Source organism: Pollicipes pollicipes, unplaced genomic scaffold (assembly GCF_011947565.3).
Source record: "Pollicipes pollicipes isolate AB1234 unplaced genomic scaffold, Ppol_2.1 Scaffold_7261;HRSCAF=8764_pilon_pilon_pilon, whole genome shotgun sequence".
Classification (NCBI taxonomy): Eukaryota; Metazoa; Arthropoda; class Thecostraca; order Pollicipedomorpha; family Pollicipedidae; genus Pollicipes; species Pollicipes pollicipes.
In genome coordinates, this window is record NW_023597054.1 from 14,928,106 (window position 1) to 14,996,708 (window position 68,603).

The 68,603-nt window shown below is 52.8% G+C and overlaps 3 protein-coding genes and 1 long non-coding RNA gene across 4 annotated transcripts; 2 read left to right on the plus strand and 2 right to left on the minus strand.

Annotated features, from left to right (window-relative positions):
* Positions 1-6,195: 6,195 nt before the first annotated feature.
* LOC119112601 (uncharacterized) lies at positions 6,196-8,972 on the minus strand. Its single transcript, XR_005095752.1, has 2 exons — positions 8,589-8,972; positions 6,196-7,082 (listed from the first exon to the last, which is right to left on the minus strand). It is a non-coding gene; the product is annotated as an uncharacterized LOC119112601 (long non-coding RNA).
* Positions 8,973-22,085: 13,113 nt separating this feature from the next.
* LOC119111091 (zinc finger protein 672) lies at positions 22,086-26,516 on the plus strand. The gene is made up of 8 exons (XM_037234915.1): positions 22,086-22,269; positions 23,055-23,257; positions 23,402-23,497; positions 23,752-23,924; positions 24,614-24,766; positions 25,270-25,418; positions 25,914-26,041; positions 26,512-26,516. The coding sequence occupies exons 1-8, from the start codon at positions 22,208-22,210 to the stop codon at positions 26,514-26,516; spliced, it is 969 nt and encodes a 322-aa protein (XP_037090810.1). The 5' UTR covers positions 22,086-22,207.
* A 1,845-nt stretch (positions 26,517-28,361) lies between these two features.
* LOC119111092 (TBC1 domain family member 22B) lies at positions 28,362-38,775 on the plus strand. Its single transcript, XM_037234916.1, has 11 exons — positions 28,362-28,642; positions 30,767-30,897; positions 32,657-32,833; positions 33,561-33,672; positions 33,972-34,069; positions 34,542-34,685; positions 35,112-35,380; positions 36,494-36,680; positions 37,259-37,441; positions 37,803-38,026; positions 38,587-38,775. The coding sequence occupies exons 1-11, from the start codon at positions 28,563-28,565 to the stop codon at positions 38,722-38,724; spliced, it is 1,743 nt and encodes a 580-aa protein (XP_037090811.1). The 5' UTR covers positions 28,362-28,562; the 3' UTR covers positions 38,725-38,775.
* A 2,933-nt stretch (positions 38,776-41,708) lies between these two features.
* On the minus strand, positions 41,709-60,382 carry LOC119111093 (sodium-dependent serotonin transporter-like). Its single transcript, XM_037234918.1, has 13 exons — positions 60,304-60,382; positions 58,609-58,743; positions 55,114-55,336; positions 54,594-54,732; positions 52,190-52,231; positions 51,729-51,832; positions 51,319-51,392; positions 48,240-48,291; positions 47,029-47,257; positions 44,689-44,798; positions 43,757-43,847; positions 42,411-42,578; positions 41,709-42,126 (listed from the first exon to the last, which is right to left on the minus strand). Exons 2-13 carry the CDS (start codon positions 58,715-58,717, stop codon positions 42,019-42,021), a joined length of 1,449 nt encoding a protein of 482 aa, XP_037090813.1. The 5' UTR covers positions 58,718-58,743; positions 60,304-60,382; the 3' UTR covers positions 41,709-42,018.
* Positions 60,383-68,603: the final 8,221 nt, after the last annotated feature.

The following is a 68,603-nucleotide window of genomic DNA, read 5'->3' on the forward strand; positions in this document are numbered from 1 at the left end:
CTCTGATTGGACTGATGCATACCCAGATCAGAAGTGTTCCGCGCGATTAGGCGCCTGCGACCGGCGGCTGTCCAATATCCGGCTCGGGTGGCTGACCCTGGGGTCGCCGAGTCGTGGTGCAGCGTGGGGGGGGGGGGGGGCTGACGGCGGCCCGCGACTTGCATCTGTGGGTGACGGGCTTTTGGAAAGGGGACTAGGTTTCAGCCAGATGTGTGCAAAATCGACATTAATTTCGGGCGATAGAAGCCCTTCTTTTACAATGGTCATTGCACATGTTACGCAACATTTGGGAAGTCCCGGTGCTGAACCGGCCTTTTTCTGTCTGCTCGGTGCTCGGTCAAAGTGCATAAAGAAATCAGTTAAAGGAAGAACCACACCACCAGCGACGAGCTCTAAGGCGGTACGCTCCGCGTGTTTGTTTTATCAGGCTACGTTGCAGCGCCGGTGTAGTGGAAAATACGCCGCGTTGTGAGCCATTCTGTTATTATCACTATTCTGTGTTATGATTTATCATACGGTTTGTTATAATTAAAAGGGAGTGCGTGATACTTTCGGGATCATCAATAATCCCTCGCGTGGCCTAGAAACGCCGTCAGTGTAATGGTCCGTGAAGACAAGGACGCGTGGTACGAGCTGCTGACTCGACGGCGCGCCCGTCGAAGGGAAGGGGTTAATCTGAGCGGATGGATCATCAGTGCTGAAGGTGCTGCAGCATGAAGCCATCAGGAGGTCCGAACTGTATGATGTTGTCATGAATATGTCCAATCTTCCTCCACCAAATAATGGATAGATGCCCGCGTGCTGTTGATACTTGGGACTCTCAAATCCCAACCTAGGCAGACAATAGCAAAATCTATACAGTATCTAGCTTGAAATACATATGCCAGATCTAGCCTGCGATTGCCAGTGACCTGAGGTACCACAGTCCTTCTAGTTTTGGAAATACCCAACGGGTCGTACCAAGCAGGTATGCGGGCTCATCGACTGTTCGAAAACTGACGCACTATAAATAAACATACCCGGAAATAAAAAAGTATGCCACACCAGACCACTGATTTGCAACGTCACCTGTGATGTTTCACATTGCAATTTTTCCTCTACATGCAACAATTGCTAGTTTTCTCTCTCGTTTTGAATAATTTTGATGTCATTTGTCGACCGGTTAGAACTACCAGTTAATGCCAGTCGAACCACACGAAGTCACACCAGATCATCATCAAAGTTTATGTAAAGCCAGGTCATTGGTGTCGAACTCAAGTGATTTTCTTGGTAAGAAAATACATATAATTGATATAAGCCACTGACTTTTGCACAGCTTGTGAACCGGAACAGAGCACAAAAATAATATGAGATTAGGTAACATGACCTTAGCTTGACCTGATCAAGACCTCCGACGTTTGTGAAGATCATGTCATTATTGAAGCGAAATTACATATTTACTCATTGGCTGCTGGTTATAAAGCTGTACGACATATGCCACGAATGCCAGAGAGCTTTGGGCTGAACCGAAAGTCTTCATAATTTTTGACACATTTTGCATGAGCTGTGACGTCAGCCGTCACGTGCCAGATGCTAGCTCCGTGATTTCTGAGTGAGACTGAGAACAACCATCGACTGCCGTTCTAATTCCTATCGATTTCTCAACTATTTTTTTAGTGAGATTGAGAACAACTTTTGATCGACGTTTTAACTTTTTCGATCCAACAATCAAATGTTTAGATGCCCATCAATTCTGTCCCGTCCCCATGCCATCGCGGGAGGTGGAATAACCCGAGCGGTGCCGGGCTATCGAAACCGTTTCACAGCTTACGATGCGGCCTGTAGAAGGAAGAGAAATGCTACCCGCTATTAGGGCTTTCAACCAAAACCCATGCAGGAATCGGCAACATTGTCATTTGTGCAATCGGGGCTTCGTCTTGACTGCGCCGAGATCTTCTGCTATGACTGGTACGCCACAATGCTTCAATGCCAGCACCTGTCGGTGTGTCGGCTTTCCATTGAGCCCAGGCAGAAACGAAGACTGTGCAGGTACTTTACAGCGGAGGGAAACGAGCGGCTCGCACAAATGAAGGCGTGTGAATGATGGCTAGACGCCGCAGCTTTTACCTATGTACGTTAGCATAAACATATGACCATCATAGCTGGCCGTATACTTGGCATACTAAATTTAAACAAACAGAATGCAGCAAGTTCCGACGATTCGTGACATCTTATCCGCTGTCATACTATAAGATTGCTGAATGGCAGCTGGCGAGTTTCCGAGCCGGCCACCGCGAGGTGCAAGATAGCCGCACCGCCGTCGTTCTGGTGCGCCGTGCGGATGTCGGCCGGCCGCGCCGGCGCCGCCATTGTTGGCAATTGGGAGACAGCGCGCAGCCAATTTACATGGAAATCACAGCTCCATTCGAGACCGACGGGAGGCCGCCAGTCGTCGCAAATGGGCGCGCGCGGGCTGCGCGGCCCGTGCGCTACCGCTGCCCCGCTGCTGAGTCATGAGAGGTGTATCGCCGTGCATCGCCCCGGCACCGACGGCCGCCTCCACATAAGGGCAGCGCCGACCCGGGCCGCTGGCGGGCGGTGATATCAGCGCGGTGGTCTAGTTTATCGGCGGCAGTACTAAAGGCTGCCGTGTCTTAATGGCGCGTTCGCGACTGAGGGCGATGTGCGGAAGCTCGAAGACGTAATGTGTCGCTTGGTCACGCGCTGAGAGCTTTCTTTCGGCAGCGAAAACTTGGGACCGGGAATGCCAGCTGTGTATGATGTGTTAAGCCCCATGGGACCGACAGATAAAACGCTGCGATGCCAGTGGGCTACGCGCCCCAGTCTCAAGTTGTCATACCACCATGCCGAGAAACTGCCTGACTGTTTTGAGAACCCGCCACGCACCTGAAGAGTTGGACCTATAGTCGATTATGGAATTTGACGATGTAATCAACATATCAGGCGCGGGGGCGTCGTGGCAGCTCTCGCTTGACGCAGCGCGGCTCGATCAGCTCGCCCGCGACTGGGCAAACGGCCCACAAATGGGTACCCTCACAGCTGAACTGCTCTGCGTCCAGAAAGTCAAGCCTGAAGACCCTCAGAGATTCAAAGCAAATAGTAATTTCAAGCATTCATTATACGAGCTGTTTCGCCATCTGTTGCGACGCCTCAGCGCCATGTCTCGGGGGTTCAGGCGGGCAGCAAATCTTCGAATACTAAACTGTGGAGAGTGTGGAGTAGCCAACGATGGATCGAGTGGGTAATATTAACAAGAATGGAATGAAGATGAAAAACATTCCATGTAGACTTGGAAAACATGGAACTCTAAGCATATTAAGACGTTCGTAGAACGACGTGAAGTGGTGCCGTTCGTAGAACGACGAGAATGCTAAACCACATAAAACAGTCATGATTATGCCCACTTTCACAGGAACCCCGTGACACGTTTCGAAAAAGGCCACTTTGGTGTCGTGTACGAGCAGGCTGCAACAGCAAATTCAGCAAATATCAGCTCAGTTACATATAATGTTGCAACATGTTAACCAGTAAATTCAGTGAACATCAGTTCGGTTGAAGGTTGTAGCTTTACATTTTCAGATGCAAAGGTGGAGACAGCTCTGAAAGCGTGCAGCAGTCCCGTTCTGTGCTTGTTTTCCGGCATCTTGCGTTTGAGTGAGCTCCCCGCCAATACCACGCTGAGCATCATTTCAGCTGTGCGGACCCGCTTTTGAGAGGTGTTATCATCCGTGAAACACCCGTTACTCCGAAGATTTAAGCCAATTTATCAGCCATTTGTCTGCTCCAAGCACGCGACTGCGCGCTGCGAACTGGGCCGATGCGTTCGCCTTTATGGGCCTATGCCGTCCTCTGCGTGCAGCACCGAGGTACGGACGACATTTCGAGCGTACTGCCGAAGCGTGTCATGCCAGCGATTAGTGACCTGATTAGTGATCTATCTGACGAAATCCCGGCAATCGGCACATTGGCACATTCTCGCTAACATTCTCCACCATTGTCTCGCAACACGCTCGTGATGAGGTAACAGAATGGACGGGGACGTCCAACGCGGTACATGCTGGAACGAAACGCATGATTGGAATAGCCGGCAAAGGAAGAGCGTTCGGCAGGGTGCAGGCAGTTATAAAGCTGGCATAACGTGTTGGACGGTCCAGCTTTTTACTATGCATAAACGACAATGAACGGGCGTTCCATGACAGATATTGCTGTCCAACGGCTGGTCCGATGATATCTATTGAGCTACCGCTGCAGCCGCATGGCATATACTGTGCAGGCAGCATGAGGGGCACTACCTTACCTTGATACACCAGCCACGCCGCATGGCGGCGCGTGCTATCACTGTTACCACACTTAAACCGCGGGCACCTCAACAAGTGCGGTAAATATCCCTCCGATAGATGAGATCCCCACTGAGGCTAGCAGCAATAAACCACATGCGGTGTATTTATGCTCATGTTGTTCCTATTGAGGACATGTTCTGTAGGCTACAATACGATGTACTATGAACTGTTTTGTTACAACCATGCGCCCATGTACGAAATCATGAAATGGTTATCACTTGAATAGACTGGTTTATTGTGTTTCATGAAATTAATTATTTTTTGCGACTTCTGCTTTACATTTGTAAGTGTAGCAATCTAAACCATTCATGAAACCCACGGCATACATATTGCTCTAGGTTATGTATTTCAAAAGCATGTACGTCCAATTTCTCCACCTTTTATTCGTTCAAGCGGTAGGTACAATTACGACAGTGTACCCTATCAATATTTTTGTCTTCAATATTCCCTTTCAAGCAGTAATCATATAATCAGTAAGCAATATCAGTAACAGTGCATCATAAGAAAGTATAAGTGAGATACCCCGTAAGATAACAAATGATAAATGAAAAATAAGATAACAAAATATTGGTGATGTAGTGGTCATTCCTCAATAAACCTGGTCTAAATCAAATGTAGAAAGTCAAGTTATGCAAGATGGCCAAACTGAATGTTGCTTTTTGGGGGCTTCCTGACAATTAGAGCAAAACTCACGCAAATCGCTCAATTTCTAATGCAAACGCCTTGGTTCAAGGTGGGGACCTGCCCCCCCCCCCCCCCCCCCCACACACACACCCAACTGGTTGCGTGTCGGCTGCTGAATCAATGCTCCACTCCCAAACTAAATAAGGAACAAAAGTTAGATGTGCAGTATGGCGCGGATACAGTGTAACGAACCCAATGCACTCCCAGAACACCCAGAGATCTGGCGAAAAATCAGCCTGTCGCCTTTTCTGTTAAGAAAATATACAAATTGACCATGGTGCGCAAGCCCTGCCTGCAGTACTTGTTTTGGACTACATTGCCTCAGTCACTCCGGTCCAGCATCGCTCAGTGAATGACTGACAATGCTCTATTCAGTATGTTAAGTCGTCCGAGTCATGCCTATTTTTCAACATGTCAGTTCTTGCAGGTCGTTTCGGTTGTGGCGAACTAGGCATGGTTGCTTTATGACCATTCAGCGTGTTGCACCTCGCTAGAGACGGATTCGGTGAAGCATGCTCAGCCGTTCTAACCGGTATGGTTTGGACGCTACAGCCTCAGTCACCCCGACCCAGCATCGCTCAGGGTATGACTTCGTTCCATCCGTAATGGCGCACTCACATCGCAGCGACACGCTGGTTATATATCTTTGGACACGCTCACCACGAGCGTTCGGGAACGGCAGCGTTATCCTGCCACCATGCACGTCACGGTGCAGCTGTGAGTAGTTACAGAGTACAGTGCTGTACCTACGTGGGCGCCCCTGGCCGCCAATTACAACACTGCACGCGAGAGCGGCCAGCCGTTGTTTATCTCTGCGATCGTCAGATGGGCTCTTCCGGCGCGCTTGTCGCCCCTCCGAGTAAATAAACAGCGTTGGCGGCGCGGCGTCCGCTGTCGCCCGCCGGTTACGGAGCTGTCGACTGCAGGCCGCCCCAACTGGCTGCCGTGGGGCCTGCTGGCTGGCGCGGGTACCAAGTCCCTCCCCTCCCTCCCCTCCCCTCTGCCGCACCGACGAGCCGACGACGGGTGCCAATCAAAGGAGCCGCCGACAGGGATCGACCCAAGGCCGGTAGTTATGGGCTTCGTCTTTTCTTCCGCCCTTCATCCCTCGAGACGGCACCGGGACTAGATTATGCACACGTAGAGATTTGCCGACGGCTTCCCCAGGGGATCAACGTAAAGATTTATTGGTGAGTGGTCTTCTACGTTAATTAGGCCGGACGAGCTTATTTCGATAATGCAACGTGGCAGTGTTGGAATAGGTGGCCGGCAAGCTTTGTGTAATAAAACGCGGCATTGGTTCTCTTGGAAAACAATCATGGCACGGCATTCGAACGGCGCGAGAAAATCACATTTAATCTGCAGCTAGCTATAGCTGACGGGTTGAATTGATGCTGATTGGATTTTTAACAGGCGAATACAAATATTAGACAAGTATACTATCTGCAGCGGCCAGTGCCAAGGACCACCAGTCAAATAAACCACTAGATCACAAATCGTCACATGAAACGTCCGTGCATTGTAAAACACACGGGAATCTCCGGCTAGAAAACGAAACCCCTCCCGCATCTGCCATTAGCAGTGACAGAAGTCTGTTTCCATTTTAATTAGAAGGAGCTTCTGGGACGCCGGCGGGCGAAGGAGCTTGGGCCGCCATTAATGACGTGTTGAATGACGGCTGGGTGCGCTGATGACTGCAGTCGCTGTTGACGCCCCGCCATCTGGTCAGGGGGGAGCGCGGGGCGGGGCGTGATGGCAGCGTCACTCGACATCAGCAGCGGGCCATCTGGTCCGGGAGCGCGATAATCCCGCTGGATCCCGCCAGCCGGCCGTCGGACAGGCGCCCGCCCGCCGGCCGCGACAGACGCCCGGCGCGCCCTCTGGCCGGCGCGGGGGCGCCGCCGTGACCTCAGTCTGCCTCCTCGACCGGCGTGAAGAAGGAGCCCCGCCGCCGTCGGGGCGCCAGCCCGAAGGCGCTGGCCAGCTCCTGCCCGAGGATGTTCAGGTTGGGGGCGTCGCCGCCTCGCCGCCGCCGCTCCTCGTACCACCACCACGCGCCTGCCAAGGCCGCAAAGAAAAACGGCAATAAGTCCGGGCGGCGGCTCTGCAGACGGCGCTGTCGGCACGGCCGGGGACAATTACGGCGCGGCGGCAAACAAGGCGTCCCCAAGGCCCGCGCTGTGCCCGGTTGCCACGCTTCGCTGTCGCCGGGACGTGGGTAACGATTGACAAGCGCAAGGAGACTGTAAGGAGACGCGGGGAGACGGATGTTGACCTCCAGGGGTAGTGGGCGAGACTTGCGCTTGATTCAAGCTTTAATCGCAGTCGACTCTGGAATCAGGCAATTTTAGCTGAGGCATGGTTCAGTGGTTCTTCTGAACATTTGAAGGCATGTGGGCTTGGACTGAATGGGTGGTGCTGACTTACATCATAGTAAAAGTTGTGTCAAATTTGAGGCTTGATTTTTACTCTTGCTTTGATCTCATGCTTATACTTTGATCTCATACTCATGCTTGCTCATACTCATTTGCTCATGCGCGCAAATGGATATCCTTGCTCTTGGTATGGATATGTATTTTGCGCAATTCCTGTCATTGGCCTGTATCAACCCCATGCGCTATGTGGGGTGTATGGAGCACTCTTACTGCCAGAGTCGACCCCACTCGAATATATTTTGGAATCCAGCCATATGTTCTTAAATTCTGCAGTACAACTTAGAGTCAACTTATGAATGCCCTCTTCTGCCTCGAATCAGCTTCGGAGTTAGTTCAGTGCGCTGACAGTTGAAGTTGGAATTGAGTCCATGAAAGAAGAGACAAGCACGAGTCTGACGAGGGGGTTTTACCGAGGGTTAGAATCGTAAAAACAATCGTTTTAACTGTTAATTGTCTGAAGCAGTAACAGAACATGGATGCATATATATATATATATATATATATATATATATATATATATATATATATATATATATATATATATATATATATGTGTGTGTGTGTGTGTGTGTGTGTGTGTGTGTGTGTGTGTGTGTGTGTGTGTGTGTGTGTGTGTGTGTGTGTGTAAGACACCTGGGTCGGTCACCAGCGGTCGAAACCATATGTGGCCAAGTCTTGATAATGAATTAGATTAATGCTGTTACAGCTTTCGCAATGTGCGACTAAGTGCGTTTGGAAAGTTCAAGAAAGTCCGACGCCCCTTCGTTATGATGATAACCGCAGATACCTTGTTCTATCACTAGGATTAAGTGGTAACATGCTCTGAGCCATAAACTTGCTTTACCTTTCTAACATAGGAAGCTAATTCAATTTTGGCTAATTGGTAATAACGAAGCTTGACCTCGCGTCTCGCAACCTAACAGCGATATAATACAATATAGTTTCAGATGGCCAGAAGCTTAAGTTCGGGAGGACACATAAGCTCCATAGCTTTGATTTTATTTCGCGCGGTAGGAATTCGAAGAGGGCCGCTCCGTCGTATGCAGTCCGAACTGGAAAAAGCACATACATAAGATGAATTGATTTAGAAGTTCCATACAATGCACATGGAACCATGGGATGCACTTACCAAACGCTGCTAGCCCCAGCACTGCTACTGCAATCGCCGGCCCGACGCGACTGCCACCTTGAGGTGGCGCTGACTGCGGCGTGTCGCTGCCAGTCATGGGCGTTGGTGGCTCATAAAGACTAAGGTCAAAACGAATCCTACGCCATGTTTCGAAATGACGGCCTGGAGCAGCTGCTCTCCAAACTCTGGCAATCAGGATGACATGTCTGTCCTGTCAGGAAGCCGTGAGGCTGCCTTAGCATGTGTGCACGTGTGCTGAAATTTAAATATATCGGGGCCGTTTTGCGCTTGAAGTTTAAGTTTTCATAGAAAGTATTGGGAAAAATGAGGAAGAAATCACTAAAATTTGTTACTGTATCACATGTTCACGTCTGCAAAAGAAGGTCATCAATTCTCAAACCAATGAGTGCTGTATTTCATAAATATGCATATTCTCGTGAAGTTTCAGACCGAGGCGCTCCTTACGTTCAGGGCTTAGGATGTTTTCCACGAACGGCTATTCAAATAGCAGGCACATGCCGATCCTTCACTTCGGTATAGGTGCAATAAGACCATGGCTAGATATATCACTGTGAGTGTACCTGCAATATTGCAAGGATGACTTGAACAGGCAGCACTTTGTCTGCAATTTCCATGTCCAAAACCAAAAATGTAGAACAGCATCCAAGCAACCTTGGTGAGTCAGACCGAAATCCGTTGAATTCAGCTATAGCCCCGGCAGAAAACCGACACTGCTTTAGCGTGTAATGTGATCGCAACCGAATTAGTTGCTGTTGCAATTTATTGTTGAATTTGCAAGTTCACTCAATTCCATATCCAAGCAACATCTATAATAATGAAGACAGCACCATTCCTTGCTCTTAAAACGCTGCGGGCACCGACGAAATGATCAAGTCAGCGACCATCATACCAGGACCGGCATTCTTACTGTCAGCTTAAAAGGAACGTTCACATTTGAAGATATTGAAGGAAACATCAGGTATGATGAAATAAGATCACTCATAACTAATGACATACTTTGTAGTGGAGAAGACTGGTCTAAAAAACAAGATTTCTCGATTTAGTAAATATACTTCCCAATACCTCATTGTTTGATTGCATCTTAGAATATTTGTATGACGTGAAGGTGCTGCCAAAGTAGCTATGGGAAATTGCCACCCTGGCATTCACTTGAAGCAGTCCAAACCCGACGATAGGTGGCAGCGGCGGTGATTGAAGTGCTATTTGAGTCAAATGTGGTTATGTGCTCGTGTTTTGGCCCTTTCTCGTGGTGTTTTCTTATAGTTATCCCGGTTTTATGCCGCTTCCTTGCATTCGCATACTCGTTTATGGTGCTTTTTTACATTATTCGATTACAGATCTCATTTCTGTAATGACTAGCAATTGAAGCAACCATGGCTGACTTCTTATATTACATAGCACAAAACTGGAGCTAGCATGGTTCGCGCAGCATTGATTGAGAGCCAGTTGAAGTAAACTTTATTTGGAAATTATACTCACTTAGGGGTTTAAATATACTCATTTAGGGGTCTCGAGCACACGGCACCATTTACAAACAGTTTTGCTGGCTGGTGCCATTAATATTTTCTCACTCCACGGATTGGCTTGAAATTATTATATCTATAAGCGTTTATTGGGACAGCTTTGTGTCCCCGGTGGAGAATTACGATACAGTTCCAGAGGGGCGTATAAAGCTAAAGGACATTTCACAACCATTCTACCAAAAAAAGTATCAGTCACTCCGCTTAAAAAACATTTTACAACAATGCTTGTCAGTCAGGGACATTAATACACGAACTGACAAAAGTAATGACAAACGATTCGAATTCCAAATCACCTCATTTTTTCCTTCTTCTCCACGGCCAAATTAAAAGCAAAAATGAATTGATGGCTTTGATCCAATCCTGTCTTCATAACATCAGACTCGGTTTTTATAAGTTTTGCTTGCCTGTACTTGAGTGTAAAATGTGAAGGCTTTCTCCGATGTGTGTGGTTCTCGCAGCACTGATAAAGACCGGGGCATCTCGAAACGACGCGGATGTTTTGCCATTTGGCCACGTCCGATTGCAAATGATAAATGGCTGAGTTGTTTTTACCACGCGATGGGTGGTCCAGAATGCAGCTCATTGGTAGCCCATTTATCATCGACTAGTTGTCGAGATGTAGAGCATTGCACGCGTCCGTTGCACGGGAGCATATTCATGGTTTGGTTCGGATTCTAGAGAAGCGCATTCCTCAGCCTCAGCATTTAGACCTGCTGTGTGACTTCTCAGTATCTGAACCTTAGATGCGACAGTGAGCAGATGTATGAGGAGCATCTTAAATGTCGCGCATAAGCTCTTTACTGGTCCGCTCACCTGGCAACCTCGAATTGGTTCAGACGGCATATGATTCAGAGGTCAGATGTCATGGGACACGGCTCAAAAGCCGGAGGTGGCAAAATTTCCGAGTGTGGTTCTCCCATGCCACCTCAAACTGAAAATACGAAGGAAAGAGGGAAGACCGGCTCGTGTGAATGATAGCGGGGGTGTGAAGGGGCAACTCATCCGGGACCTCAGATTATCGAGCCTCGGCGTCTTTCACGTCGATGGTCGCAGTCTCGGTGAGAATCTACGCCGGTCGTTGCAGGCTTAAAATTTCCGCACATGCAGGGCTGGGCAAACGCTTAAACCATTGAGCTACGCCGTTCACCAACCGGTTCTCTGAGTCATCGATTTCTTGCCGGACCATTGTGCTGTCAGACGGCAGGTGACGCCAGCACAGCCGAACTGATGACAGCTGACGGGCAAACTACCAGCCAGCCCGCTGCCTCGAATGCTTGCAGCGCGCAGGCTCTGCAGCGTACATGGCAAAGGTCGGATCTCGCCTGGCTTTCCGATCTTTTCAGGAGTACTGTTGTCCCGGGGCAGGTGACGGGTGTAGGAAGGTCTCGCAGGGGGGGATGGCCAATATCAATCATGAAGCCGATTTTTCCCTTGCATCGCCATAGGGCTAGTGTTAAACGTTTTTAAAAGGTCGGGGTCGTGGTCCCTCGGTTTCTCGCTCCTGCGCATATGAGGTAGGTTATCGTGAAGATACTGACGTGCTTCGATACAACGAACCGAAGGTGTGCAGCGCAGCTAGCGTATGCGGCGGTTTTTATGCCACATGGAGCTTGTTGCGTGCACGCTGCACCGTGATCGAATTGTATTACGGTTTCAGTTCAGCTGATTATTTCCCCTACCACCGCCGACCAGGCACGACAGCGTAGCGCCGATGCCTCTTGTCCGCACCGCGCGATGTCACGAGACGACCGCGTCATGCCGTACAGACCCTCCTGCAGCGTGGCAACGACGCACGATCGTGTTACCTTACGTCACATTTGACTGCTATAGACAGCAGCACCGCATTATTTCACGGCTGATGTAGTGGGAACCGGCAGAACACCGGCCCATTAGCCAGGCTCGAACCCACGGCTCGGCACACGGCCTTTGGCGAATGTGCTACCAATTAAGCTACGCCAGCCATTGTTACAGACGCCCGCTCCATCCCTCACACACCGATCTCTACACCATGACTTCCCTACAACGCATCGTCCAAAACGGACCGCTTAAAACTGGCTTGCTTGCTCCCGTCTTCCATGCTGCAATTACACTCATAGCCAGCAGCAAAGCGCAAAGCAAAGAATATGCCACAGGCCATCTAATTTCGCATGATGGTATCACCAAAAGGCTTACAAAAGCTAGCTTGCAGCGAGTTTCCGGTTGTGTACCGTATCATTTACACCGGCAATGAGTTTGATGCATGAGAACCTGTAATCTCGCAATAAATGCAAATTGTGGGAAGTCGGAAATGCTTAGGTGCATTTACCCTCTTGAAATGTATTGCAATTTAGTAACATGTCCCCACACCTCATACTAAGGCAGAATCATTTTCCAGTGGCGCTTAACGATCCATGTATGCCGTTGGCCACTCAAACACAGACACGATCGCCATCCTGAGCATTTATACAGCTATTGATCGCAAATAGCACAGATGTCTGGAGCTAGCCGCAGGCAGCTCCAAGTGTGAGTGTGGAAAAAGCGGTTCCACGGCATCGTTTTCCAAGAGCCAGGGGCATCCATTGGGCTGACACCCATTCTTTTCAGCATGTTAAGACGCGCCACTCTTAGTATGCGAACCGTGACCGACGGGGATCGAATGGCCCGGGGCGTTTTTCAGCACCGAGGGAGGATAACCGACCGGACTGACTCGTGCTATTCCTATGAAGCTCCACGTGACAGTGCTTGAAGTGGGCTGGTGGTTTGAATTTGCTTCTGTTTGGCATATCAGACCGACACGTTTGGGGTTTACAGCCGAAAGGCTTTAGCCAGTCATCAAAGTTTCCACCCATTCTCGTGGATGTCCCACCACATTCACTCAGAGAGTAACATTGGAGTCTCCAATCAAGTCAAGATCTAAGTTTAGAACTTTGGCTCAAATATGGGTCCAAGTCACAAATCTGCCATTTCGAAAATCATCTTATCCCAGGCACAGGTCTCGAGTCCCAGGACTTTGATCGCATTAAGGTTTATACCACACGAGTCTGAGCCCAAGAACATGGGCATAAGTTTCAGGTCGAGTCCCAGCCTACCGAACTTACGCACGATTGTGGTCTTGGTCCATTGCTGTACTACAGGATGAGACAGGTAAATATAAGGTCAGATGGGATGGTGGCAGGGATATAACTTTCCATCGACGCAAATGGTTACGATTATAGAATGGACGCCAGAATAACAAGTAGTCTTATGTTTCTGTTATGGCTCTAGCTACACTTGGAACCAAGTCGGTGGAGATGCTATCCCAGGCCAAACGACGTGAGAGAAACTGCAAAGCTGTAAGCTGTAAATAACAACAGAAGAACATGTGTCGCATCTCTTCTGCATTGATTTAGTTTATCGATCGAACCAAAACAATACCCTCTTACGATGAGAAAAGCTGTGAATAACAACTTAGACGTGTCTGCAGCTGTTCATTTTTAAAAAAAATGAATTCAGGATTAAGCCCGCACATGTCATGGGAGCGTCCAAGCGAATCCGGCATCCCTGTAATTCCCATCAGTCGTCACAAACTGCAGACGAACCGTGGGCCCTGATAGGTCAGGCCCTGGATGAAAACTCTAACACAGCGTTAAACAAATCTTCAAAAAAGCAACATTGCGAAATCAGTCGTTTAAGTGTTTGAATTATGTATTTGAGGTTCGCAAACATGAGGCTGAGGCATTGCATTGTGGCCGTATCCGATCTGGGAGCTACATGGTTGACTTCTGCAGTCCTTCAAGCATTTGTTCAGACTGCCCTCACCACACAAAAGATGAGGATGTTGAGGTAGTACATGCTCTAAAAAAGCATCACTGCTGTGAAATTCGGCGCATGTGACTGATTCGGTAATTAAACTTTTATCTTTCACACCTGTTTAGCGTGCCGACAAAGCCCCAGACCGATAAGCAGGGTAGCACGAACAACGTGGTACAAGGAATCCCAGATTGGTAACGGTAGGATCGAGCCAACAACACAGTGCAAGACCGTACGCAGCCGGCAGTAAAGCGACCGTAAGCTTGCCAGTGTATAAGCTGCGTCACACAGTTCCCGCTATAGCCTGAGCTTACTTTTTTCAGCCAACCAAGCAGGATTTCTGTGGTATGCCTGACTGTAATCACGTTTGGTACACTGCTAGCTTTCGACTTCCGGTTGAACGGAGCCCGTCTGAAATAAATAATGCATGTCAAAAAATGTTTTTGAGTTAAGTAAGTTAGAAACCGCCTGCCATGGGCTTCTTTTTCCCAACGCAATATCTGTGTGAAGGTTGTATCTTAACACGAGCCCAGAGAGATGGGAGTACCACTCACCATACAAACTGATTGAAATCAGTCAACATTAAAGTAGTAAGAGTGAGTTGTATCATTTTCGTGTCCAAGTAGAATCAGGGTATTTTAAGTTGAAGTTCATGTGTTGAGTTGAAGATTTTCCATATCCCAGGAGGCACTGATTGAACTAGGTTGTAGTGCTAAATGATGACTTATATCGGCACTCAACATTTCGAGCTGCGCTCATTCGCAAAGATGCCCACTCTTGAGTATAATCACATCTCAGAAACGAGAATTAAAAAAACACTCTTGAGGATGAGCATAGTTCAAAATGCTTCCTACCGCCAAATAATCATTTATCGGGACGTACAATCGGGACCTCGCCAAGCAGGATGGGCCACGGGTGTCATGCCACCCTACCCTCTGAACTAATACGTATACACTAGATATTGAGTGATTTCGTAAGAATCGCGTACGAATTCACGGAATTTCAATACACATCTAGCATGGAACCACTCTCCGTGAGGTGAGAAGAAATTTGACTATATGGTGTCGTCCAACCAGTTCATTCTGCTATATTAAAGTTCTGCTATTTTCGGCGTAAGATCTCATGATGTCGACATTTGATCTAACCGGCTATGCTGCTGTTCTGAATGCCGAAGATTTATTTCGTTCATGCTCTTGTAAGACCGATTACTAGATGTCAGACACTGCGGCCAGAACTATGACAAACTTTACTTGAAAAATTAAAGCATCGTTAAATGCGCTTTTAGCTCACAATTTTCCGCTAGATTGGGTCTGTTCTTCTGGGCTCGTGTGGCCAAGGTCTTCGCTACGCTTACCAATGACGGATCACACGGCATTCCTACAAAGCGTCCAAGCGTTTCAGCCAAAAAAAAACTAATATAGCATTCTTGTCTATCATAAAAGTGCATCACTTTGGCTCGATCAATAAACTAAATCAGTTCAGAAAAGATACGACACACGTACTCCTTTTTGGGGTGATCGCACCATGGGGAAAGCATGACAAGGTACCATACTGTGTGTCGATCCCGTGAACTGTGCCGATCTGAGGCGACCAATCTATGCACGTCCCACGCACAATAGCACAAAACTCCATCTCATTTCGACGCTGCTGAATGCCGGCGGGATTTTACTGATGAGTCAATCGTTGCTGCACCAGCACCGAGATGGCCGCTGTTGGCACCAACGGTCAGTGCACCGGTGTCCCGCGCAGCTCGAGGGCACCAAGGCCTCATGTCCACCGTGGCCAAGAGGACACAAGCGCGCGGGAGCCGCAAGCAGCGTTACCTATATTGGCGTTAGGTGCGCCACCTATAGCAGAACGCGCTGGCGAGGCCGAAGCCGCGTGTCTACCCGTTCACCACTGCCATCTGAAGCCGTATCCCGGGAGCAGGCAGTGGGGTGGATCATGGTCTGGTCGGTGCTTAGGTGTGGTTCGTGTGTAAGCCGGATGTGTCTCGCCGAGTGAGCTCACAAGCTGAGATGTGGGGGAATGGATCGGACGGGTCGCAGCGCACGCGGTACGTGAGGACCTCACCCGATGACGTGCATGATCAGGACAGTTTTTGCTGAGCGTGTCAATGTATCGCAGGCAAAAATGACACGATAGGGATGCAGCTTCTTATCGCTCGCCCCTCTCTGTCTTCATTCATTACTTTATTTTGAAATCCCACAGCGCTGCGTTTATCCGGGGCAAGCCGCATGCATCAGTCGTAGGCGGGCTGGAATCCCTGTGAGCCATCACAAACCTCGACAAGTTACTGACAGTGGCTCCAGTCTGCACGAAACTTCCGTGTTACACGAATGGGAACCAGATCCTTTACGTTTGATGTGTTACCAAGCATGAGCCAAAATGCGCTGGTAAAAAAGCACAATGGTATCGATGCACACCAGCGGCGCTTCCCGCACGATGCTTCATATCGCCAATGTCACCAGCAGCATTTCATGTTATCAACAGCAGTTTTTTCCCCGAGATAAAGTCCTGGAAAATGAACCTATCACTTATGGGACTGGTTGCTAGATCTAGCCGCATCGGGCAACTTCAAAGCAATCTCGTTCATTTCCACAGTGCCTATGCTAAAAGAGGAGCTGGTGTGCGATCCGCATACGGCGCATTTTGCATCGTGTTTCCTGGTTTCTCGAACAAGCACAGCCTTCGTAGGATTCATTTCGCTAGGTCAGCAATCCTGAACATGCTAGATAGCACACTCGAGCCATGCATCGACAGGATTTGCCTGCGTATTTGAGTGTCTCGGTGGCTGGTACAAAACGTGGGCAAAATGTGGGTGGATTGTTCGGCATACGCTGCGTAGTAATGCCCAGCTTGTGTGGTATACTAGTTAAAACATTCGAAAGGTTACAGAAACCATCATGGGGTCATAATTCTTGAACCGAAACCCGAAAACGGCATGCCGGAGGTCTTCTGAAGGAACCGTTTAGCGCCCGGTGACCATCAGGTCACGAGCGACCGCCGGCCGGCGATGCGGCGGTAAGGTGCACCCGAGCAGGCGCGGAAGTGGCTGGCGGCCGGCCGGTCGATAATTGCCACATGGCCAACAACGGACCTCCCGGAAAATTTGGTGCAAGACCACCTCAACTGTTACCAACGTAGCACGTGTGCATGTGCATGAAAATGGCCAAGATGTGAGGAACATGTAATTGTTTTTTGGGTTCATACTCACTTATTAGGAGGCACAATTCGGCTGGATTGCTACAAGTCCAGTTATCTCCCTGCAGGCGAGATGCCAAACGTCACGAAAGCCAAAACGGCATAAATATGGCACATTTGCACGCATTTGATACTTAGAGGCATATGTCGAACATTTTATCGCCTTAATGATTGAATATGTCATTGTACAAGCGGCCTCGGTGACTGGCGACCGTCCGGTCTAAAGTCGCCGAAATCTAGGAACGGACCTCCCGGACAATTAGCTGGAAGACCACCCAAGCTGTTACAAACGTAGTGCGCATCCATGTATGCTCAAGAAGCACAGCTGTTCCGACTGTCTCATTGCTTCCAGGCCCATTTTCACGCACTGGGGGGCGCCACTTCGGCCGGATTACTCCTAGTCCAGTAAGGAGCCTCCCTGCAGACGAGATGCCAGACCGGCAAAACTAACACAGACGTAGCACGTGTGCACGCATGTGACACATGGAGACATGTATCCGCCACTCTATCTCCTTGGTGAGTGAGCATGCCAGTGTACAAGCAGTCTCGGTGGCTGGTGGCCGGCCGGTCGGTCGAAAACAGGTATGTTTAAATTGCAGAGATCCTAGTTCTTCAACGAACCTCCTAGCAAATTGGGTGCAAGATCGCCCAAACTGTTACAAACGTAAGCATTTGTGCATGTGTGTGAAAATGATAGGCATGTGCTCATTGTTCTTTGGATTTCGGGACCGAAAGTGTAAAGTTTTCGTTGCCAAAGCGGGTTTGAGCGACATACTGACACGCGGCCGGGGGTCAACCCCCGTTCAGAAACGGACCTCTGCGCAGGCTAGGTGCAAGACCGGCCAGAACGGTACAAACGTACGCATGACATGTGTAGACTGTGTTGGCCATTCTATCGCTTTGGTGATGGAACATGCCATTACGAAAAACATTCAGCATAAAACGGTCTGTTTGCCCTCGGTCCATGAATAGTAAAGGAAACCTTTTCCGGCGATCATATCGAACATCCCCACTAAGATGATTTGTGTAAACTGCACTCAATTCTAAATTGGTTGCGAACCTGCGTTACCACATTAACTTGATATGGAAGTCATTTTTCCCCAATGGTGATATCGGAAGATGAAAACATTGATCCTTGACGTCAGGAAAGCCTATTTAAATGGCTGAAATGCGTGGATAAAGCAGGTGTTGGGGCAATTCAGACCAACATTAAAGGCTGAGCCCTCCGCCAACCTGATTTTAAAAGGTGCCACCCCTGCGGCTAGCCACCGAGCCCGGGTGCCAGGTGGCGGTGACCTTGGCCGAACGTGCCGTCCGGGTGCGCGGTGCGCCGGCGGCGGCGCGTAGGGGACCGGAAGGGCCTCCCCCACGCACTTGTGAGAATACCGGGCGTGGCGAGAAGGGGACGGCTTCCAGCCAACTCGACTAAAGCCAGACGCGGTGATGAAATTTCAGCATGTGGTAACAGGCAGACAGCTTTCTGTATCTGCCGGCAGGGGCGCGATTTTGCAAGGTTAAATCGCAAAAAACTGAAAGTTTTCGCCCCCTCAAAAGTACCATTGTGTTTTACTACGGATTTCGCGTTTTCTTTCTTATTGCTTGTGATGTGGAGGACAAATATCCTCATATGAGTTTTTGGGAGTCTCGCATCTAGTCCGCAGGGAGATGCGTCACTGCATATGTGACGATCCGCGGCCTGGCGGCTGCCTGTCACTCAGAGCACTTTTAGAATAGAAACTTAACAATTCTAGTCCAGAAAGCGATAAAATGGCCGACAATGACCTCCATATGTCACATGCACATGGTTGTGCCGTTTTGGCCGTTTCGCTTTTAGCATCGATTCTTACTGGACTTGGGGCAATCTAGCCGAAGTTGCGCCTTCTAATGCGCGAGCTGCGACTCGTAAGCGAGATGACGGTCGACAAATTTAGCATTTGGATATACGTGTACACGTGCTACGTTTGTACCAGCCTGGCCGGTCCGGCATCTTGGTTGCACGAAGGTCAATGACTGGACCACGCACCTAATGTGCCGGGAGGTCCGTTTTTGGACATGAGGCAAGCATCGAACATCCAGCTACCAACCGCTTCCGCGCCTGCTCGGGTGCACATTGCCGCTGATCGCCGGCCGCGCTGGCAGCTGGCCGTAGCCCGCCACCTGGTGGGCGCCTAGCGCGAAGGAGGTGCCGTGACTAACCTATGCTGTGTAACTGTTGTCCCTTGATAACTAGTCAGCACCAACCCTCCTGCCCTGATGTGTCATGCACGCTATGGAAGTTGGCGACGGTGAATCCTGCTGCATTTTCACCATCCATGGTACAGACTTTCTAGGGAGTATGCAGCGGGGTAAATATATTACAATGAAATCCCCATTCTTCATTGGACTTACCTGCCACTGGCGTGCTGGGTGGCAGTGTCGGGGGTAGTGCAAGGCTATCTAACGGGGTGGTAGGGTATGAGCTGATGAAGGATGAGTATGTAGAAACCGGTGAGTGGGCGCAAGGACCCATGGTCCTCCAACTTGTTTTAGCAGTTAAATACTGAGTTTGGCAAACAATGCTGTTGGAGTTCATTCAATTTATATCAGACTATCCTGTTGAAAAGGATTCACTGCTTACATCTGCCAGGGAACAGTGACATTGACTGGAAGCCTAGATTATAGGGGGGGGGTAGGAAGGGGTGACAATGGATGCATTTTATCATGAAAATACTCCTGCAACTGATTTCCCTACCATTATATTTTTTTTAACAAATGTTTTGAAAATATACATGCCTTTGTAATTTCCATTCAAGGAGATGGTGCGGTTGATTAAGTATCTTTGATGTGTGCATCTTGTAACTCATAATGAGCACCAATGAGAAGCAAGGGTTGTTTCAGAGCAGTTTGGTATATGCCTGGAATGTGATGCCTTGTTTCTTGGCCATTTATTCCTTGGAACATCAGTTAATAATATGCACATGTTTTCCAGGGACGTTTTTCGTGTGGTGTTGGAAGTAATATGCAAAGAATTGGGAGAGGTGCATTTAAGCTGTAAATGCTGGTGGGATGTGATAATACTTTCCAAGACATTTTGAGAAGTGATTTGCTCTAGTGTCAAGATGCTTGAGAGCAGCCCACTGATCAAGGTGATGTGGACAGACCACTCCAGAACCATGGTGGCCAACTTCCAAAAGATTCTCAACTACGAAGAGTTTGCTGATGTACATGTCTGCCACATGAACAGATCCATCTCAGCACACAGGGTGGTGCTGGCCGCCAGCAGCACACTCTTCCGGCAGCGGCTGTGGGCCGTCTCGGCAGTGCCTCTGGCTCTTGAACTGAGCAGTCTGCAGTGTCATGGCCTGCTTCAGTCTAAGGGCCATGGCACCGTGTTTGCGGAGCTGGAGCTTATCCTGCATATCATTTACCGCGGCTGGGCTCAGCTGCGTGAGCGGAGCATAGGCTCCCTGCTGGAGACAGCACGCTGCCTGCAGTTCGACGACGTCTGTGAGCTGCTGCAGCGCACGGTGCAGGTGCGGGGTGCGCCGGCGCCGCCGCTGGTCGCCACGCCCGCCGCGTACGTCGCCGCTGAGCCGGGCCTCGACCAGCTGGCCGGCGGCGAGGTGTCTTTCAGCGCGCTACAGGCGGCCCTGTGTCCCGGGGAGCCATGCCACGCCGTGGCAGAGCTGGGCGTGCACGAGCTGGTGCAGCTGGCGGCGCCGGCCGGCCGCCGCCCGGCCGTCGAGCCGGGCATCGCTCACCAGGACGCTGAGCCGGGCCTCGCCCACCAGGACGCCGAGCCGGGCCTCGCACACCAGGACGTCGAGTCGGGCCTCGCCCACCAAGATGTCGAGTCGGGCCTCTGCCACCAGGACGCCGCCCTGCTGACGGCGCCAGAGCTGTGTCGGCAGCTGGCCGTTTCGTCTCCGCCCGTTCCGCCGCCCGTCCCGCCGCCCGCGCCCGACCCGGCGTCCGATCCGGCGCTGGACCCGGCGTCCGGTCCGGCGCTGGACCCGGCGCCCGATCCGCGCTCAGAGCCAGCGGGTCAGCCGGGCCCGCTGCCACCGCCGCCGCCGCTGCCACTGCCGCCGCCCGAGCAGGCGGGGCCGCTGCCGCAGGAGGGAGGGGCGCCGGCTGCCGGCCACGATGGCGCGCCGCTGCTGCGCGTGCGCACGCAGTTTGAGTTGCACTGTCCCTGGGGCGTGGGCATGGAAATGGCTGGACGTGGCCGACACGAGCCCGAACCAGGTGAGAGCACCGGGAACGGGGCGCCAATGATGAATGTTGCGCGCTCTCTAGCCGCGCGCGTGCGTATGTGCGTACGTGCGCGCGTGCGTGTGCGGTGAGACGCTCCGCAATTTCATGAACAGCGAGTTATCTTTCATTGACTTGCCATGGAATCCATTCATTTGCTTCGTCGCTGCCGATTGGCCAATAGCCGAGGGCTCCTATTTAACTTCCCCACCCTTTTCAGACTTTCCAATGATGTGCCAGTCCCAGGGTGCCGTACTGTGCGTTTAGTTGGACGTTTTACATAAAGTATATCAGGCTTTTGAAGACAGGCATGCGACATGAAACCCAAAAATCAAGGATTAGTTTGGGGAGTTTTTCAATAACATCGGCATGGCAGTGAGAAGCTTGTTGACAACCCCATGTATACTCTTTGTTCACAAGTATTCTTCTTACCCCACGGGTCCGTTTTGCTTCACTGACTGGACGACAGGCTTTGTCAGCCCGGTCTGAACGTCTTGCACAGCAATGACATGTCACTCGGTCGAACCGAATGTTTACGGTGTGTTACGTGGAACGCTGACGACCGCGCGCTGTCGTTTCTGACCCTCTACAATTGCGGCGGCAGCGTCGGGCGGGTGGCCCACGATGCTGATGCCGGAGCCGCCGGCAGCGGCGCCGCTGCCGGCGCGGCCGCCGCGGTCGGCGTCACCGCCTCCGGCGCCGCTCGCGCTGTCGCCCCCGCCGCCCACGCCGCCGGCGGGCGCCGGGTTCGGCCTCGACGACGAGCAGGCGCTGATCGAGAGCTACGGTCTGCCACCCACCACGCCTGAGACGCTGGCGCACTTCAACGAGAACGACTTCAGCGGTCTGACCGAGGAAGAAAAGTCGCCGATGGCGGCCAAGCCGCCGCGCGTGCGTCGTCTTCGCCGTCGCGTGACGCGCGTCCGACAGCGGTGAGATGGCGCGACGCCGGTGTGCCGGGTTATGACTGATGTATCGTTCTTAGCGAAATGAATGAGGATAAAACAAGCTCTTGTGCACAACAGAATGCTTTAATGCGATCATGCGGAGATAGGTGCCGAGCCGTCGCATGTGTCGTGTGCCGCGTGCCGTGTGTCGCGTGCCGTGTGCCGTGAGTCGTGTGCCGTGAGTCGTGTGCCGTGAGTCGCGTGCCGTGTGTCGTGTGTCTTGTGTTGTGTGCCGTGTGCCGTGAGTCGTGTGCCGCGTGCCGTGTGTCGTGTGTCGTGAGTCGTGTGCCGTGTGCCGTGAGTCGTGTGCCGTGTGTCGTGTGTCTTGTGTTGTGTGCTGTGTGTTGTGTGCCGTGAGTCGTGTGCCGTGTGTCGTGTGTCTTGTGTTGTGTGCTGTGTGTTGTGTGCCGTGTGCCGTGTGCCGTGTGTCGTGTGTCTTGTGTTGTGTGTTGTGTGCCGTGAGTCGTGTGCCGTGTGCCGTGAGTCGTGTGCCGTGTGTCGTGTGTCTTGTGTTGTGTGCTGTGTGTTGTGTGCCGTGTGCCGTGTGTCGTGTGTCTTGTGTTGTGTGCCTTGTGCCGTGAGGCGTGTGCCGTGTGCCGTGAGTCGTGTGCCGTGTGCCGTGAGTCGTGTGCCGTGAGTCGTGTGCCGTGTGTCGTGTGTCTTGTGTTGTGTGCTGTGTGCCGTGTGCCGTGCGCCGTGTGCCGCGCGCCGCCACCGGCCATGGCCATCGACGTTCGCCCTGTTGACGGGCACTGTCTTCGCTGCCGCAGCAAGCTGCCAGAGCTGATCTCGCTGGACCAGTCCACCGTGTGTCAGGTGTGCCACCGGGACCTGGCGCGCATGAGCGCCCTGCAGCGCCACCTGGCGTCGGCTCACCCGGATCGTACCGCCGCCGGCGAGGAGGCCGACGAGCGGCCGCCGCCGTCGACGGTCGACGCCAGCGCCATCTCGGACCCACGCGACACGTGCGCCAGTTTGCTGCAGTTCCGGCCTCGGCTGAGCGCAGCCGGGCCCGGCCAGAGCAGCGCCAACGAGGAGCCGCCGACGTCGCCGATGCCGCCCCCGCTGCCGCCGCCGCCCCCGCCGCCCCCGCCGCCACCGTCGCTGCCGCTGGTAGAGGCCGCGGTTGGGGTTCCAGAGACGGGTGTGGAGGTGCCAGCGCCGGCGCCGGCGCCGGCGTTGGTAGAGACGTCGCAGTGCGGGGATCTGAAGTGTGAGTGACGATTCGTCTTGCTCCGGCCAGGACAGGGGTGCGGCCACGGCCAACGTCTCCGCTCATGCCGCTTTCGGCGATGGGTGTTGTGAAGGCGGTGATGCAGATTTCTTTGCCTTGCCAGTGTTTTCGTCTCTGCCCGATGTCCGCATGGTATTGGGCTCTCCCTACCCATGTCATTCACCGCGGCCGCTGGTGGGCGGCCGACCACGCGGGGCTGTCGTCTGACGTCTGCGGTGGCTGTGCGGCTGCAGGCTCAGAGTGCAGCTTCGTGGCGGCGTCCGACGAGCTGCTGCGGGACCACCAGCTGCGACCGCATCTGCCGCACGTGGCCTGTCCGTACTGCGACCTCAAGTTCGGACAGGCGGCCGCCCTGTACCGACACGTGCGCACCGCTCACCCCGGGCTGCCCGACAAGCCGTCCCAGGTCAGCGCCTGCGCCTCACGGGCCCGTCCAACGGCCTGTGCCGTCTCCCACCGATCGGTGTGTCCTGGAGATCCTGTGTATGTTAGGCGGGACGCGTGCGGGATATTGGAGTTCAAGGCAGAAGGTCATGCCGAGATTCGGGCGGGCCCAAGACAAGTTAGTTTTTTTGGTGGGGGATTGGGGAGGCCGAGTGACCAACGCGACATTGATTTCTTTGGCCACACTGCCGTAAAGTGAGGCATGCGCAGACGTTACCTGTGCCATGTGTGATAATAATGCATTAACTCAGCAGAAACCTTGCTTTTCAAGTGTAGTAACGGACATCGTGTACAGTTTGTCGCAGGAATATTTTTGCAAGATTTTCTGAAGTATTGTTAAGTAAGGAGAATGCGCGGGCTATCCATGAGACGTCCTGTACTGTGTTTGTATTATCCCAGGTTGCCGCGGCCCTGGGCCGATAAATGCCGGGCCCGGGTTTGTTCCGTGTGGTGGCGGCCTGTCGCCGCTTGTTTATGTTCCGCTTTCTATGTCAGTCAGGCTGGAACACGGTATATGTTGGTGCTGCTGCAATGCTGCTGGAAAGTCCTTGTCAGCCTGCCCCGGTTCGGGCGCGTTCTCTGCCCCACGGCGTGGGCTCCGGCCGCGCCGCCGGACGCCGAGCCACTGACGCTGCGTCCCGTGTCCGTCAGTGTCACCTGTGCAAATACAGCAGCGGCCGTCCGAGCCAGGTGCGTCGCCACCTCCGGGACGTGCACGGCCAGGACGACCAGGGCCAGCCGCTGCCGCTCGACCGCCGCTGCCCGCACTGCGAGTTCACCACCTGCAGCGCGCTCAAGCTCAGGGTAACTGCGCGCGCGCTGTTCCGCGAAGGCCAGGGCAGGGTGGCGGGGCAGTGCTCCCTGCAGCACACTCGAACTCGTGCCATGTGTGCTGTCTGAGCTCGAAATCACGGGTGCAGACATTTTTAAAGACAGCTCACGTGGTATACGCTGTTTACATACACTAGTGTTGTCTCAGCATAAGGTTGTCTAGCATTCTGTGACGAACCACGATGAAGTGGGATATTCGCAGTTACGTGGCTTCAGGCTTGGTGGGTCGGCAGCTAGCCAGTGTCCTTTTTATTGATGTGGGCCTGATATGGGTGGAATCGTCTTTTTAACATTACACGCGATGGCTGCCCACTTCTATTATCACATCGCGCGTGCTATGAAATCGACAAGGTGCTAACGGTGGATCGTTCCGCTTGGCTGATCCGCTTGGCCCGCGCCTGAAGAGTGTGTCAGGTCACCGTGATCCTGCTGCGGTGTGACTAGTGGTTTTCTGAGAGCATCGTGCGCCTCCACAGATACACGTGCGCCGTCGGCACACGGAGGACAAGCAGTTCAAGTGCTCCGAGTGTCCTTACAGCACGATAGATAAGCATGCCCTAGTCAAGCATGTCCGTATTAAGCACACGGACTTCAGGCCTTTTCGCTGCGAGATATGTGACTTCAGGTCAGTGCGCAGGATAATGTTCGGATCTACAATGTGACGGAAGTGATGTACCCCGCAGTAATATCACCGTAATGCAACCCCGAGGCGGCAGATATGCACCATGCTACCGGATACCTGAAGTGCCCGTCACATCCCTACTTACGCCAACGTTGTGACGTTGTCTTGGATCTCTCCGCCCTGAGGCTTTTTGATCTTCCCGTTCGCTACCGCATCTCGACCCATTCGTAAAGGGAACTGAGCCCCAGCGGTCATGTCGGTATTCACGATCCAGCGTCTTTGGGCGTCTTTGAGCAAACCGTTTTTTTTGTGGCGGTCGTTGCTCCCCGTGCCCCACCTGACGCCGCTGCTCCCGTGCCTCACTTGACGTCGCTGCTCCCCGTGTCCCGTCTGACGCCGCTGCTCCCCGTGCCCCGCCTGACGCCGCTTCTGCCCGTGCCTCACCTGACGCTGCTGCTGCCCGTGTCCCGTCTGACGCCGCCGCTGCCCGCCCCGCAGGACGTCGACGCTGTCGCGGATCTCGCGCCACCGGCGCTCGCACACCAAGGAGCGGCCGCACGTGTGCGCCGCTTGCGGTCAGTCGTACGCCGACCGGCGCCGGCTGCTGGAGCACTGCCGGCGTCGGCACGACCCGGCCGGCGCCGAGCGGCGTCCGTTCGTCTGCCACCGCTGCGGCGCCGCCTTCGCACGCCGCGACAACATGCTCTCGCACATCGCCAGCAAACACCCCGAGCCACCGGCCGCGGTGTGAGCGGCACGGGCGCGTGTGATGAACAGCGGGCGCGGCCGTCCGCGGCGTGAGCGGCGCAGGCGCGTGTGATGGGCAGCCGGCGCAGCCGGCCGCTGTGTGAGAGGCACGGGCGCGTGTGATGGGCAGCGGGCGCGGCCGTCTGCGGCGTGAACGGCACAGGCGCGTGTGATGGGTAGTGGGCGCGGCCGTCTGCGGCGTGAACGGCACAGGCGTGTATGATGGGCAGCGGGCGCGGCCGTCCGCGGCGTGAGCGGCACGGGTGCGTGTGATGGACAGCGGGCGCAGCCGGCCGCTGTGTGAGCGGCACAGGCGCGTGTGATGGACAGCGGGCGCGGCCGTCTGCAGCGTGAGCGGCACAGGCGCGTGTGATGGGCGGCGGGCGCAGCCGGCCGCTGTGTGAGAGGCACGGGCGCGTGTGATGGGCAGCGGGCGCGGCCGTCTGCAGCGTGAGCGGCACAGGCGCGTGTGATGGGCGGCGGGCGCAGCCGGCCGCTGTGTGAGAGGCACGGGCGCGTGGGATTGGCAGCGGGCGCGGCCGGCCGCTGTGTGAGAGGCACGGGCGCGTGGGATTGGCAGCGGGCGCGGCCGGCCGCTGTGTGAGAGGCACGGGCGCGTGGGATTGGCAGCGGGCGCGGCCGGCCGCTGTGGAGCTGCTCGACGGCGCGGAGTAGCTCGGTCAAGCTTTAATGGAGACGAGTAGAGTGATCTCTTGTTTGCGTCCGTGCTGACATGCGAGCCTCTTTCTCGGAATTGGGTGACATTAAGAGGTGTAGCTGGGTGTACCTGATTGGGCTAACCCGCTGTCACCTTGCCGCAAGCATTCAAAGAAGCTGTCAAGCTTCGTTTGTTAGTGATGGAGTTTTCTGTTTGTTATATGCGATGTCCTGTAACGGGCTGGGATTTTCCTTCCATAAATTTTGTATTGTTGCAGGCGTCTGGATCATATTGTATGCACACTAGCATGGCTAGCAATGGCAGTTAGCAGCTCATCACGGGTAGGTGAGTTGACCTCCCCACCTACTTCACGACTCATGGAGTTCACTCACATATTACTTTTAGTGGCAACATTGACACCGTGGCGGGGAGTCACTGAAGGTTGGGGTATGTGGAGTAGTCCCTTCCCTGTTCCAGCAAATCGGACTGCCCTTTCCGTGGAGCGCGAAGTGGCCCCACGACAGGCTATGCGAGGGGAAACATCTTCGCGCCTGTGGTCCGCAAAAGGCTCCTGTGGATACGGGAGAGCCGTTCGCCGCACTTGTGGTCGTTAGTCTGGTCCTGCGTGTGACTCCAGGAAATGAGAGCATTTAGTTTGACGGTCATGCGTTTCGGCGTGTCTGAGTACGTTGCCTGGAGCAGTACCCCCGTGGCGTTGAAGTGCACGTGGGATAGAGGTTGAAGGTTCTGACTTTTTATATTTACTAGGAACAGAATGAGCATCTGTTCAAATTTCCGCTCCTACTTATTAAAGCTCAGACTTACAATCTGACGGCCGCAAAGCAAGCTACTGACTGTCGAGAACGTGGCATTACCACCGCCACCCGAAGCTGGAAGCAATATGGACACTACCCGCCAAAGGGAAATCCTGGATGAGACCAGACGCCGCGGAGGGTGATTTTGGGCTACCTTCTACCTTCTGTAGCGAATCGGTGTTTTTGTTGTGTTACGCTCAAAACCTGGCATAGCGTCCGAACCAAGGGGATCCAAAAGGACTAGAGGCTTGAGCTCCGAACTTGCCGAAAATTTAGCGTCCTGAGCGTTGATCATATCTGGTAACCAAAAATGTATATCAGACCTAGCAACACGGAAGAACTTTTGTTGACCCTGGTAGCGTCATAGCAGAAATTACACGACGTTCTCAGCGGCGTTTTTGCTCTGCATGGTTTAAATGGTTTCAACCCCATACTATTTTCACTAATGTTTCGTCACCAAAGCTTCCGCAGCACTGAATGATTGTATTTAGCTCCTAAAAACCTGCAGCCCTAGTATTCTGCGGCGGCAGATATGCGAAACAATATATGTTCAGCAAGCTAATAGGTATCTGGCACATACGGCCTTAATTTGGCCTGCAACAACGGTGAAAGATCGTACATCCCCTGAAAGCTGTGTTTTTGGATAGCGGTGTGATACCGCTACGTGCATTTCTTTCAACCTTGTTGTATGTCGACGAAAGTGAAGCCTTCATCTGACGTGTTTTGTTTGCGCGGCGCTGAATGGGGCGATCGGGAATATAACGTGATGGTATTCATTGAACTTAGGAGGCGGGGCGTGGATAGTTGACAACTGTCTGGCATTTGGTCTGCGGTTGACGTCGGCTGTGTGGGTGGGTGGCTTGTGTGTTGTAAGAGACTGCCAGTGATGGTCAGGTTTGGGTAGGCGATTCGACTGTGATTGAGATAATGCAGGCTTCTGGTGAGACGTCTGCACGGGACAACAGAAACGCATTTTGGAAGAAGAATACCAAGAATGTGCCTGGCAGGTTTGTGTTCTGTAGTATTTCTGTACTCTGTAATTTTCTATAATATTTTTATGAGTTTTTTTTTTGCTGACAATCCGCATTTTGAGGCCCCCTTTGGTTTGTCCAGACTAGGTATGCTGCAGTTAATTATGCAGCATGTGCAAAGTTTGGTAATCACGAAGTTGTCTTACCATCTATTGCGATTGGGGTTGCCTTCAGGCTTTGTGTGAGAGCCCCGCTAGTTGAGCAGTGATGCCAACACTCAACTAGTGGGGTGAGCATTGACATCACTGCTCAACTAGGGAGGCTGGGGTTGGGTCAGGGGTAAGTCTGCCTCTATAAATGTTAATGGCATGTCTTTTGAAGTATTTTTATTTGAAATGACCTTTGTGCAATAATGATTCCTTTACACATTGGCTCTTTGCATCAAAACTGGAATCAACCAGGCTCCATGCTCTCATTAGTTGAATTTACAGCTTGCATGTGCTGAAATTGTTCCTGTACCTGTTCAGCGTAACATGCATTTTTACAGTTTGGACAGGTGGCATCTACCTTACCAACTTAATGGAGTGGTTAACATTAAGCCCACAGCAGTGCATGCAGAGAAAGAAATAAAAAATCAGATTTCCCCCAGTTCACAGAAGTTTATCAGCATGGATCACCACTAACCATTTTCCCCTCATTTCCCTCAGCATCCACTGAGGACGAGTTTGTGCTGGTTCTTTGAATGGATTGGATTGGATTCACTTTCCACTTTCTCTTTTCAGTGTCATACTATGAGTTCCAATCCTATTCAGGGTACAGTTGGATTTATGAAGAATACAACTGTGTAAGATGTCATATATGTCATGGGAAGGTTTCATTGCCATATTTTTAGGATTATAGCTGTTGGTTTAAACATAAGCATATACACATGAAGGCAATCTGTCTTCATAACTTATATTGTGCTTTTAAAGGCTAAAGACATTCTTTACAAACTGGTAACTATTGAACAATCCCTGAATCCTAATTTTCAGTGTTGCTTATGTATATTTTGGGTTATCTTTTATTTTATTATTTTGTTACTTATCTATGTATTATTTAGATATTATGATATATTCAGGGTATAAGCTATTAAATCTGAAAGATGATTGTTGTTTGGCTTTTTGGTATAGAGATATGGTAATCATTTTCATGGAAGGCTTTTGTAATGAAACAAATTGGTTGGATGATACTCTTGTTCTGTTAGCCATGAAGCCTGCAAGCCAGCATGTATGTGAAAGGATACTGGGACAGTTTGATTTGTTGATGTTTTGGAAACACAACTACCTTAAGATCTCATTAAGATGTGGTGTTGTGTCCTGAAGGCGCCATTCTCAGGGTTACCTGGAACGGCATTGGTTGTCATTTGTGAGCAGCTATTTTGGTAAAAGATATGGGAGCACAGCTAGGGTAGACCAATATTTTTGTGTGCACATGTATGTAATTACTTCACAATCAGTTTATGCAGAAAATTGTATGATTCCTTTTAGAGAGCATTTTATCTCACAACTTTTCTCACACATGCTGCATTCAGTATGAAGTCTGTTTATGGAGCTCAACATCCTCCTATCACATCTGATTGGTCCCCACAGTAAGTCAGCATACAGTGTGGTGCTTCAACACCTGCTTATTAATTATGGATATCAAGTATGGTAAAGTTTGCATGGTCTGTCATTAAAGTTATGATGGTATTTGCATGCCTCTATCATGTGGCATACCATGCTCAAAATTGCTCATTGTGGCATCTTAACATCATTATTGCTGGTGCATGTGGGTGTTACAGTGCACACAATGTGGCATGTCTGCACAGGGCATGATAACCATGTTAACAAGAGCATAATTAACATGAGTGTTAGCATGTGTCTTAGAATATTGAGATGATCATTACTGTGGTTGGATATGTTTATTTAATATTTATTCTAACCATTAACTCCTGCATGACTTGTTCAGAGGTTTTGCTGCTCAGCAATCTTATAGATATGCTAGTTTTGTGAGACCTGCAGGTGTTTTACAGCACCAACCAGTAGCTGAGCTACAAGCATCTGAAAATGATGCCCCATGTCATGTGCTGTCAGGCATGGGGTCCTCCCTGTGGTAAGTAACTGACCAATCTGCTCTCCGCAGAGCCAGTCCTCGCCATGCGTCCTCCGAGACCGTGTCGGCGGCGAACTTCCAAGACTTCCAGCAGTCGGTGGACGACGCCTGGGACGACGGCGATGACGAGTTCTGCATCATCTCGGGCAAAATCCAGAAAGGCGAGTGGTCCGCGACTGCTCGGAGTGAACTGAGTGCATGTGTCTGATTAAGGACGAGCGCGGAGAGTCGGGTATGGGGCTAGCGTAACGCTGTGGGGCAGACTTATTCAGTGGATGGTTTGCCGTCATGACGAACATGTTTGGTCGGGTCGCCTGAGGGCGGGAGAGGGGCTTCTGATACAGATGCTAACAGGTGCTCCTTATCACTGACTGATCACGAACCAACAACAATGCTGCAGATACGGTGATTCGTTTCCATGCAGCATACGTCAACACATGCGTGATGCTGCTTTCTGATGCAACATTCCGTGGATATTAGGACAATCGATAGTTTCTTGCGTCAGTCGAGTCCCGTCCTCGCCGCCACGAGACATTATCTCACCCACGCAGCCATTACTGCGCTGAGACGTTAGTCCCCAGCGACGGCTCATCAAAGGACACGCCATTAGTGCATGTCTGGGTTCGGGTCGGCGCACCCATGTCGAATGTGGGAGGGGGGGGGGGGGGGGAGGCGGGGAGCTCCGCTGAGGCCCTCCCCGAGCGGATGCCGGGGTTATGGTCCGGTCCTGCGCTCGGCTTGTCTGTCAGAGCGAATGACCTGCTCTCTTGGTCAGATAACCCCGCCGAACAAGTGTTGCTCTGAGGTGGCTGGCTTGGCAACGGTAATATTCGCATTTCTTTGTCCTGGCCATTGCTAACACAGCCAGGTCCGCTGGTTGATACCTGCGAGCTCGCCCATGATTATCGGGATGTCGTCACGGACCTCAATGTCTAAATGATCTGCCGGTGACTCCTCGGATCACGCCTGTTCGCGAGCTTGTAATACGAATGCACTTCCAGACCCGCGATACGCGAAACACATTGTTTTCGGTGCTCACTACGACCGACCGGCTCGGCGCCGGCCGCGCAGCTCGCTCTGCTCCGTGACCGGCTTTTGATATCCCGCATGCCATCTGTATTAGCGGTCACGACCAGCAGCCGGCTCCCACCGGCCGGCCGGCAGACCGCACAGCCACCGACTCCCGTATGCCCACCGCCGCCGCGGCCGCCTCACCCGACCGCGGACGGTTGGGGGGCTGCCGCCGGCGTCACGTGATCGCCCGCCGGCGGCCGCAGAAGGTCGCGCTGGCGGGTCGGTGGGCGAAAAGCCCGCCTCGCAGCAGCCCCGATGGGGACGGACTGCTCGGACAGCTGCTGTGCATATTTCAGGGTGGTGGTCGGTCTGGTCGGAGACACCCATCAGCTATGGATTGGGTTTGAAACAGCATCGGTGCACGTAGCGAAGTTGCGCGTAGTTTTTCCTCCCCACAGGCAGGTGCGGAAAGTGGTGTCGCTTGACTTGTGGCCTGCAAAAACGTTAACCAGTCCACCGCATAGTGTGTTACGAGTGCCGCCCCCATAGCCCCGAGCGACTCCAACAGCCCGCCCCAATAGCACCGAGCGACTCCAACAGTCCGCCCCAATAGCTCCGAGCGACTCCAACAGCCCGCCCCAATAGCCCCGAGCGACTCCAACAGCCCGCCCCAGTGGCCCCGAGCGACTCCAACAGCCCGCCCCATTGACCCCGAGCGACTCCAACAGCCCGCCCCAACGGCCCCGAGCGACTCCAACAGTCCGCCCCCATGGCTCCGAGCGACTCCAACAGCCCGCGCCGCTTCGGAGAACCGATACAAGCTCTGCCGTAATCCCGCTTCTGCCGGTTTTGTCACGGTCGTGCGGCGGATGTGACCCACGTGTGACGCTGCCCGGTGTGCTGCAGACGTCCAGATCTCGGCCAACATCGCCCAGTCGACGGCGCTCAGCGTGATCCGGTCCCACCGGTCTGGCGGCGGCGGCGGGAGACCCCCCGCCCCGCCCAACACCGACAGGTGGGGAGGACATACCGAGCAGCTCGGCCCATGCCGGCTGCGCTATGGATGGTGCAGAATGTGCCTTGGTAAGGTGTGGTGTATGCGCCACGTGTTTTATTGCGGGTCAATGATTAGCACCTGCGATGTGTGTGTTAGCAGGTCTGCTAAAGGTCGTAGGTATCTAGCAATGCATTATTGCGGTGTGGTTTGCTCTGACATGTGGATCAGTAGACGCTGGGTTGAATGGCAGCGACGCTTTCCTCGGAATGGTCTCACAATATCCTTTCCAGCGCCCGTTTTTCCGCTAATAAAGAAGTGACATTCCTTTTGTTTGCTAACAAAAGGAAAAACACGTTGTGAAACGGCTTTAGTGTCGAAGCGAGTCACCTACACGTTTTTGCTGTTCAGCCATCGCCATTTCCGTCGGTTGTCGCAACTGTGCTCTTTTTCCGGCCATCGCCCGTTTGTTTTGGTTTCGATTGATCTTGCGATGTGTGCCCGCCCAGTTGTCACGACGGCCGGGGTCGCACACCTGTTGTTGAGTGACCGCTGTGTAACGGGCCCCGCTCTGGGGACACCCAGTCACGCGGTGTGTGCAGCTGGCCACCCCCATGGGGCGGGGGCGGGTCACAGCTGCGTCCCGTCACCCGCCGCGCGGCCGAGCGGCGTGGTCGCCCTGCGGTCGCCCGCTGCCGCCGTGGCATCGGATCTACAGTCGCGTACGCGTCGCGGTGTCGGGTCCGTGGCCTGGGTCTGCGGGCGGTCAGAACGGTCCGGTGCGGTGCGTCGGACACGAGTGTCGGGTGTCCGCAGCCCCCGAGGAACGGTCGCTCTGCGGTGCCCGCGAGGGCTCGGTGCCTGTCGAGGCGCAGTTGGGGCGCGTCGTGACGCCGCGGGGGCGCGTCGTGACGCTGCGGGGCGCTTCGTGACGCCGCCGACTGGCCCCCGACGGGTCCGGGCCGTGGCACCATCGCTCGGGGACCCGCGCGCGGTCGAGATCTACCGTCTTGCCTCGGACTCTGCCGCCCGGGCACGGCCCGCTCAAGCGTCTGTTGCGCAACCCACCGCCGCGCTCCAGAGCACCGACCAGCTGCTCGCGGCCGTCAGCCGTCGGTAGCCGTCGCTGTCTCCTGTGCCGAGTAGCTGTCCCGCCCAGCCGGGCTAGCTCGGCTTGCGGCCCGGGGCGCCGCCCATGTTCTACAGGGACTGCCTGCGCCTTTTCAGCGAGCCGCCGCCGCCGCCGCCAGCTGCGGCGAGACCCTGCAAGACGGAGGTCTCGGAGGCCGGCAAGGCTGAGGCCATGATCCGGCTGGCCGCCCAGCGTGAGTAGGGCGGGCGGCGGCCATGCCGTGGCGTGTGCCGTGCGTGACGGGCGGCGGTGGATCGAATATTGACGGGGATTGGCTGAGACCCGGAGCGAGTTGTCCGGTAATGACCGGCTGTGCTGGTTCGCTACAATGCTGGGTGTGAGCGGGGGTGGTGTCTACATTCACTGAAACGCAGTGCAGCAATGTTGGCCTGGTAGCCGGGTTTAAAAGTGGGTGCAAAGGCCGCCGGGCGGCTAAGCTATGGACGTTTGTGACCGACTGGCAGTATTTGAGAGCAAACGCTCGGTCAGCTTTGCTCCTTCGGATTGCTCCTCGTCCGTGCCATTGTCCCGTTATCGTGACATCACCGTAGCCCCAGCTCGGCTGCACTGCCGACGAGCGCGCCGGCTGACGTCTCTGTCGTGGGGGGGGGGGGGGGGGGGAGCTGTGAGCGGTGCATAACCGTCGTGTGTGTGTGCGGCGCCAGGGCCGTCGTCGGCGGAGGGCCAGCCGGCCGGCCTGATGAACCCGTCCAGCTGTCCCCGGATGCCGGGCCACCCGCAGCCGCTGCGGCCCGGCGCGGTGCTCCGGCAGCCGCCCGTCCGCTACCTGCAGGACAAGGCCAACGCAGGTAGGGCGCGCGATGCCAGCGGCGGCCGGCGAGCCGAGGCGGGGAACGACGCTGGGGAGTGAGCCCGGTTGAACGCTGATGTGGTGTATGCGTGGGAGGGGTATCAGCAGGCCGAAGCAAGAGGTAGCAACGCTCCTCGTTTGGCCATTGATGCATTAGTAAGGCGTCATGAATGCGTTTGCAAACCTTGGCGGCATGCAAACTCAGGTACTAAGGTCTGCTGTTAAATGCCCTTCATTATTCACTTTTTGGGTGTCATCGTGCTTTTTCACTTTGTGCACCATTACCACCGCCCGATTCGTGTCGTGTCCTGGCATTTGACTCGTTCTTCACCCCCTCAATGGAGCGCTATCAGTTGTCCAAGGCTGGCCGTGATTCTGGTGAGGGTGTGCGTGCAGCCTTCAATAGTGCCGCCTGGCTCCTCAGGCCTGGACCGCGAGGCGGCCCGCTTGGTCAAGGTGCGCTCGGCCATCGACAGCGGCGCCGCCTCGCTGGATGAGCTGCGCAAGCTATGCTGGGGCGGCGTGCCGGCCGCGGCGCGCGCCGTCGCCTGGCGCCTCCTCTCCGGCTACCTGCCGCTGCCGCTGGAGCGGCGCCAGCCCACCATGCAACGCAAGCGCGACGAGTACTGGAGCTTCGTGCACCAGTACTACGACACGCGCCACGACGACATTCATCAGGATACGTACCGACAGGTGCGGACCCGCGCCCGGGAAGGAGGGGGGGGGGGGGGGCGCTGAGGCTGTCCCGGCGTGCGACTGCGCAGCGGTAGTCGGTTGGACGCGCGTGGTGACTGGCTTGATGACTGAGATGACTGATGACTGGCTTGATGGCAGCGGTGGACATCTGGACAGAGCATAGATGAGTCTCGAATAACGTGATTAACGGATAAAGTATACTGTGATAAAGTTACCGTGAATAACATTCAGGGATGCATAAGCACTTTGCAATCCAATTTTAGTGTCGTAAAGCACGCGCGGCGTGGTCTCTAATGGGATGCGACGTAGCATAGGTTGTTCTGTGAGTGCTGCGTGCGTGATGTGTTGCCGTGGTGACTTCTGATGCGCTGCAACCGTCCTCACGGCCCTCACGGGATCCGTGTGTGGGACGCGTGGCAGCTTGTCGCTCTCCGACCTGCGGCTGTCTCTCTGCCGCCTGACGCCGTGTCGCTCTGCCACCTGACGCCGTGTCACTGCCGCCTGACGCCGTGTCACTGCCACCTGACGCCGTGTCACTGCCGCCTGACGCCGTGTCGTTCTGCCGCCTGACGCCGTGTCACTGCCGCCTGACGCCGTGTCACTGCCACCTGACGCTGTGTCACTGCCACCTGACGCCGTGTCACTGCCACCTGACGCCGTGTCACTGCCACCTGACGCCGTGTCGTTCTGCCGCCTGACGCCGTGTCACTGCCACCTGACGCCGTGTCACTGCCGCCTGACGCCGTGTCGTTCTGCCGCCTGACGCCGTGTCACTGCCACCTGACGCCGTGTCACTGCCGCCTGACGCCGTGTCGTTCTGCCGCCTGACGCCGTGTCACTGCCACCTGACGCCGTGTCACTGCCGCCTGACGCCGTGTCGTTCTGCCGCCTGACGCCGTGTCACTGCCACCTGAGGCCGTGTCGTTCTGCCGCTTGACGCCGTGTCACTGCCGCCTGAGGCCGTGTCACTACCACCTGACGCCGTGTCACTGCCACCTGAGGCCGTGTCGTTCTGCCGCTTGACGCCGTGTCACTGCCGCCTGAGGCCGTGTCACTACCACCTGACGCCGTGTCACTGCCGCCTGACGCCGTGTTGCCCCGTGCCGGCAGATCCACATCGACATTCCGCGGATGTCGCCGCTGATCCCGCTGTTCCAGCAGCAGTGCGTGCAGGAGATGTTCGAGCGCGTGCTGTACATCTGGGCCATCCGGCACCCGGCCTCCGGCTACGTGCAGGGTGTCAACGACCTGGTCACGCCCTACTTCATCGTCTTCCTGCAGGAGGTGTTGCCACCCGGTGAGCCGGCGGGACCGTGCCGCCACTGGCCCGGGAGCGTGTCCGGGCTGCGGGGGTGACCGGCTGCGAGCCGACTGGCTGGATCCAGCGCTGGCCGGCCGGTGTATCGGTCTTGCACGCGGTCGGTCGGCTGGACTCAGGCAGCGGCGCAGGTGGCTAGCAGGCCCATGCGCGACGGCGTGGTGCAGACTTTGTCTTAGTCGCGGGCAGAGGGGATATTCCTTGACTAATGCGTTCTGTTGGCAGTTAACAGTGCTGCTACCCACCTCACATTTATGTTGGTGTGCTGTGTGAGAAAGGATGCGTAAATGGTGCCGTTACTCAGAAAATTGACGTACAATTGGGACAGTTGTAAGTGTGCGTTCAAGCACCTTTGCTTCCGTTTAATTAATACCAACAAACTCGAGCTTTCCATTTCCTAGAGGCTCCTGCTTTCTTCATGCGAAACAATGGCTGACAGAGTGCGCCTACCATGCGTGTATGTCAACTGTCCATCTATCCTTCAGTACCCCGCGAGGTTCCTTCACTGGGGGCCTCCCGTTCCGCGCTGTTGACGCGCTGCGTGCCCCGCCGGCCAGGTGCCGACATCGACAGCTATGACGTGTCGTCGCTGAGCGAGCCGGAGCGGCGCGTCATCGAAGCCGACTCGTTCTGGTCCATGTCGCTGCTACTGGACGGCATCCAGGACAACTATACGTTCGCCCAACCGGGCATCCAGACCAAGGTCACCCAGCTGAAGGAGCTGGTGCAGCGGATAGACGGTGAGCCCGGTTGGACGGACGTTGGCACTGACTGGAGGGCGGTGGGCGTCGGAGTAGGGTGTGGGGACGTTCTTTCTGTCGGGGCAGCAGTCCGCGGCCGCTGGACTGAAACTGTCCACGGGCGTAAAGAGCTCGTTCGCCGGGCTGTATGGGCTATAAGGGCCTTCCATCTAACTGGGATCTGGCGGTGGTGGTATGACTGGGAGCAGTGGCAGGGCGGCCGTCGCCACACCTGACCGGCACAGCGCCTTGCCGCCATCTCGTGCCAGCTGCCCACCTCCTCTCTCCCCCTCCACACCGGACGTCACTCCCTCATCGGACGCGCCCGTCTCACGTCTCGTGGCGGTCGCCTGTCCCGCAGCGCCCCTGGACGCCCACATCGCGCGCCAAGGCATCGACTACCTGCAGTTCGCGTTCCGCTGGATGAACAACCTGCTGATGCGCGAGCTGCCTCTCCACTGCACCATCCGGCTGTGGGACACGTACCTGTCCGAGGCTGACGGCTTCGCCAGCTTCCACCTGTACGTGTGCGCCGCCTTCCTCACCTGGTGGAGCCGCCGGCTCATGCAGGAGAAGGACTTCCAGGTGAGCACCACCGCGGCGGAGGCGTGCAGAGGCCAGAAGCATGGAGGGTCTGAGTCGGACACATGGAGCGCCAGCGAGGGTGTGGGGATGGTCGCGTGTCTGCGGGTTGAGTTCGCTTCTGTTAAGCCATTTCCGGACCCGCTAATGCATTGGATGCTGTTTTTATGATTGACTTACAGTTTGTGCTCAGTTCATTTTAAAAGAGGAGCGTTTTGGGGTTGAAGTCGCCAGTTGCCATGCTTGAATTCGATTATCCTTCCGGTTTACAATCCTGATGCCGCTTCGGATATCTAGATTAATTTCTCTTTGCTCGTACAATGGTGGCAGTCCTCAACAACTGTTTTAACTTTGAAAATGACTCGTGACATTCGTCGCTATAAGGTCATATATTTCGCGCCATGCGGCTTTTCGCCTGGCTTGGCAGTGCCTGTCGCCATCCAGTGGGCGCCTTTTTTCATTCCGGTGGTCATTTATCCGCTGAAAGCGTACGCTGTTGCCACCTCTTACGAGAGGCGATCGCTCCGTTCGTATCCCCCTAAGCCGCCGCTTCGCACCGCCAGGGCCTGATGCTGACGCTACAGAACCTGCCCACCCACGACTGGACCAACTCCGAGATCAGCCTGCTGGTGGCCGAAGCTTACAAGCTCAAGTACACGTTCGCCGACGCGCCCAACCATTTGGCCAGTCGGACCAAGTAGCGGCGGGCCGGGCCGGGCCGGCGACCGCCCGGTGTGTGATGCCGTGCCGGCGGGCGGGACCCGGTGCCACGCGCCGGCGTGCGGAGCCGGGCCGCGGTGGCCCGGTCGTGTTGGACTGCTCGCCGGGCGGAGCGGTGGGCGGGACGCGGGTGTGCGCGGGGCTGAAGAGGTGTGAGGCAGCGGCGGCTGGCGGCCTGCCGGGCAGCAGTGGACGGTCGCCGTCCGGACGGCTTCACCCGATGGTGTGGCCACACTCCCCACATCGTGACCAAGCACTGCCCGTAGCATGGCGGCCACAGGCTCGACAGCAGGCCCAGCAGCGTGTGTCAGCCACGGAGTGGACAGCTGGAGCGGTTGGTGTCCTGAGTGGGGCGGCCATGGCTGGGACGGCTGGGCCGGAGACAGAACCGGAGTGGTTAACGACCATGGCCCTGACGCTTGGTCTGGACGCGGAGCCGTGGTAGCGATGGCAGGTCCGCATAGAGCAAGCAACTGATCCCATCGTGGCTGTGGGCTGCCGTGGTGGCGCCGTCGTTTCGCAATGACGGAGCCGGTGGCGGCTGTGGTCCCCGAGGACGGAACTGGCGGTGCTGTGGTTCCTCGATGACGGAGCAGGTGGCGCTGTCGGCCCCCGATGATGGGGCCGGTGGCGCTGTGCTCCCCAGGTGACGGAACTGGTGGCGCTCTCGGCCCCCGATGATGGAGCCGGTGGCGCTGTGGTTCACCGATGACGGAGCCGGTGGCGCTGTGGTTCACCGATGACGGAGCCGGTGTCGGAAGTGGTGTCGCGTCGGGGCGTCAGCTCCGAGCCGCGAGGCCGGCCGGGCCCCGTCAGCGGCATGGCCATGATTCGGCCGGGGCCGCCGTCGCAATCATCATGACGCCGGTACCGAAATTGTCGTCCTTTAGCACTGCAGCAATCACCACAGCCCCGGCCGTCGGCGGGTGCGTAAACCTGCCGGTGCGCAGCCGCCAGCCGACCGGCCCTAAATCGGGCCGGCCGGTGACGTTGAGGGCGGAGCCTGCGGGTGCGAGGCGCTCCGGCCGGGCGGAGGTGCCTTGTCCTGTTAGACCGGCGCCGGAACCCGGGCCGTGTTCAACCTTGCTCAACGCCAGCGGAGCGCGCGGGGCGGCCGTCTCGCGCTGGCGCTCCGGCCGGACCTTGTTGCCACGAGGAATATTTATACCTCGTTTATCTCCCCCCCCCCCCCCCCCCCCCCCGTCTCCTCTTCACATGCAGTCGTGCTGCGTCTGGTCCAAGCTCCACGGCGAGCCGCGTGGTGGAATGGACGACGGGTCATCGCAGTGTGTGACGCACTGACCCCAGGACCAGCCCGCCGAGGGCGTGCTGTCCTCGCCCGGTTTGAGAGTGGCGGGCGCAGGCGGCTCGCTCCAGCCGCCCGATACGAAGACAGTGCAATGAGTTATGTCGCAACGTTGTTGAGGTCGATGCCGCGCTCTCGCTCGGTGTTGTTTTCTGTTGTGCCAACGGCGGCGCGAGCCAGGTGCGACTTGTTAGGCTTGTGTACTTCCGTATTTCTCGCGACGAACAAAGGACGAGGACGCGGGCCGCCGGGTGGTGGTTCGTGGTGCCCATTGGCGGATTGAGCGATGACGTCATGATCTGCGCGTGTGATTGGTGGGTGCGCTGATCGTATGATGGACCTGGTGTATCGCGGGATGGGCGTGTGACCTGCATCTGTGTAACAACAGGACACCGAAAATATATATTTTATACCGGTGGGAAGCAGTGTGTTAGCGGTTTTTGCCGTCTTCTTTACTTGTAAACGTCAAACGTAAAGGAATGCATTCCCAGCCGACTTTCCAAGCGCCTGGTGGCAACGCGACACGATATCTAGGCAGCGCAGCAAGGCAGCTATCTCTCGAAAAATGCGGGAATGTGAGTGCGATCCCGATCTCGATCGTCGTCACGGTCCAGTCATGACTACTCCGCTTCGTGATAAAAGAGTTGCAGTACGCCGCCTGCCATGTGTTTGCTGTCGTGATTACTTTCATGGTTCTCTTGGCTTCGTACAGTGCAACAGTACCATCCGAACCGCCAAGGTCGGCATGTGTGTTTCCGTTCTATTCGCCGTGGCCGGTGGTCGTGCCGGCGTCACGTCTGGCCGCACTTTCAAGCTCACGGCGAGGCCTCACAGCATCTGCTGACGTCTGAAAAAAGGTGTGCTCTTCACACGATCACGGCGAAGCCTCGCGCCAGCATCTGCTGACGTCCGAGAAGAGGCGTGGTCTCCACACGATCACGAGACTGTATTCGATGCTCACGACGTCGAGAGCGGAGCTGACGAGCGCCGCCGCGGTGTGCTCCGCATGGCTGGGGCGGAGCACACCGCCGTGGGCGCTCGAGCGGCACGCTGGCCACTGCGGAGTGATTGACGAGCGGTGGCGCAGCCTGTGAGTGCCGCGGTCTGGCGCCGGTGGCCGCGGTAAGAAGTGCTGTCCGATGGGTCACGGAATCTGTTTCAACTGTCGGGGGTAGGATGGGCAAGAGGGTATGTTCTGAAACTGACTGGAATCCGGTCATTGTGACCTAAAGACGTCAATGGAGGCCGAGGAAATTGAGTAGGGGTGTTAGTCTCGAAAGCAATGCATTAAATCATATGTGAACAATTTTGAAACTGTTTGAGGGGTAGTTGGTATTACAAGTTCGGCAGCGGGGCCCAGACAGCGTATTAGCTCCTGTTGACAAGAAACAGAGCATCTTTTACGGACACTACAGTCACAATATTTTGCTACTATCGCGAACGGACATGTACACACACAAAATAACAAAGAAGACATTACATTAAACGTTAACAAACGTACGAAGATGTCTGAGGGTTTCAAACACTGTGCACTTGCCACTTAACATCTATGACATGTTCCCTACGAGCTCCCCGAGAGCGTGCTGCACATTTATGTTATTGACCAACACGGCTCTACAAAAAAACACGGCCGGCGTGCCCGAGTTTACCAAAATCCTGACTTCCGTGAGGATCAACAAATCACGTTACATTTGGAAAATGCGCGCACTTGCAGATAATCAAGGGTGTTCTGCACACTGCACCTGGTTTGGCTTGAAGACGGACATCCAGTTTGGTCCCTAGGCGTAAGACAACAAGCAGCATTCAGTGCAATGCTCCTCTCCAGCCCTCCTCCTCACACCAACCACTCGTTTGTGTGGAGCGAAAGCCGCTTGTCGAGAGTTGCCCAGAGTTCCCGCTGGGAGCGCTGCGGTCGGCCACAGAGGGCGCTGCAGTCGGGCGTCGAGCGCCGGCGGCATCCGTCGGCCAGTCATACGGCTGTGGGCGGCGCCTCGGCCTCCTTCCCCGTGATCGCCGCCGGCACCAGGGTCGAGTTCAGCCCAAGGTCCCCCTCCGGCGTGATGCACACGTAGAAGCGCTGCGGCCCAGCCGACGGTCAGATTCCGAGCGCACAACACGAGCGAACGGTTCACTTTGACGATAACCGGATGTGTCATCGCCATGTAACAGAAGTGCGCTGCATACCACCGCCTATTTTCAAGCGCAGGCGCACGTTTGTCAAGGAACAGTGCCTGTTACGTCCTACCGTGATGCTTTGCACTGCTCCTGCATTTTAGTTCCTTCGAATATGCGTGCACCGCCTCGTGTAGCTCGACACACCGCCCTCGAGCCGGACCTGCACCGGTCCGTGGCGCCCCTGACCTGCTTCAAAGAGCCGGGCGTGGTCAGGAACATGTAGACGATATAGGCGGGGATGCAGACGAGCGAGCTGGCCGTCATGCCCCAGCCGAGCGCGATCGACCAGCGTGGATAGACGTACTCCTTGGTGCGCAGGTCCTCGTACGTCACCAGCGAGCACACAAAGATGAACTGACGGCGGGACCAAACTGGTATTAGCGGACGAGACTGCACTGACGCCACAAATATGACCTTTGGGTGCGGAGAGGCGCTGTAGACGAAAATGGGTGTTCATGGTGGTGGATACGGGCCAACAGGTAAAACTAAAATGCTGCCACAGGGTCCGTAGGTTGAACGCCCCACAGCTGCCGAGGCGTGGAATGGTGATTGGTGACTGTTTGGAATGTGACTGTTTGAAATTGGTGACTGGAATGGTGACTGTTTACTGTCGAGGTTGTCAAGACGGAGAAGTGAGCCATTCAAACAGAAGGGAGTTCCGAGGAGAGGAAATTTTGATCTTGTACCTAAATAATGAACAAAAGTGTGGCCAAGGTAACAACAGTGCTGTCTAAAACGAGCTGAAGAGAGAGGAATCGCACTCAGCAAACAACAATAAGCTGACAAAACTGAGAGCAGCTAAATGGCGTTTGGCGAGAAAGGGTGAACCATCAAAGTTGAGTACTGTGTTCGACAAACGGAAAATAACCGTCGAAAAGGGAAACTGGATCGGGCGAAAATAAAATACGGGATGGGAACTGAAGTGGGCACTGATAAAGACTAGAAACCGACGGGTTCTGGCTAGCGTCAACAGACAAAAACCTCCGTCGCAGCGTGGAAATTGCCGACGCGTAAAAGCAGAAAGGCTGGTTGGCAAGGGAACTGTACACCATTGAACCTGTGGACGCACCTTGGTGCAAGATGCGGAAAATGTCACACACATAGAAAGGGTCTCTTGGCAGCTTGTGTCCTCGGCATAGTTAAACTGCAGAACCGTGCCCCGCTATTCTCTTATTGTGAAATTGGGTTCTTTAAGCCTATGTTCAATTACGTAGCAGGGAGGTATCTTTGAATCAATCAATGGCAATGCATGCGTATATAGGTAGAGAGAGAGAGAGAGGGGAGAGAGAGAGAGAGAGGGAGAGAGAGAGAGACGAGAGAGAGAGAGAGAGAGAGACAGAGAGAAGAGAGAGAGAGACCTATATATATATTATATATATATATAATATTATTAATATTATATTTATACACATATTATATTATATACACACATATATATATATATATATATATATATATATATATATACATATGTATACATAAGCAAATTCCCCACCAACACAAATGGTAAGAATAAGCGGGAGATCACTTACCAATAAGAACAGCGGGCTGACAAAATTCCAGCAGATGCGCCAGAATATGCCGGGGCTGGATCCAATCATCCTCTCGACATCACTCGCGAACCTGCCACGAACAACGAGTTCAGTGAGAGCTTCATGTCCGCTGTCTTCTATCGATGCCAAATGAATGCCAATAGAGAGCCGATTCAAAACCAGCAATAAATGCAATACCCGCCAGGAAGGTGTAGCTATTGGCGAACAAGAATAAAAAAACTCAAAGGTATGGTCTGTCATTTATTCATATGCCATGAGGAAGCAGACACGTATGACATATGTGCACGACGCTCCGAATCCGAAGCAGCCATGGCCTCGGAGAGAACCGGCCAATTAGAGATCGTTATTCTCCAGTTTTATGTGATCCCTTAAAAGACAGAGCACCAAGTCAATTGCAAGAGTGGGACGATTGCATGTCGCAATATAGCCAGGGAGCACCGTAGAATACTGTCTATTTGATCCCTGAATCCAGGTGGCCTTGGACCAAGACACGAGCTGAGGTTCACGCTTGGAGAGTCGTGCAGAACATCGAAGTGTAGCTAAAGATGGCCACATTGCCTTCAGATGCTCATGTGCCTAATCATGATTTTTTTTTTGTAAAAGCAAAGAGACTTGTGATAGCGCATCGAGACATTTATAGTCACTGTTTGACAAGGAACGTGTCAAGTTTCGAACATTGTAATGCACGATCGGAACTGCATTATTGAGAAATCCATTTGAAATTAGTTGTTCCAGAAGGGAATTCGCCGGCGTTCTTCACGACGATCCAGGCAGAAAACTACACTTTGGAGCATCAGGTACATATATAAAGGTTTTTTTTTGTCACATTAGACACGATCCAAACAACCTCTATTTGGAACCTCAAATCATGAAAGGCGTGAAAAATAAAGTGAAAAGCTATCTGCGCCCACCTGTTAGCGCCGTAAAACCAGCAGACGGCGACCGCCTCCACGAACACGATGAACAGCACGGATATGCCGGGGCCGTAGATCATCAGCAGGTCCACCACGTACATCCCGCCCTGAGACGGACAGACCTTGTCGCTAGCTTCTGCTCTGAGCTCAACGATGGAGGAAGCGGGGAGGCGTGATGGGTATGGCGAGAAACTGCCTCTCATACGCTTGGAAAAAATTGGCATGGCGTTGCATGGAATGAAACGCGACAAACATCGCGTTTTTCACTTGTCCTGCTCCAATTGTCTCCAGTTGTCAACGTAATTGCGGTACTGTGGGCTTTTCATGTATCACTTGCAGCTTTATAAGACAAAGTCTGGGAAAAGAAAAGGAACAGCGCGTGGAAATATGGATGCAGAACGATCCTGGTAGTTAACTCTCCCATAAACACCATTAATGATCGATGCGTCAAAACAGTTTGAACGCCGGTGTCGTTCCATATGCATAGATTTGCAGGCCAGATATAAAATGACGAAAATTATTGCAAAGTAATTCACCTGTTCGTCACTAGGTAGTTCCTTCTATGATTATTATCGGTAACTGATCAGAGAAGAAGCGGGTGCTTCGAGATGAACACAAGTCATGTGTTCCACATCACTTGAAGGACGGGCAATCTTTCGGTTCGTAAACGTTGCACGCGGGAGACTTTCAACAACCCATCCTCTCGACTTAACAGGCGCAGTACGATTTCATCGTCGCTTAATGGACTGAACCAGGAAGACCAGAAAAACACCAAGACATTCAGAGCGAGAGGATTCGAGGGGGACCGCTGGCATCAATGAAGCACAAGAAGACAGACAACAGCCCCGAAATGTCGCCAGGGGGCTTCCAGTAACGTCGCCGGACCTCGGCCACCGAGGCTGCGCCAGGTCGGCCGCGCCACTTGAGAGTCCATCAGACCGATGAAATGTTTATTTTATTGACGTCGATCCATCGGCGCGGCGGGCGGGTTTGATCGGTGGTGCGCGGCGCGCCTCGCCGACCCTCGCGGGACTCCTCCCGGCGACAATTTATGGACGGACGGCTCATTTGTGAGTCAACGGCGGGGCGCGGCAAGCACCGGCGGCCGCCCGGATCGGCCCGGGTCAGCAGGAGCGATGACCGCCGGCACTGCGCTTATCTCCGCAAGACAATACAGCGGGGCCGCGACGGGCGCACAGCGCGCTCGCAGGTGCCGGCTCGGCGCAAGGCTGGGGGAGTGGACTGTGGCGGAGTGGCAGGGTTGCGGAGTAGCGGGGCTGCGGAATGAGAAGGGTGTGCGAATGGGACGGACGTAACGTAGAAACAAGCGTGGCGTTTGTCAAGCGTAAACAAGATTATTACGGCAGCTGAAAACGGATAAATGGTGGATGAGCTGAAAGCTGCGGGAAGAAACAAGTTCTTCGATTCCCACAGTCGATACAGTATGTCGTGTTGATGGTAGATAGTGACATTGGGCTCTAAGAGCAGAACTGTTGTTCAGAAACTCCCGGAGGAATTCTGTATCAAACCCCTGTCCTGGCAAAGGCTAAACGGGGGCTCCCGCATTGTTTTCATAAATGCTTCCGCTTTCCACCACGCTGGATTTGTAAAGATACAGTGATTTAAATGAATGCGACAAGTGTTAAGTATCGTTGCTGTAGGATTGATATTATCTAGACTGGCTCAGGACCTCAGCTCCTTGGGCGCTTTCTACCTAAATGTATCAAGGGTGTATAAGAAACCTGATGTGGTGTCACGTATTTCTCAGATGTGAGAGTACCCAAATAAGATCCGTTTAGCTCTTAGGGCTAAGTGGATACGCAATTGCATGTTACTGTTTCAACAGCTCCTCTCGCAATGAAGGCAGGTATTACTAAGTTCCGGTGCTCTGGACGGTAGTCCCTGCGATCTCAAGGGTGCGGCGCATGCAGCGTCTGTTCTTCCTGTCGGTGGCTTCCGTGATGTCGAAGCGCGTGGACCATGTGATGATATCGATAAATTGGTGGCCGCTGTTGTAAAGAAGAATGGTGCTGAATGCTTTGAGTTGTTAACCGAACAATGCAATAACAGCAGTTGCGGAGGCGAAAGCATGCTTTCTATCGTGTGCGTACTTTGTGATGCACCCAACAAAACGGGGCCAGAGCCATACTTTACTCCTTCCATTTGCCTCCACCCATCTACGGCATGGTCATTTAATCATCATCATAGACCTCGGCAGACATAGGCAGACATCATCTAGTGTCTTTGTCATCACCCAATGTAACGTCATCATGATCGGCATTACATTTCTTTGCTGCGTTCTCTGGCTGTCACAAGGCGCGGTGTCAGGCTCCTTACGTATGTGGTGGTGGGGAGCGCGCAGATGTAGCAGAAGACCAGGAGGCAGCCAACGAAGATCTCGCGATGTTTGCCGAGCACGTTCGGGTATTCGTCACAGAGTCCGGTAATCATGGCCTCGAGACCATCCGAAGGTGCTGTCCAGACCTGCGGGTGGAAGAGACACTGCACTGTCCGGACGTAGTGACTTCGAGCAATCGTGGTGCTCTGTGGCAGCTCCACAGATGACCTACGACGTACGGTGAGTGATGGATAGGTACGACTCAGATACGCTTACACAGTTACGCTACAGAGTTGTGAACCGAACGTTGTGATGTAGTAAGTAAGCCCTATACGCTCAAGCAGATACGCAGATGCGCTTATACAGTTACGCTTCGGGGTTCTAGTGCTTAGCTAATGCACTTATTTCAAATTTCATAAAATCTGAGTACGTACGTTACGTTTTTTTCTCATATTGAAACGCTCTGCCTAATACCTCGATGAATTTAGATGTGCAGTTGCGTTTTTTGTGATGTAGTAAAGACCCGATGAGACCCCAAATTTGTGCGATAAACTTCTACCAACCTAGCTGTTATCAACATGAGGAAGAAGATGATGGCCCAAAAGACCGAGCCAGACATCATCGCCACCGCTCGGGATAGACTAGAAGACGAGACCTACTGACCTGTAAAGTTAAAGTATATGGGTCAGCGACTATCTAGGGACGGACGGCCCGTCCGTAGCTATCTCTCTCTCTCTCTCTCTCTTCTCTTCTCTCTCTCTCCTCTCTCCTTCTCTACTCTCCTCCTCCTCTCTCTCCTCTCTCTCTCTCTCTCTCTCTCTCTCTCTCTCTCTCTCTCTCTCTCTCTCTCTCCTCTCTCTCTCTCTCTCTCTCTCTCTCTCTCTCACACACCACACACACACACACACACCACACACACACACACACCCACAACACACACACACACACACACACACCCAACACACACACACACAAACACACCACACACACACACACACAACACACACACACACACACACACACACACCACACACACCGCACACAAACACACACACACACACACAACAGCTTAACAGAGCGATCGAACCGATGAGTGCGAGCACATTGCTACATTGTGCGAGGAGAACGGCCAGATAAGAAAACATCTGTTGATGTGCTTGTTGAAAGACGCTATGCTGAGGTAGATAAATTTCTGTATAGCTTCTCTCACCGTCCGTGCCAACCGAGTCGATGTCCTTTGTTCTGGACCGTTGCCATGTACCCTGTAAAGACAAATACATGCGTTTGCCACGGAAAGAGGGAGAGAGTAAGGGAGAGAGAGAGAGAGGGAGAGAGAAAGCGAGAGAGAGAGAGAGAGGGAGAAGGGAGGGGGAGAGAGAGAGAGACCATGGAGCAGACGAAGATGAAGACAAAAAGGGAGAGGGAGCGGGCGTGTGATTGCAGTTACGAGTGGGACTGTATGTCGAGCGAGTCTTTCCTTTACTATGAGGGGCAATGTATTAAATTTACGTAACGCGCAAGCTTTTGGCCCATTTCAACCCTCTCTTCTTTTTATTCCCTGTTTACACTAGGGCCATAACTTCATCCCCTGGTTACGGCGCATTAAATGTAACACCCAAAAACTCTCATCCGTTTCGCCCATAATCTGTCTAGACGTGCGGACACAAAAGACGAGAGTGTAGCTTCAATGAAAGGAAGCCAGCAGCACCCACCTTCAACCTTTTAAAACATGTTTCAAAGGATGCTAGCATGATTCGCAAACATACCTTAGCGTTAAGTTACGGTGTCTATAACCTACCACCCCACCACCCCCCCCCCCCCTTAGCTGCGCTTCGATCACGCTCGATCAAACGTGCCTTCTCCTCTCAGTGAAATCGTTATTTATGGGTGACCCCTAATGGTATTGTTAACTTGAACTACGGGGCTAGCACCGGCGTCGCGAGGTCAGAAAACAGCATCATCCTCGTATCCGCCGATTCATACAAATTGCAAGCTACCCGACTTGTAATTTTACTGAATTTTGCAATTTGGGCAAAACATAGCTTCACCTTTTAACATGCAAACAGATATTCACATCGCAAAAAAATGTAGAGCACGTGCCAAAAACACACCCAGATGTCGATAACGCAGCGGTCGCAGCAGGGGCGCAGTCAGAGTCCTGGTAAGTGGGAACGGGCACCGGGCTGATTAAAGGGCCTCTGATGCCGAAAGTCCCTCCCAAAATAAATCACTGGATGCGATCCACTTGGTTTTGAGGGAGCAACAATTTTCGTCGTTGTAAGATCATTTTTAACATTATTTTACTGTGACAGAAGCCATAAGTTAGTAAACTGAAGCATGCGGGCGTTAATCAACTGCACGGAATAAGCCGACAAAGCGATTGATTTTTACAATGGTCCCACTGGACTCATTCTAATCCCACAGTGTCCCAGACGCTTCGTTAGAATTGTGTTGGCCCCGTGCATGCATTGAGGACCACGGAACCGTAGGTTGTAGATCGAAATGGGTTTTAAAATTTGTATTAACGTGGCCAGCCCATGCTCGTCTGGAAATGCTCAACCTTTATTCAGAAGCGAAAACCTAGACGCCCGACATTGCAGTCTCCTTAGGCCGCGCGGTGCCGGCCCCGCGGGTACACTAGGCCGCGGGTAACGGGCGGGCGAACATGATGATGTATTTCGGTGCTGGAGCCCCTGACTAACGCAGGATGCGTTCATGTTCTCCTTGTGGACTCGCATCAAAGGTTCTGATATCTCCTTTCATGATAACAGTCCCTCTTACAAAGCAAAAGTGTTCCCCAGCCGACTTGGGGTCCCTTGCCGACACAAGACCCATGTCGGGAACTGTGGGTCCCTGATAAACACCGGGACACCGCATTGTTTCCGGGGGCCCGACCAATGTAAGTCACGGGGCCCGCCCTTGTCCCCGCTTGAGAAGTAGGTCCTCGGGGCTCAGGCCGACACAGAGCCGCCTGTTCGGTGTTCATGGTCTCTGCCCGAAAAAGAGACTGACATTGTCCAACGGAGGCACCCATCGGTGCAAGGGACCAGCTGAATGACATCTGAGGACCTGACCTTGCGGCCGCAACCCCTTAATACGACCTCCGGTCAGTCCTTTGGGCCCTTAATCGTCGGTCCCGAGAGCTCCGAAGGATGCCCCGGGACCTGAGAAGGTGGGGATGGACACATACTTCATGTGCCCATGTGCCCCCTCCCCTTTGCCCGTGCCGCTGCGTCGCAGCAATATGAGACCAATTTATTCTGATGGAGGAGAGAACGGATGACCATGTTGACAAAAGTGGGATCGACGCATACACGCTGCTAAGCACTCTGGTGCACAAGCCGTGAATGCGTTCGTCTTGGGACGTTTTTTTTAAAATAAAAAATGGACTGCGTCTCGGCTACCAAAGCCGGCAATGGCTGGCACAAACCACACGGCATAGCGGATGTACCACACACAAATCCCTGGGTGGTTTCAACATTGTAGAATCCACTGATGCTTCAGTAAAAGATACGGGACAAGCCAATGGCACGATTCCCGTCATCGCCATCGAATATCTAACTTTGAAAAGTTAGACCATGAAAACTCCTCAAGCAAGTAGCTCATTTTCTTGCAACCGATATCCACTCAGCATATTTTGTTTTTATCAAGAGTTCGGTTGAAGTCACCAAAACCTAAACAGCCGAAAATTCCTTAGTTTTTTTCAACATCAACTTTCGGACCATTTTAGGCCCAAGATCAGGCAATCTTAAAGACATGTTGTTTCCAGTCTTGTGCATGAACGCACCACTTCGTGCATACATTTATCAGTGTATCGTTACGATAATGAAATTTGTGCAAGACTTATGTACTTAACTTATCCAACGTAACTTAACTCAACTTATATAACGCACCGCCACGTGTAGGCACATTGAAAAGTTACATCAATGGATCTCTGCCTGCCGAACGAATTGAATGAGAATATTCCAGTGCAGTGACGTCTATTCGCATGTATCCTTAATGGGATGTGGACCTATATGCTCAAGTTTCTGATTGCATCTTCATTATGATAATATCTACGCCTGCTATCACATCGCTCGCCCCATACCGCGTGTTAGGAGTGACCGTTCGTGACGGTAAAATGCGCTCAATATAATGGAAAATAAATAATGGAGTTCATTACAATATAAATAGCGTAACAAGCATGTACTGTCTCTGGCAAGCGGAGCGTTTCTTGATATCAGAACATTCCTCTCAGCATCGGCATCCAGTAATGTCATTATGATATCGATAGAAAAAGAGCAACTTACCCAGAACTGAAAAGATGACGAAGCCGGCAAGGAAGCTGGTCAGACAGTTGATTGTACTCGTAATCATTGCGTCCCTGGAGAGAGGGAAAGGTGTCAACACATCATGAACAATCACGAGCAATCACATGCGCAGCGCAGCTTAGTGTCACCTCAAATGCTGCTTGTGAGACAAAGCTAGGTCCAACCTTCTTTGCTGCCATGCGGCAATATTAGAATATTTAGGGTTTCAAAAGTTCCTGAACACTTTGATAAAAGTGTTTTCTGACATGACATAAAGTATGCATTAAGTACACGTAATAACGAGCGGGCGTTTCTCATAGCCCTCCCAATGCTATCATTGTTAACGAATAGCTTATTCACGGTGCAAATATTCCTGGAAGATCGCAGGCGATGGTGGCTGGATAACCCACCTGAAGCAGTTGTTATTAAACTTGTTGTAGCTAGAGAGAGCCAGAAGTGTTCCGAAGCCGGGCCCCAGTGAGAAGAAGATCTGCGTGGCCGCATCTATCCATACCTGTCAAGATGTTCGCCTTGTAATCGCCGTGCAGTGCTTCTAGATGAACTAGCCGAATCGAATTTGCTTTGGAGGCGTACGCTTAACACCATAGAGGCTTGAACATCCGCAAAAATCATCTAAACTTCGCACTCTGGGTAAGCCGGAGGGCAGCCTACCCAGCAGCCCGAAAACGGTTTTCGTCGATTAGTGGGACAGGCAGCTTGATTTTTATGAACGCTTTTTAGATAAGCCATAAGCCGCAGTTCGGAAAGATTCCCAGTCAAGTGGAATCATTAGAAGAAATCACGGCGACTGTAACTGGATGCGTTGAGATTCTCTTGGTTAATTGCCGAAAGCGAGAATGGCTATCCTTACCTTAACGTCCTTAAGTCGGTGCCATTGGGAGTGAGATAGTATCTGATACCCATCCAGGCTCCGGCAGGGTGATCGCCGCGGAACGCAGGGTGAACAGGACCACATAGGGAACAGAGCTGTGATCCAGAAAACCACCGTGCCATGGCACGGCAGAGTGTGTGGAACTCAGTCGCGATGTTGCGTGGCGTGTGCTCAAACAGCCAACATCGGAGCGTCCTGTTCCGTTCGCAAGAAGCGTTCAGTGACCGGCTCATTTCAGCCGTTGGGCGCAAACTACCTAACAGGTTTGCATATTTTCTTCAGTGATTTTTTTCCTTGATTGATTGGTGATTGGTGATTGATTGGTGATTGATTGGTGATTGGTGATTTGGTGATTGATCACCTGATTGGTGATTCATCATAATATCTTATCTGACCTCCATCCAAGGCTCACGTGATTCTCCCCTTCCCGAGAACGTACTCTCTAACGTGTCAAGCACCTGGTATCGGTTATGCTGTGCCGCAAGACACGTGTCTTGCGGCGCAGCCGATCGCTGCAAGTCGCTTTGCCTGAGCGGGATTTCACGGGGCGGAGCGGGATGGCTTGCCGCCCCCATTATGCAAAGGCTGAGGCTATTCAACATTATTTGGCATGCGCCCGGGTGGCCGGCTGGATACCCTTCGCTCGGGTGGGGGGTCCAATTTGACGCACCTTGAGATCTCAGGAACTAGGAGGGCTAGAGACACCGAATTTACAAGGTGTGTTGGCCTGTATGAGAAACTCACTTAGGTCAAATTTTGAGGCTCCCTGTTCATAACCTTCGGGTCAAGTAAGTTCAAGAACGTTCAAACTCTAAGTTGGTCTTCAAAGTGTTCCCAGAGCCTAGATACCTGCTCGAAGCAAAAAATTAAATGCTCATTCAAGCTAAGCGAACTTGTTTGACCTTTCTAAGGCCATGGTGGCCAAAGGCACGGAGGACTGTTTTGAGTTTTTTTATTCGAATCAGCGGCAAAGATTACGCTGGGCAGTATGTTTCTAAAAAACGAAATGTTGATCTGGGTCATTTAAGACAATGATCTATTCTGGTCCTTAAGAAGTCCATGTAATATATCTAGTGTGGCTCCTGTTATCAATACATTCAAGATGGGCACCAGAAACTGCCTCGTACGGCAAGCTTTATGTAAATGAACCGGTTGGTTTTGATCGTGGTCTGACCTTTATATCTGATCCTAGGTCAATGGAATTTGGTGATGCGATTGTTGCGTAGCCTAAGGAAGTAGCTTAGGCATGTTTAGCTTCGTCTAAAACTCCGCTGTTCCACCAGATTGAACGAACCCCTAGAAATTGTCTTCGCTGAATCAATTGTCTGACTTCGACCTGCCGTAGGTCAGCAACCTTACAAGGTACAAATATGTTTTTGGCACCACACGATCCGCTATTCAACTGTCTACTGCTACGAAAAATTTGTCGGGCTACCCCGCGCCATTTAGAAACCATTCCGGATAATCCCCCAGGGGTTGATTTGACCCCCGCCTTAGCGTGTGGGGGTCAAATTGGTCAAATGGGGGTCAAGGTAGCGTCAAACAGCGGATGTGTTAATGAGACTGAGGCTAGCAGTGCCTTGGGATCGTTCTCGCAGCGCTTATGCAAAAACTTTTAAATACAATACGAATCATTTTCTTTCGGGGCGGCGTGATCTGCCTTTGTGGGAGCTGAGCCAGACGCCTGGGTCGAGACCACTACGCCTGGGAACCTGCAACTGGGGTGCGTCTGGAACACGTGCCGTGTGCTTACCAGACCCCTGGATCCAAAGCAGTGCCACCGGTACATGGCTTGCTTGTGGGAACAGCGCACGGTGCCCCGGGCCCGGTCTGCCTCTGGAGTTCTTTGACCAGGTTATTGAGGTATATTTATTCCTATGGAACGTCATGACATTTTCAGGCGTAGCGTTCAGTTTTGCTATAACGGTGGAAGTCTCCATATCTTCAGCGGCTCGAGCTCTCTAGAGTTCTACAATGTGCTCACTTCTCCGTTCTACCATGGAGCTCAGGGGTATTGAGAAAGAAAAAGATGACAAGTGAGCATGGGCTAATATTTTGGAAAATTGAATGCTTCATTAAAGAACCGGGATAGCTATCCCAACCTCGCGATGCCAAAATGCTGCACCAATGTAACGGCACTGCGCGTGCTCCTGCTGGCCGAAATTACGCGCTAAGTCATGTTTCGGCTGGAAAATTGGTGGTGACGACACAGACGCTTCTTGGAACGTGTTGTCGTTTGGATTAATGCCAGGCGCGAGTAACAATGCAGTTAACGCACCATTAAAACCCAATTACTAACTAACTTACTCGAATCAATGGCAAAACCAGCCTACGCACATGGCACATCTCATCTACTTCAGCTCTCATCCACCGTCCTTGTTACCTTTCCTGTGCTCTTCACGCCCTTCCACAAGGAGAAGTAGACCAGCACGAAAACAGCCAGCAGAGAGACAGCCAGCGGCCACTTGACCGACCCTAGATCGTTGATTCCGTCCGCTTTCTGAACTTCCAATACAGCGTAGCTGAAATGTCACACGAATGCGTCGTAGCCCGAAGTACCATTTCCTCTCCAGTTTCCGTCCCGGTCAACTTCAATTTTCAGCGTTCATCGGCTGTGACACCTATCAGAATAGATCCTGCTCGCGCCACAAGGTTCGGACAGAAAGCTCACCTGCAAAAAATCCTCAGGGTGATATGGCATTAGACTACCCCTGAATGGCAAGGGACGCCTTACGATAGATCAGTACTGCACGATGCACGACTTGCAAGCAGATATATCCCGCATGATCAAATTAGGGGCCTGTACTGATTGTAGATCTGCGCATAGACCGCAGTCCGGCGTTAGGGCTCCGAATTCCGTCACATACGACACCCCCACAGAGAACGGGTGGGTGCGGGCTCACTGGAAGTACTCGTAGGCGGGGCTGGTGGCGTTGCCGTCCGGCGGCGGCCAGCTCTCGTTGAGTGGCGTCTGTCGACAGCGGGCCGTGTTCCAGGCGTTCTGGCAGCGCGTCCACGGCAGCTCGTTACGGAAGCTTTGCACCAGGTAGTAGACCGACCACGCCAGCACCGTGTTGTAGCACATGGCCATGTAGATGTCGATGATGCAGATGGCGTAGCCGATGCCTGCCCGGCAGGGGAGTAGATGGACGTAGGAATTGAGTGGGGTTTCTGTGTTAGCTGCACTGCTGAACAACAGATGTGATCGACAGTTGACGTATGCTGCAAGAGTCACCCAGAACATTTAATGAACAGGTGGAGCTGCGAATAAAGGATTGAAATTTTGGAATGGTTGATGCATTTGGATATTAATGTTTTGTGTTCAGAGCAAATCCACCTGACTCGCAACGATTACGCCATTGCGTAGGAATAAGAATTTATGCACGGCGCCGCCGTCGTGTACCTCACAACCCTCAGCGCGAGCCTGTACGCGTCGCCCGGCGAGCCACAAGTGTCGCTGGCGCGGCACGCTCAACACCCCAGGCGACGGGCCTCCCAGCGGGGCCAATCGGTCACGGCTGGGGAGGCCGGCGGCGCTCGGAGCACCATTACCCGGCCGGGGCCGAGCCGGAGCGTGCCGGCGGCGCCGCGGGGAGCGCCGATGACGTCCTGCGCCGAGCGGCTAACGACCGGGCTCGATGGCGTCGAAGGACGCGCCGAGATTGGCGCCGATGATAAATGATGACGCCACTTTCGAGGTAATCGGGGAAAAATGGACGCATCCACGGGACGGGAGGCCATCAAGGAAAGGTGAAATTAAGCAGGGTGGTGATGGACATTGCGATGCGTCAGTGGCCTTCATTTCGTTAACGACATTGCATTCGCTGCAGGATGGGGACCTTGTGCCCTTACGGCAGCGCAGTGCCTGCTATATCGGTCTCGTTGTTCGGGTTAATTTAGTACAGGGTTAAAAGCTCAAGCACTGGCACGATGGCAGATGAAGTGCACACTATCTACTATCGATATAAACTTCCTTTTACCGGACAGAACGTCAACGTACTTCAACAACACGCTTGCTCCCAATGCTGTATTGCAAACTAGATGAGTCTAGGTACTAACTAGATGATTCCCCATATGGTAAAATATTAAACAACAGTTGATTCTCTTAAATATATGGTCTCCCCATTTTCCTAATTTTAATCACCATCCCAGCTGAGACGGTCAAAACTGTGGCAATCTTCTGCAGTATCACCGTGTCGGCCTACCTTCCAGAGCCGGACAGATCTCCTCCCAGAGAGTGAGTCGGCGTACCTTTCAGAGCCGGACAGATCTTCTCCCAGAGTGAGTCGGCCTACCTTCCAGAGCCGGACAGATCTTCTCCCAGAGTGAGTCGGCCTACCTTCCAGGGCCGGACAGATCTTCTCCCCAGAGTGAGTCGGCATACCTTCCAGAGCCGGACAGATCTTCTTCCAGAGAGTGAGTCGGCATACCTCCAGAGCCGGGCAGATGTTCTCCCAGAGAGTGAGTCGGCGTACCTTTCAGAGCCGGACAGATCTTCTTCCAGAGAGTGAGTCGGCGTACCTTCCAGAGCCGGACAGATCTCCTCCCAGAGAGTGAGTCGGCGTACCTTCCAGAGCCGGACAGATGCTCTCCCAGAGAGTGAGTCGGCGTACCTTTCAGAGCCGGACAGATCTTCTCCCAGAGTGAGTCGGCCTACCTTCCAGAGCCGGACAGATCTTCTCCCAGAGAGTGAGTCGGCGTACCTTTCAGAGCCGGACAGATCTTCTTCCAGAGAGTGAGTCGGCATACCTTCCAGAGCCGGGCAGATGTTCTCCCAGAGAGTGAGTCGGCGTACCTTTCAGAGCCGGACAGATCTTCTTCCAGAGAGTGAGTCGGCGTACCTTCCAGAGCCGGACAGATCTCCTCCCAGAGAGTGAGCCGGCGTACCTTTCAGAGCCGGACAGATCTCCTCCCAGAGAGTGAGTCGGCGTACCTTCCAGAGCCGGGCAGATGTTCTCCCAGAGAGTGAGTCGGCGTACCTTCCAGAGCCGGACAGATCTCCTCCCAGAGAGTGAGTCGGCGTACCTTTCAGAGCCGGACAGATCTCCTCCCAGAGAGTGAGTCGGCGTACCTTCCAGAGCCGGACAGATGCTCTCCCAGAGAGTGAGTCGGCGTACCTTTCAGAGCCGGACAGATCTTCTTCCAGAGAGTGAGTCGGCGTACCTTCCAGAGCCGGACAGATCTCCTCCCAGAGAGTGAGTCGGCGTACCTTCCAGAGCCGGACAGATGTTCTCCCAGAGAGTGAGTCGGCGTACTTCCAGAGCCGGACAGATGTTCTCCCAGAGAGTGAGTCGGCGTACCTTCCAGAGCCGGACAGATGTTCTCCCAGAGGGTGAGTCGGCATACCTTTCAGAGCCGAGACAGATCTCCTCCCAGAGAGTGAGTCGGCGGTACCTTCCAGAGCCGGACAGATGTTCTCCCAGAGAGTGAGTCGGCGTACCTTTCAGAGTCGGACAGATCTTCTTCCAGAGAGTGAGTCGCGTACCTTTCAGAGCCGGACAGATCTTCTCCCAGAGAGTGAGTCGACGTACCTTTCAGAGCCGGACAGATGTTCTCCCAGAGAGTGAGTCGGCGAACCTTTCAGAGCGGACAGATCTTCTTCCAGAGAGTGAGTCGGCGTACCTTTCAGAGCCGGACAGATCTTCTCCCAGAGGTGAGTCGGCGTACCTTTCAGAGCCGGACAGATCTTCTCCAGAGAGTGAGTCGGCGTACCTTCCAGAGCCGGACAGATCTTCTCCCAGAGAGGGAGTCGGCGTACCTTCCAGAGCCGGACAGATCTTCTCCCAGAGAGTGAGTCGGCGTACCTTTCAGAGCCGGCCAGATCTTCTCCCAGAGAGTGAGTCGGCGTACCTTTCAGAGCCGGACAGATCTTCTTCCAGAGAGTGAGTCGGCGTACCTTTCAGAGCCGGACAGATCTCTTCCAGAGGGTGAGTCGGCGTACATTTCAGAGCCGGACAGATCTTCTTCCGAGAGTGAGTCGGCGTACCTTTCAGAGCCGGACAGTCTTCTCCCAGAGAGTGAGTCGGCATACCTTCCAGAGCCGGCAGATGTTCTCCCAGAGAGTGAGTCGGCGTACCTTCCAGAGCCGGACAGATCTTCTCCCAGGAGAGTGAGTCGGCATACCTCCAGAGCCGGGCAGATGTTCTCCCAGAGAGTGAGTCGGCGACCTTCCAGAGCCGGACAGATCTTCTCCCAGAGAGTGAGTCGGCGTACCTTTCAGAGCCGGACAGATCTTCTTCCAGAAGAGTGAGTCGGCGTACCTTTCAAAGCCGGACAGATCTTCTTCCAGAGAGTGAGTCGGCGTACCTTTCAGAGCCGGACAGATCTTCTTCCAGAGAGTGAGTCGGCGTCCCTTCCAGGGCCGGACAGATCTTCTTCCAGAGAGTGAGTCGGCGTACCTTTCAGAGCCGGACAGATCTTCTTCCAGAGGGTTGAGCAGCCGCTGCGATGGTACTGGCCGAGAGCTAGCTCCATGTAGAAGAGCGGAAGGCCGCCGAAGATCAGCATGATCAGGTACGGGATCAAGAACGCACCTGCCATGTAAAAGTCTGTAAATTTGGGTGGTAAAGGTGCGGGAGCTATCGCGCTGTATCGATCTTTGGGTGGTTGGGACTTCCCCAACATTTGGGATAATGTAGCACTTAGCTAATGGGCGAAGGTCAGGATGAGGAACTCGTCGGCCAGCACCAACGCTAAGCAGTGCTTGGTGTGTGGGGCCTGGCCCCACCACCCGATCGTGGCACTTAGGGGTCAACGGCAGAATTTTGCGACGGAAGCTTAACAAGACATATTGTTCCGCACGGTTCGTCCTGCCCTCTGACGTCAACCAAATTTTTCGCGTGGTCACTGCCACCGGCTGCGCGCCACTTCGGTCAAGTGCAAACAGCGAGCGTCTAAATCGACTTGAACCCATCCCGCCACGACAGGGTGGATCGGAAGACAGGCGCTCTAACCAGCTGAGCTATCCCACGGAAGCAGTTGCCGCGAGAAATTATCTCAGTCAAGGATGAGAGTACTGGATAAAATCGCACAGAAAACTCCAGTGAGGACCTGTTGAGATGAAATTGTTAAATTGTGTTATGTTAAATGATAGTTAACGTGGGGGCTTCCTCGGCTGTCATAACACGTTCTCCTTCGGCCTGCTAATATTGTAGCCAAACATCGGCTATCTCCAGTATGTAACACTTAATGCCCCCGAAAAAGGTCGTAACTTTTTCTGGCTTGCCTCCGATAAATCATACTGTAAACCGTTCCTGGCTCGTGCAGTGTGCCAAACTTTGTTTGGAAAACGCTAATTTGATAGTCAGGAAAAATCATCAAACTTCAGCACTCCAGGTGGAACGGTTGGTAATGAGATAGGAAAAGCTAGAGATTAACGAGTCGTTCACGCATAAAAACGACGCGAAGGCGTCACAGCCTGGAGGGGGACAAGGCGTCATAGCTTGGAGGCAGCATAGCATCATAGCCTGGAGGGGACATAGCGTCATAACCTGGAGGAGGCATAGCGTCATAGCCCGGAGGAGGCATAGGGCCATAGCCTGGAGGGGACGTAGCACCATAGCCTGGGGACATAGCGTCATGGCTCGGAGGGGACACAGCCTTATAGCCTATGTCGAAATAACCCATCCTACAAAAGGTCGGCAAGGGCTCCTTGACATCTGTCGTATTGGCAAAACGCTCGTTTAGTTTGCACAGGTTGTTCAGACCCCAAGCCGCTCTCATGACGGCTGCACGGCCCATACGACAGTTGCGCGGGTTGTTCGGGTCCCCCTTACTGCCCACATGACGTTGCACGGCCCATGTGACAGCTGCACGGGTTGTTCGGGTCCCCTAGCTGCCCACATGACGGCACATAAACAGCACTCCACGAGTATTGGAATTAGGATGAGCGAGACCAGATATCCTCGAGCTCCCTAGGTTTTCTGACGTCTTTGTATTAATATTTAAAGCAAATCTAGGGCAAAATGAATAATACATCGGACGATCCGGACGAACCCTGGAGATCCAAAGGGCTCCAAAAGAGGCAAAGGCCAACTTTTGTCACAATCGGTGTCGAGCGGCCCTGCCCCTGTCGCTAACCCCACGCCACTGACCGCCGCCGTTCTTGTAGCAGATGTAGGGGAAGCGCCATACGTTGCCGAGGTCGACGGCGAAACCCGATGACAGCGAGCAGAAATTCGACCTTCTGTCCCAGGTCTCGCGGGTTGGGGCGGCGTCCGCTGCCTTGATCAGGGCGCCGGGCTCGGCTGCAGCGGCGGCGGCAGCGGCGGCGGCGGCGGCGGCGGCGGGCGGCGGCGTCGGCCGGCGGGCGTGCGCGTCGGCGGGGCCGGCCTCCGTGTAGCGCGGCCAGGGCACGCTGGGCCGCGGCGGCGGCGGCCGCGCGCCGGCGCCGGCCGCCATCGCGCTCAGCAGCGCGGCCGTCAGCGGCGCGCCCGGCCGCGGCGGCGCGGCGCGGCAGCGCCCCACATGGCTGCGACGAGGGCAGAGTCAGGAGTAGCGACGACGACCAGCTGTCCGCAGCGGGGTAAAGGTCAGGAGGTACAGCGGCGCAGATCAGGTCAGGTGGCGCAGCGGTACCCGCATGCCTGCAGCAGTTCTGAGGTCGGCAAGCGCAGGCGGTACCCTGCATGCCTGCAACAGGCTGGGGCCGGCAGGCGCAGGCTGTACCCTGCATGTCTACAGCAACTGGGGTCAGAAGCGCAGGCGCTACCCGCATGTCTGCAGGAGGCTGGGGCCGGCAGGCGCAGGTGGTACCGCCCCGACTACGGCAGCGCAGCGCACTGTCGTCTGGTATTGCATCAAGAAGACGTGTGAGAAGCAACGATTTGGACGCCTTGTCGTGCTAAGAAAACGATAAATGCTCGAAACTAATCTTGCCACCTGACCTGTATGAATCTAGCTCTAAATAGGATCTTTAGGCCGATTGAACTTGTCCAAAAGGTTTTGAATGTTGCTGGAGAAGGACTTCCCATAACTTCGTTTGACAGCCCATTGCAATGGTTTACTACTTTTTGACTAAATGGCATCTGCCTCTTCATAGTCCTACCACCTTTTGCTAACTGAAAATGGTTTCCTCTATGTCTCGGCCTCATTTCCAGTGTTCCATGTAGATCTGCCCTGTCTATCCCTTGTACTCTTGAATACCTCAGATCCCCTCTAAGTCTACGATATTTCGGTGAATACAAATCCAAGGCCTGTCACTATCTTTATATTGTAAGACACCAATCCTATTTAACATTCGATTGCTTTTCGCTCTACTCTTTCAAGCATGCTCATATCTATTTGGAAGCATGAAGACCAAGCCTGTACACAATACTCCAGTCGTGGTCTGACATCAGCTAAGTACAAATTTTGACAGCATTCCTTCTCTTGTAATGGACACGCCTGTTCCCGCATCCGAAGTGCCTTGCTCCTAGCAGCCGCACATTGTTTTTCAGTCATTAAGCGTCTCTTGTCTCGCGCGTGAGCTTTAGCTGGAGCGTAGCGAGTTTTTACAAATGCAAACATATATGCCTTGATTCGGTTGTGTTCGCTTGAAAAACTTTTATACTTTTTGACGCCAAGCAATTACGTCGTCCACGCAAAGCGTTATCCAGCTCCGACGGCCAGATTTCACCTAACAAGATCCAACAGGTTGATGCAGTTACAGCAAGTTGGTAGCAATGCTCGCTGAAGCGCGAATGATGGTGTCGGTCTGATTGTGGCGGCATAATCGAATGTGATCCCTTATCTGCGGTGTGAAGCAGGCGAACGTTTCTGTCTCACCGGGCTTCATCGGGAGGCTGCTAGGCTTGACGCCATGCTGAGAGTGTTGGTGTTGCGCACTCTATAACATGTGCGTGTGGTATGCTGTCGTGAACAGTGCATTCGCGTGGAAGTTAAGTCTGACAGTCAACATCAGATTTTAGATGTAATTCTGCGTAACACGGGAATAGATGAAGTAAAACGTTTAACAAACTGACTACATGCTTTCTTGCACGTCAAAATAGCATTGTTAGCTTTCCACGCCCTATCCGGATAGCGGTTTTTCCTGAAATACTTGATAGACATACCGTTTTGTTACACGAAACCAAAACAGATATTACACGAAACCAAAACAGAAACCCCCAGGCTGATACGCTGAACTGAGTAAGAACGCTGACTAATTAGGATATAACTGTTTTCTGTTTGTTTGCTGAGGGCGGGGGCGGAGAATCCCCATAATTACGTCTTGAATCAATAGCTGAATAAGCCGGTTTCAAAAGTCAGGAACTACCCCTGAATCTTGTGATCTCCATCAAAATAGATTTTTGTTAAACTAACGAGAAATGTGTTCATAACAGGTAGCGACGACCCTCACCCCTGCACTGTTCGTTTTTCACGTAATCATAGCGCGGAGGTTTGACGACGGAAGCTGCATAGCAGTGGCATATTCTGTCAGCCAACAGAAATGAATTGAATCGCGCCGTCCACACGCGTGACGCTCCGTAATCAAACCATTTTGAATAGAGACGCGCTCGGGGCGGGGTGTACCGAGAGGCTTGCATTTTAAGGGTCTACTGGGGTGGCAGTTTTTCGTTGTTTCTTTGGGACACATCAGAGGTTCTTCCATACATTTATACTTTTTGGTGTAATACCACGCGCAAATGCGCGTCCAAACCTAGCAAACAGAGTGCACACATCCCGTACTTTTTGAAGTACATTTGCGAGGAAGATTATGCATCTATATATAAATATACCCATCTCTCCATTCTCCTGGATATTTTATGAGGAAAAGGCTATTAATACTGTCTTATTTGTGTACATATTCCGTTTAACTTCTAACCGCTTACCTCAGCATAAAGATTTGTAGGCGGCGCACCCTAAAACGCTTCACCCCAACATGAGGTGCATAAAGATATGTAAGCGACGCATCCTAAAACTCCTCACCTCAACCTCAGGTATGCCGCCATAGTGAACATTAGGCGTCTAGAGGCGCGACTCGTGAGCCAGCAGGCCCGTAAAGCGCTGTTCCATAGAGCTTTATAAGAATGGCAGTCGCTGGTATAACAATAGCACCTGTAGTCCTGAACACATGACGACCGTACAATTATGGGAAGGGACATGGTTATACTAGTGGGTACGGGTCAGAAAAACATTTGCTTAGCAAGAACCTGAGGTGTACTTTCCTATTCAGTTAGGGGAGGGGGACTCCAGTCCCATCTCAGAAATGGGGTCGAACCCGTGGAGAAATCAGCCACGCGGGACCCTCCGTTGTTATCGGATAGAGCCTCAGTGTTCCTTCGTGTGATCGCTTAAAGGTTCCTCGTTTAGTTTAGGGTACGGACTAAGTGAGAGAGAAAAGGTCTTTTTCGCAGATATGTCCTTATTTACTTCCCTGTTTAATAGGTGCGTCCCTACGCCCCTATTGCGCGTCCCAGCAAGTGATGTTTAACACTAACAAATTGTGGAAGTTATCCTATCAGTCAAATATCTATGATCTATCAATGCTACTAGTTACACGCAGAGCGGCAGGTGTGCCAAACATTCCGGATAGGGATGTGGCTGTATATGGTAATCGGTACTCGTTCAGGGTCAGTGCCATTAATGAAGGAAGCCTTAGCAGAACCGGGGGCGCCATCGTGGAAATGAAAGGTGTACATTGTTGCCTGCGGGAAAATATGTTACGGGTGGGCCGTTCCCCACGTTACTACCTAGTTTACAGCATGTCTGAGTCGTGTTTTAAGCGGTGCCTGAGCTGAAGCAATGTTAAGACACGCGCCGGGTGGCCGGTTGGATAATATTTGCTCGTGCGGGGGTCAACTTGACCCCCTGAGACCTCAAAAATTACGAGGCACGAACACCAAATTCACAGGGTGTGTTGGCATGAACGTGAACTCACTTGATCAAAACTTTGTGTTTATAAGTCATGGCCTCTGGGTCAAATAAGGTCAAACAAGGTCAAGCTCCAGGTTTTTGTCTTAAGTACCCCCAGAACCTAGATAACTGTTTTAAGTAAAAGGTCGCTGATGATCATTTAAGGTCGGGGACCTTGTTTAATCTTTCGAAGGTCATGGTGTCTAGAATCATACCAGACTGCTCTGGATTCTGCATTTGAATAAGCGTCAAAGATGCCACTACGCAGTACGCTCCTAAAACAAGATGATGATATGGGTCATTTTAGGTCAGTGAACTATTCTGACGTTTAAGAAGCCCATGGGATATGCATAATGCGCTTCCTGTCATCGACAAATTCAAAATGAGCACCAGGGAGTACCCAATACAGCAGGCTCTAGAGTAATTAAATAGGTTGACCTTACCTTACCTTAGTCTGACCTTCATACCTGACCCTAAATCAATGGAATTTGCTCATGCAATTGTTGTGTTGGCTAAGAAACTCGCTTAAAGATGTATGGCTTCGTCTAACACCCCGTTGCTGCATCAGATTGAACGATCCCCTAGAAATTGTCTTCGATGGATCCATGACCTGACTCTGATCTGCTAGAGGTCAGCGACCTTACAAGGTGCATCTAAATTTTTACACCATACAATCCGCTATTTAATTTTCTACAGTTCCGCAAAATTTGGCGCGGCCCCGCCACGCCGTTCGGACCCTATTCCGGAAAACCTTTGGGGGGAGGGGGGTCGAATCGGCCTCACCCGAGTGCGTGTTAAAACTTCACCCGTATCAAAATTATTGCGCGTTGCTGAACATGCTGCAGCCTGTTACCTGCACTGGTTCGTCTCCATTCGCAGCAGTAAACGTACACCCCAGCCTGCTTACCGCTCATCACTCAACGTTTGCTTGATGTGTAAATGTTTACTTACTGGCGCACACTACACGTGCAACGATGAGACGTTGCAATAACATGGTAAGCCAATTTCAGCGGCTTACGACTTGCCCACGGCATCCTTGCAGCCGGACACGAATCTTGGAACGCGATTTATGAGACGAAAACTCTAAACATTTCAACCACGCATTAGCTGTTCGTTTTCACACACAATGCTTGTCATGAATGGATTTTATGCTTCTGTAATCGGCATTGTGCACAAAGAGTGCTTTTCACGCTTTGGCCTAGAAATGATTCGTTCTATCGAATAAAAACACATTTTTGGAAACCGTCTCCGATCCCAAACTTTTCCTGCAGTTAATGACATTGAAAACAGAGGACGCGACATAAAAAGGTCCATATTCCCGTTGCGTCCCAGAATTTGTGCTGTCTCCCCAAGCTCAGGCCCTGGTCTTGCATAGGAACTGCGGTTGATAGCATTCATGTACGTGATGAGCACTTCTGCGTAAAGTTATGAGTAACCTGGCACCGCCTGAGGCATTTTACCATCCCCAACCGCAACCGCCTGGGAGGAGGGTAAAGTGGCGACACATTTTACTTCAAGGGTCGGCGCCACGGACTTTGTTCAGGGGCAAGATGCATTTCAAACCTAACATTCTTTTGAGACGAAAAACTCGCACTTCGGACGCTTTGCTTTTGAGAGCCGAAGGATGTTGCTGATTTTGTTAGCAGAGTTATCAGACAGTGCAATCTTGTCATTATGTTTGGCGTACCTGTCCTACAAACCATGGTTTATCTATGCCTATTAATCGACTACATGGAGTATACCATCGAGGATCTATGTGAGAAACCGTCTGCCATACACACAACACCGGAGACAAGCTACAGCGAACATATTATCGTAAGGATTGGAATATTGTGACCACTTGCATGACGCATTCGCCTGGCAGTGTGGCTTTGCATACCAGCACTTGCTTAATTTATTATTGTGAGACTGTTCTTTGTTCCGGAATAAGACCGGTTGACCGGTTTCACCCTCACCGACCCAAAACGGTTGTGAATGTGTCAACTCAGGATCCACAATACAGCTGACCTGCCCTTGCGGCCACTTTGGGCCTGTAGGTCCACAATGCGTGAGACAGCGGGCTTTCTTCCGCCTTTGACGACCAGCATTTGGTTTTGCGGTCGTTCAGAAGAAGCAACTATCAAAACTGGACAAAAAAACGAGGAAAAGACGCGGTTTGGCTTAAAACTGTCAACCCCCTGCCCGACACGGAAACTCTATAGTTATACGATCGATGTGGTGTATCTGTAGTTACAATCCGAGCTGTGATGCTGGGCTTAGATGTTTATTACATGGGTATCTGTTGCGTTTGTGTTTGCTTGCATTGCCGGCCCCTTATGGGTTTTCGAAGTGCGTTGTGCAGTGGGAAAGACGTTCGACCGAAAAAGTGGCTGCCCTAATCCACATCAAGCCTTACCGATGATCCATCCGTATTCAAACGTCGAGGTAAGTACATGTCCAATTAGCACCAAACAATAATCACAAGATAGTCCTTGCCACTTGTGCAAAGCCTATCAGCTATTGCGATTAAGCCAATAATACTGGAACCTCTGGAATCACAATGGGCAGACGTCGGCCCCAAAGGCAGCAAACATGACACGCGTATGGATAGGGACATTATAGGAATCAGTTGTCTCTCGTGTTCAAACATGCTTGCGAGCATCGAACATGGGATGCTTTAGGTTCAGTTACAAAAATTATACCAGGAACATCTTAACAGCGATTCCAACACCGTTGGAAAGTGCATGTGCTAGAATGGACAGATCTCAGCGAATATTCTCTCAGCGTCTGCTTGCCATTCGTAGTAGGAGGCCCACACCATCTTTCCCGAGCCGCCTGCTTATTTCAGTGGATGAATTGTTTCTGGAATCAATATTGCCTTCATGCACGGCACAGACCCTGGCAACTCATTCCCTGTGTCGAAACACGCAGGTTTTGACTGTGAAAGGGACTAAAACAGCCTGCAACATCTTTCAATACAGGAATATCACGCGGCAGATTTAAGGAGGGATACATATATACACATTTCTACATTTCATCCATCATTTATGGCCTTTGTCTCTTGATGCGGAAAACCGACACAAAACGTGTACCTGTTTTCCAACACTCCTCATATATGGATTCCTCTTGCTTCAAATGAACGTCTGAATTGAATGTGGGGGCCTGACTGAGAGGGTCTCCTGGCTGAAAGGGTCCCCTGAATGGAAGGGTCCCCTATGGCCCAACTTGGGCTCTCCTGAGCGAAATCCTGGCCACGCCATAGATATGCAGAAGTGAAACTTTCCAGAAAATGTCAGGAATACAACTTAGTTTTTGGGCTTACTCTTTCTATGAGCCGCAATGGACACTATGCTGACTTTCTGATATGTGGGGATCCAGCGGAGCCTGCAATGAGCAGTACAGCTACACCCATGCTGATGTGGCCTCCTATAGCGCGACTAACCTTAAATGACAGTCATCCGGACGACGAATTGCACTAAAACAATCCAAATGAAAAATATGACTTCAAATGTGTACGAACGCGAGTGTGGGGAAAAATTCACACGCAAACTCTCTCTGAAGACACCGTAGTTCAGTAACCTGACCAGGCCTTGTAATGGTTTGCATCCCACACTGTGCCAAGCTGGTTATCTGACAAGCCCTGAAAATTTGGTCGCCCTACCTGGTATGTTTGGGTGTTGATTGTCCTCCTCCGCAGCTCGGAAGGGGCACTTTTAGTCCCCTCTGGCGGTCACGGGTCAAACATTTACGTCGTAGGAGGGAACTCCTCAGGCTAGGGTCGTCATATCGCTTCGGGCTCAAGGTGTCTGGTGTGCACGGCATGGTGGGTCTGATGTAGTGCGCGTAAGACTGATGTCGTACTTTTGCATTATTGAAGGGGGGAGGGGACAATCCTGAGCCAAGACTTCCACATCCATCTCCCGATTTCTAGCCATGACATGCATTAAGGTGATAGCGGGCAATCGCTGATGCACGGAACCAATGAGTATCCGACGACCACCGCTGCCGGTTGGAGCAGAAACGTGTCTTCTTGGACCTCCACATTATATCTGCGCATGGACAGCCAGGTCGAGAATAATAGAACGAAGTGGCGAACATGAACATTCGAAAACCACTCCATGCAAGCAGATGAGTCTGCAATAGGCTAATATTATTTATACTCTTAAATCCTGTTTCAATCACGTGTAGTATTTATAAACTTTTGTCTTCGCTGTCATGCTTTTTTCGTACGGTGCGAATTGAAGTGGTTAGGCACGAAAACGTAACTTAGATGTTGTCTGCTCTAGATGATCCGAACCAAACCTTATCATCACGAGAATTGCGAATTATATCACCATACGTATTCTTAACCCCGCACTAAACGCCCTACGTTTGCTGCCAGTTTTGCAGTTCCACGACCATGATTAACATTGGAATGTGGCCCAATCGTTGTCATCCAATCTCGGAGATTCTAGTATTTTTTACATGCCTTAGAATGCCATCGAGCATCTGACGTAGGTCAAACCTGATTCATGAAAATATGACTGTCTCCAAGGCGGTTTTGCACGAAAATCACGCGCTTCCAACATTACGTCCTTGG

What these genes read in the sequence shown, in the direction of transcription:
- LOC119111092 (XM_037234916.1), top strand. Translation starts at nt 28,563, where the DNA reads ATGCAGGCTTCTGGTGAGACGTCTGCACGGGACAACAGAAACGCATTT. An exon ending in ACCAAGAATGTGCCTGGCAG is followed by an intron (nt 28,643 to 30,766) that starts GTTTGTGTTCTG and finishes TGCTCTCCGCAG; the next exon opens with AGCCAGTCCTCGCCATGCGT. An exon ending in GCAGGAGGTGTTGCCACCCG is followed by an intron (nt 36,681 to 37,258) that starts GTGAGCCGGCGG and finishes CCCGCCGGCCAG; the next exon opens with GTGCCGACATCGACAGCTAT.
- LOC119111091 (XM_037234915.1), top strand. Translation starts at nt 22,208, where the DNA reads ATGGCGGCCAAGCCGCCGCGCGTGCGTCGTCTTCGCCGTCGCGTGACG. An exon ending in GCAGTGCGGGGATCTGAAGT is followed by an intron (nt 23,498 to 23,751) that starts GTGAGTGACGAT and finishes GTGCGGCTGCAG; the next exon opens with GCTCAGAGTGCAGCTTCGTG. An exon ending in TGCGAGATATGTGACTTCAG is followed by an intron (nt 25,419 to 25,913) that starts GTCAGTGCGCAG and finishes CCCGCCCCGCAG; the next exon opens with GACGTCGACGCTGTCGCGGA.
- LOC119111093 (XM_037234918.1), bottom strand. Translation starts at nt 58,717, where the DNA reads ATGCTGATCTTCGGCGGCCTTCCGCTCTTCTACATGGAGCTAGCTCTC. An exon ending in GATCTGTCCGGCTCTGAAAG is followed by an intron (nt 55,337 to 58,608) that starts GTACGCCGACTC and finishes CCTGCCGGGCAG; the next exon opens with GCATCGGCTACGCCATCTGC. An exon ending in CCCGCCTACGAGTACTTCCA is followed by an intron (nt 54,733 to 55,113) that starts GTGAGCCCGCAC and finishes GTGACATTTCAG; the next exon opens with CTACGCTGTATTGGAAGTTC.